This window comes from Juglans regia, chromosome 6 (assembly GCF_001411555.2).
Source record: "Juglans regia cultivar Chandler chromosome 6, Walnut 2.0, whole genome shotgun sequence".
NCBI classification, from domain to species: domain Eukaryota; kingdom Viridiplantae; phylum Streptophyta; class Magnoliopsida; order Fagales; family Juglandaceae; genus Juglans; species Juglans regia.
This window is the reverse complement of record NC_049906.1, coordinates 13545970-13617908: the sequence shown is the minus strand read 5'-3', so window position 1 is coordinate 13617908 and position 71939 is coordinate 13545970. Positions and strand designations below refer to the sequence as shown.

At 36.2% G+C, this 71939-nt stretch overlaps 5 protein-coding genes and 1 pseudogene across 12 annotated transcripts; 3 read left to right on the top strand and 3 right to left on the bottom strand.

The window, feature by feature from the left end:
- Window positions 1–15749: 15749 nt before the first annotated feature.
- On the bottom strand, window positions 15750–18679 carry LOC109014749. Of its 2 annotated transcripts, XR_004801670.1 has the most exons (5): window positions 18562–18679; window positions 18332–18453; window positions 18084–18217; window positions 17669–17947; window positions 15750–16254 (listed from the first exon to the last, which is right to left on the bottom strand). XR_004801670.1 is itself a non-coding variant. In XM_018997252.2 (4 exons), the coding sequence occupies exons 1-4, from the start codon at window positions 18611–18613 to the stop codon at window positions 17824–17826; spliced, it is 432 nt and encodes a 143-aa protein (XP_018852797.1). In that variant the 5' UTR covers window positions 18614–18679; the 3' UTR covers window positions 17476–17823. The 2 variants fall into 2 exon arrangements, 1 of the variants encoding a protein (XP_018852797.1); XM_018997252.2 differs by lacking the exon at window positions 15750–16254 and having other exon boundaries at window positions 17476–17947.
- Window positions 18680–28268: 9589 nt separating this feature from the next.
- Window positions 28269–28589, bottom strand: LOC109008014. The gene has a single exon (XM_018987936.2). It carries the CDS (start codon window positions 28587–28589, stop codon window positions 28269–28271), a length of 321 nt encoding a protein of 106 aa, XP_018843481.2.
- Window positions 28590–29955: 1366 nt separating this feature from the next.
- Window positions 29956–35325, top strand: LOC109008020 (annotated as a pseudogene).
- Window positions 35326–39407: 4082 nt separating this feature from the next.
- LOC109008019 (CBS domain-containing protein CBSX3, mitochondrial-like) lies at window positions 39408–41638 on the top strand. Of its 4 annotated transcripts, XM_018987950.2 has the most exons (7): window positions 39557–39561; window positions 39643–39690; window positions 39788–40057; window positions 40157–40235; window positions 40704–40777; window positions 40885–40945; window positions 41339–41638. In XM_018987950.2, the coding sequence occupies exons 2-7, from the start codon at window positions 39676–39678 to the stop codon at window positions 41479–41481; spliced, it is 642 nt and encodes a 213-aa protein (XP_018843495.1). In that variant the 5' UTR covers window positions 39557–39561; window positions 39643–39675; the 3' UTR covers window positions 41482–41638. The 4 variants fall into 4 exon arrangements, with proteins under 4 accessions (XP_018843497.1, XP_018843496.1, XP_018843495.1 ...); XM_018987952.2 differs by lacking the exon at window positions 39643–39690 and having other exon boundaries at window positions 39408–39561; XM_018987951.2 differs by lacking the exon at window positions 39643–39690 and having other exon boundaries at window positions 39408–39561; window positions 39776–40057.
- A 424-nt stretch (window positions 41639–42062) lies between these two features.
- On the bottom strand, window positions 42063–49096 carry LOC109008018 (U-box domain-containing protein 5-like). 4 transcript variants are annotated; one of them, XM_035691210.1, is made up of 6 exons: window positions 48764–49096; window positions 47802–47877; window positions 46485–46670; window positions 45487–45594; window positions 43831–44918; window positions 42063–43300 (listed from the first exon to the last, which is right to left on the bottom strand). In XM_035691210.1, exons 2-6 carry the CDS (start codon window positions 47853–47855, stop codon window positions 42556–42558), a joined length of 2181 nt encoding a protein of 726 aa, XP_035547103.1. In that variant the 5' UTR covers window positions 47856–47877; window positions 48764–49096; the 3' UTR covers window positions 42063–42555. The 4 variants fall into 4 exon arrangements, with proteins under 4 accessions (XP_035547103.1, XP_035547104.1, XP_035547106.1 ...); XM_035691211.1 differs by having other exon boundaries at window positions 42063–43297; XM_035691213.1 differs by lacking the exons at window positions 46485–46670; window positions 47802–47877; window positions 48764–49096 and adding an exon at window positions 45224–45381 and having other exon boundaries at window positions 45487–45595.
- A 15809-nt stretch (window positions 49097–64905) lies between these two features.
- LOC108981873 (protein RADIALIS-like 6) lies at window positions 64906–66730 on the top strand. Its single transcript, XM_018953122.2, has 2 exons — window positions 64906–65372; window positions 66537–66730. Exons 1-2 carry the CDS (start codon window positions 65074–65076, stop codon window positions 66562–66564), a joined length of 327 nt encoding a protein of 108 aa, XP_018808667.2. The 5' UTR covers window positions 64906–65073; the 3' UTR covers window positions 66565–66730.
- The last annotated feature ends 5209 nt before the right edge of the window (window positions 66731–71939 follow it).

Here is a 71939-nt window from a genome sequence, read left to right as displayed (position 1 = left end):
GGAAGGATCTTGATAAAAGAAGAAGGAAGAAGAAGAAACTAGAAGAAAGGAAGAAGAAAAGGGAAAGATGGAGGGCTGCTGTCGCACGGCGCAGAGGAGAAGAAGAAGGAGCCCTAGCCTTCAACGAAAACGGCGCCGTTTGAAGTTAGTGGGGGGGCTAGGTCACACGAGCCGCACGGCTGGCTGGGTTTCAGGCTTCTCAAACCGGGTTGGGCCTCATTCCACCACACGGGCTAGGCTGGGTCACACGGCTGGGCTTCTCCTCACACACAACACAATAAAATAAAACACACACACACACAGCCCACTAAAACACAACAATTAAAATAAAAAGCCCACAACAAAAAAACAAGTCCATAAAAATAACACACTTTAAAATAAAATAAAATAAAGTTAACAAAACAACAAAATAAAATATCAAAATAAATAAAATAACAAACAACATAATTAACTAACACAATAAAATAACACATTACAATAACACATTAACTAAAAATAAGGATTTAAAACACAAGCAAAAATTGAGATCTCACAACTAGGACATCCGACAACTGCTATGGAGTATCTTCAACAGCCCAACTTTGCTACCATAATGTTCTATTGGATGGAGCTGTGTTATGGCACCAACGTCTCAGACTTCTTAACCTCAGAGACTTTTCTAAGATCACCAAAAAGGAATCTATTGTAGGTTTACCAAAATTTCTCAAAGTGAAGAAGATAGTGTGTGGGCCTTGCCAAGATGGAAAGCAAACAAGAGCTCAACACAAGAAAGTTACAGAAATTCTTACCCCTCGGCCACTTGAGCTATTTCAGATGGATTTGATGGCTCCCACACAAACTGAAAGTCTAGGAGGAAAGAAGTACATAATGGTCATTTTGGATGATTTCTCAAGATTCCCTTGGACTAGTCTCTTAAGAAAAAAATCTAAAGCATTTGATCTTGCCAAGAAGTTGTTCAAGTGATTATAGACAAAGAAAGATATTTCTTTCTCTAGAATTCGAAGTGATCATGGTAAGGAATTTGATAATACTAATTTTCTGTTTTTTGTGATGAACAGGGTATTCACTTGGAATTTTTTGCTCCTATCACTCCTCAACAAAATGAAGTGGTGGAAAGGAAAAATAGAACTATTCAAAAGATGGCTCGAACCATGTTGAGCAGCAAGAAAATGGCTTTGTATTTTTTGGGAGAAGTTGTGAATACAGCGAGCGACATCATAAATTGAGTTGTTCTAAGACCTAGTACCAAGCACACTTCATATGCCTTATGGAAAAACAAGAAACCCACAGTCAAGTATTTTAGAGTCTTGACAGCAAATGTTACATCTAGTGGGATCGTGAAGACTCACACAAGCTTGATAGCAAGAGTAATGAAGGGTTGCTCCTTGGCTACTCATCAAATAGCAAGGCATATAGAGTCTACAACTTGAGGACAAAAACACTTATGGAATCTATCAATGCGGTTGTAGACGATGAGTCAGTTGAGATTACTAAAAAGGAGCTTGCAAACTTAGAAGGAATTGGCCAAGCTGTTGATGATTGTGCTCAAGAACCAAGTGATGAAGACCACACAGAAGAAACTCCTCAAAATTCTCCTCCACAACATGATAAAGAATCATCTTCACCTGTTACATACAATCATCCAAGGGAAAATATTCTTGGTGACCTGGATGAATGTATGAGACTACGAAAAAGAGTGCTAAATCAAGTTTCATTTTTGTGTTATTTGTCACAGGTCGAATCCAAGAAGGTAAATGAAGCATTGAATGATGAAAGTTGGATTAATGCAATGCATGAAGAACTTCATCAACTCACAAGAAATGATGTATGTGAGTTGGTTCCTAGACCTGAAAATTACAATGTCATTGGAACCAAGTGGATCTTCAGGAACAAGTCAGATGAACATGGAACCATTGTGAGAAATAAGGTTAGGCTTGTTGCACAAGGCAACACAAAAGTGGAAGAAATTGACTTTGATGAAACCTTATGTCTGGTTGCTCGATTGGAGTTAGTCCGCATACTTCTTGCCATTGCTTGCCATATAAAATTCAAGTTATATCAAATGGATGTCAAGAGTGCATTCCTAAATGGCCTCCTACAAGAAGAGCTATATGTTGAACAACCTAAAGGTTCATTAATCATCTATGTTCTGACCATTTTTCAGGTTGAAGAAAGCTCTCTATGGGATAAAACAAGCACCACGTGCTTAGTATGAAAGACTCACAACTTATCTACTTGAACATGGGTTCACTAGAAGACAAGCTAATAGGGCTCTCTTCATCAAAAAATCTGGTACACGACTACTCATTGCTCAAATTTATGTTGATGATATTGTGTTTGGAGCAACTCTTGATTCACTCACATATGATTTTGCTACTGAAATGCAATCTAAATTTGAGATATATATGATTGGTGAATTGAATTTCTTTTTGGGCATTCAAGCAAAACAAACTAAAGAATGAATTTTTATCTTACAATCTAAGTATGCTATAGACCTTGTTAAAAATTTTGTAAAGAAGGGAAAAGTTGTGATCGTGCTCCCATGAGCACATCTGTAAAAATCAGCATTAACCCTACAGGTAAAAGTTTTGATCCTACTCTATATATAAGCATGATAGGAAGTCTTCTCTACATTACAACTAGTAGACCTGATATAGGTTTTAGTGTGCGTGTATGTGCTAGGTTTCAGTCCAGTCCTAAGGAATCTCACCTCACGGCAGTAAAAAGAATAATTAAGTATCTTAGTGCAACTGTTCACTATGGGATTTGGTATTCTAAAGATATTAACTTGGAGCTAGTAGGCTATTCAGATGCGGATTGTGCTGGAAATGCTGATGATAGAAAGAGTGCTTCCGAAGGTAATTTTTTATGTAGGTGGAAACCTTGTAGCTGGGATAAGCAAAAAGCAAAATTTAATTTCTTGTCTACAGCTGAAGCTGAATATATAGCAGCTGGAAGTTGCTGCACTCAACTGCATTGGATGAAAAAGATGCTTCAAAATTATGGGTTCTCTCAAGATACTATGACTATTTATTGTGATAACTCAAGTGCTATCAGTATCTCCAAGAATCCTATTCAGCATTCTAGGACCAAACACATTGATATTAGACATCATTTCATTAGAGATTTGATCAAGTCTAAGATTGTGTCCTTGAATCATGTTCCTACTGAGCATCAATTGGCTGACCTTTTCACTAAACCCTTAGATGGGCTAAGGTTTGAGTTTCTAAGGAAAGACATAGGTATCCATTTTACATTCTGCTGTAATTTTTTACTACTTTTGATTGGTTGATTTATTTTTCTACTATAAAATAAAATAAAATAAAAAAGAGAGGAAAAGATCATGCTTGTCTTACCAAGTCTAAAGTACTTGATTCCTCACACTTCCCATTCTTGGAGTTGGAACATCTCTTTATTCTTTCATAGTCTATAATGTGAGTGTAGACCCCATGGCTCGTCTTGCCAAAGTCAAATTCTAGTGTATTGTGAGGAACTTATTTCTCACATTTTATTCATTATGCATATTCCATAAAGTCTCATAGATGCTGTTTAGGGGGTCTACACCTTAAATTGACTAATACTAGTTGAATCTAGTACTAGAGGTCTCTTCTTGCCGGATATAAAAGTTTGATCCATATAGAAAAGTTAGTGTTTCTTCATTGCGAAAAAAGGCAAACACTCTACACGGATCTTGTTCCTTAAGTCCTTATAGAAAAATCATTGCTCTGTTTATTGTGGGCAAAGACGAGAAATAAAATAGACATACAAAGGGTTGAACAACCTTATTGTAAGGGGTCTTTCCCCCTCTATCTTAGTGGACCTAAGAAGGGCAACTAAGGAAATAAGAAACAAAGACCCAGCCCAGAACAAATAAACTCTTTGGCCTGGCCCACGGGTAGGCCCCTTGGACGCAACCTCCATGAGGGAGCATGCTGCAGGGGGGATAAGACTCGCCATCCTGGAGGTCCCTCGAATAGCGCCCAACCCTTGAGTACCTATCCACATAAACGGGCGGGAACTAAAGGGGAACCTCGATTCTCTAACAATAAGACATCGATGAACCACCAAGGACACTAGCAGGGTAAGAAAAATCGGGGAACCACACTATATTAAAGACACCACTACCCGAGCTACATATCATATTAATGAAGGTTTTGTAGAGGCACGTCGTATTAAAGGACTCTAACAAAAAGAATAGTAAAAAGGACATGGACTCCATGGAGGTAAGCACAATCTATTCTCCTAGTATAAATAGCAATTTTTAGGTACGAGAAACTCTCTCTGATCTGTAGACTCTCTCATTATTTACAAACTAAGGTTGGGGCCCAAGAGAAGCCGGAAAAGAGCTCCCATGACAAGAGAAGGGAGGAAGCTCTGACGAGGGGACTAGGACCTCACTTCGACCTATCCATCTTTACCATCCACGAGGTCGACACCTCCGCCACTCGCAAAGACGATGACCGAGGCATTACCTTCCGTTATTGCACATGCCACAGGTCCATCTCGTACAACATCGAGGACTACTTCTCCCAACAAGGGAGGAGGGAGCATGCGGAATGGACGAGGCAACGTTACCCCCTGCCTGAAGGCTGAAGTAGGAAAGGAAGGGAAGATTGAGAAAGAGGAGCATGGACCGAGTCGACCGATGCAGAAGGGAAGAAAGCCCTCGGCAACGACCACCAGCATGAGGGCCGCAGTGAGATCGCCCCACGAGGGCCCGGGGGGACGTCCACTCAGGGAAATTTGAACCATAGAGAGAGGATTCGCAGGCGGGGGCACTTTCTCCTAAAGCAGAAATGCACACACTAGGCAGGCTCGGTACCACAAGGTGTACTTGGAGGAGTACCACCCCGCCAAGCACCAAAGGGGTGAGCAAACCCCGATCATCTCCTTTGGGGAGGTTGACGAGGAAGGGGTCATGTACCTTCATGATGATGCGCTAGTGGTAACCATGTTGGTCGCCAACTTCACTACCTAGAGGATCCTCATTGACAACGGGAGCTCTGTCGACATTCTGTTATGGGAAGCCTTCACCAGGATGGGAATAGGCACTTCCTTGCTGCATCCAACCCCCATGCCACTGAAGGGCTTATTTGGGAATATGGTTCTTCCAGTGGGAACCATCACACCGTTCGGTCCTCGCAAGCAGCACCCCCTGCACCACCTTAATCATGGTCGACTTTCTACTGGTGAGAACCCTATCATCCTACAACGCCATCATCGAAAGGCCCACCCTCAACAACTTACGGGCAGTCACATTGACCTACCACCTTAAGATGAAATTTCTGACTCCCTGTGGAGTGGACGAAATCCGAGGCAAACAAGCCTTGGCGAGGGAATGCTACATCCAGGAACTAAAGCAGAAGGATGATGGGATCACCCTGGGCGGCACCTCCAAGGGAGAGTAGGGCATGCACCACTTGAAGAGCTTCGGCAGTGCTTAGTCTATGACTCACCCTGCCAAGCTCAAGGGGGAGCGAGAAGGTGCATGGTCCCAAAGGCAGAGGTAGAGGTAGAGTCAGAACGGGCGAAAGCTCCCCGGCTGAAGGCTCCATCTCCACTTATTTTGTAATTCGTTATTTAAATACTGTAAATTCTTGTTGTTTAATGAAAGACATGATTTTCTGGGACAGTGCAACACACCTACTTCAAACTTTCTCGTTATCTACAAAACACCGACAAGATGATCTCCAAGTAACATAATATGCAATGAGAAAATCATTGCCAAATCAATGCCTACCTTCCCTACGATGTCAACGGGCAGGAGCATGTTCAGTTTCAAACAATATGAACAACGTACCTCCCATGGGATCAAGGGGAGAATTAGGCCAAAGGCCACTCTACCCCTCCAGCAATGGGGAGCAGGTCCTACCCTCCTGGTAGCCTGAACAACTTACCTCGACCCTCATCAGAGCGTAGAGCAAACCGACACATTGCTGTCCAAAAAAGTTACCTCCCCCGCAAGGTACCACAGGGATGAGTACGCTAGTGGCTGCTTCATCCTTTTCCCGGCGGAGCGCTAGGTAGCCTTCGACAGCTTGAAGACAAAGACTTACCTTCCTTGTGAGCATCAACAGGCGAGAGCGGGTCCGGTCCCAAACTGCCCGTAGGTCGCTTTACTCCTCCCGCGATGGAGAATGGGTTCTGCCCCCCGACGGCCTGAACAACTTACCCCGACTTCCACCGACACTTACCTTCCCTGCAATATCAACGGGTAGGATCAGGTCCAGTCTCAAACTGCCCGAACACCATACCTCTCACGAGACTGAAGGGGAGAACTAGGTCAAAGACCATTCTATCCCTCCCGCGATGGAGAGTGGGTTATACCTCCCGGTGGCCCCACCAACTTACTCCAACCCCTATTGCGGCAAAGAGTGGACCAACTATATCACTATCCAAATTTATATCCCCCGAGGGGTACCAAAGGGATAAGTGTAATGCCTAAGGTTGTTTTATCCCTCTTGTGGCAGAGGCGGGCAAGTCCTCAGTTACTCAAAAAACACAGACTTACCTTCCTTGTAAGCGTCAACAGGCGAGAGTGTGTTTAGTTGCAAATTCCCCAAAACTTACCTCCCCATGGGATTTAAAGGGGTGAGTGAGCCATGCCAGACGCTGCTATACCCGGTCTCGCGGAGGAGTGCGGGTCCACCCCATCCTGAATACTTACCCCGACTTCCACTGCGAACGAAGATGGGTTCAGTGCCAACCTGACCCGAATCTTACCTTTCCCTACAATGTCAACAAACATGAGCAGGTTCAGTCGCGAACTGCCAGAACATATTACCTCCCCGCAGGGTAGCAGGGCGAGTTGTGCCAAAGGCCGCTCGGTCCCTCCTGCGAAGGAGAGTAGGTCCATCCTTTCGACTACCCAAATACTTACCCCAACCCCCATCGTAGCAAAAGAGTGGACTAGCCCCACGGCCGTCCGAAGAAGTTACCTCCTAAGGGGATCAAAGGGGAGGGTTTGACTTTAGGCATCCCAACTTCTCCTTGATGGAGTGCGGGCCTAGTCTTTCGACTACCCAACTTGAACAATGTCTCCAAAGGTGAAATATCGAAGCAATGGGTGAGGCCCCTCAAAGGCCAGAACAGCCCAGCTAAATAGCAGATTACACGATCTCAACGAGCGAGAGCGGGTCCAGTCTCAAACTACCCGAACAAATTACGGGATAGCAGGGGCGAGTTGTGCCTGAGGTCGCTTAGTCCCTCCAGCGAAGGATAGCGGGTCTAGCCTTTCGGTTGCCCGAATACTTACCCTGACTCCCATCACAGTAAAGAACGAACCAGCCCCATGACTGCCCAAAGAAATTACCTCCTCGGGGGCTTAAGTGGTAGGTTGGCCTGAGGCATCCTGACCCCTCCCTGATGGAGAGCGGGCTAGGTCCTTCGACCGCCTGAATATTGCACCAAGGAACGCCGACATCAACAACCCGGTAAAAAGCCACAAGCAAATCGTATCATAGGCCAGAGGGCCATGCTTGCGCAGTCTAACTCCTACAAAGCTAAGGATAAAGTTATGATTACATATTTATCTTTCAATCAGGAATTAAATTTGCAATGCCAACGGGCAAGAGCGGGTCCAATCCCAAACTGCCCTGGCGGCCTACCCGTCGTTGACAAAGGAGATGGGTCGAGCCAGAGGCCGCCTTGTCTCCCCGTGTCGGAGAGCGAGACCAACCCCATGGCTACCCGAATAACCTACCATGGCCCCCATTGCAGCAAAGAGCAGCCCTGATTAGTAATATTCAACTCCATGGCAACGGTGCTACTTGGAAGGGCACAGAGGCGGGTTCGTAAAACACTTCTCGGCCTCTCCCCCCATGGAGGTGACTCGAGTCTCCCTGGCATGGCTTAACTCTTAAGGGGTGATGTCCATCCCCTCTAAGCCAACAATAGCGAGCAAGGGCCAATATACGCTAATGGCATTTCTCTCTTCTTTTAGTTACATACCAAAATAAAGCACAACAAATTAAAATGAAGAATTAAATGACTAGGTGCGGTAAAATGCATCCAAGAGACAGACGACAAAAAAGAGGAAATTGGCGTGAAGAAGAAGTGGAGAGACATCGGCCTAGTCAAACAATATCGCTATAGGCCCAAAGAGGACAATTGCCTTACAAGGGCGAACGAATACAGTATAAGCAAACGAGCTGTTAGCCAACAGGGTCGTTAGAAATTGGTTACGCGTTGGCGGGGTGGACCGTATAGCATGTCGGAAATCCCCTCGCCTAATGCCAAGCCCATGGTATCCTACAACAAAACCCCATAGGCCGGCCAAAAAAAAGAAAAAAAGGGAAGAAGAAGAAGGAAAACATCGGAGAAGAATACACGAAGACAAGCAGCCTGGCACGACAAAGTATAAGAAAATTTCATTAATGATCAGAAGTTACACACGAGCAGCATGGCAACGGTGCACAGGTATATACATTCACAAAAAGAAAGAGAAAAAAGAGCAAAGTGAAATGATAGCAGCAACACAAAGAAGCTAGGGTGTAGTAACGTCAAGCACCATGATCAGAGACCTCGACATTGAGAGCATCAACCTCAAGGATGCCAGGCTCGAGGTCGCCATGCTTGGGAGCAGCAGGCTTGGACGTGGACTGGAAGGCAGGACCCATAAAAGCATCAGGGATCACATCCATCCCAGCTTCCAGCCGAATGCAAAGGCTTCTCTGTCAACAACAACCTGGGTAAGGTCAACGTCCCGCAAATGTTTCTTGAAGGTTCGCGAAAATAGCTACGAACTCTCCAGAATGTGGTCCTGCATCGATCTAAGGCCCTCAGCACACTCATGCTCCCACGCGGTATCGCAAATGCCCACAACGAACTTCAGCTGGCTGTCCAGGCGGGAAGCAATGTCCTGCACTTGGGACAAGTCACTCCGAAGATTTGCAACAAATTACTCCAAGCTTGCCATCCATTGGGCGTCTTCCCTTGCCTTCTCCTTTAGCTTCTTCCAACGGAGGGTAAGCTTCTCAGTTTTCTTGCTACCTTCCTCTAGGGCAAGCCATACCCTCCTCAGCTCTTACTCCAGTCGTTCCCTCTAGTCCCTCTCGCCGCGAGCATGCCATAGGGAAGTCCAGGTCATCACGCGAAGTCTCTGATTTTCCTGCTCAATGGCCTCTTGGGCATCCACAATGAAGGTTGCCAGATGAGAGGAACCTTGATAACAAGAGAGGCCAACATGGAATGGTTAATAAAAGGAATCTAGAAAGCAGTGAAAGAAAGGAAAAAGACAGAGAAGGAAGTTTCCAAACCTTGTGGAAAAAGCCAAACAAACACTTGATGCCCTGGCTGATGACTTCCGCGTGGCACCCACTCATTTATAGCCGGGCCAAAGGGGGATGACCTCCACTGAACCCTCTGCATCAGGTGCTTGTGCGGTTGCCTCGGTTCGACGGGCTCCATTTGCGACCTCCCTAGTTGTAAGGGTAGAAGGCTGACCTTTGATGGTTTCTAAGAAAGTTGGGACAACCTCTTCAGCAATCATTCCCGCTTGGACAAGCAGATCTTCGCACGGACGAACCTTCGCCAACTACAACATCCAAAAGGAGCTAAGCTTATACTTGGTGCTCCAACTCCGCGACACGATTATTACAAGTAGCGACAGCCGCCCTCATAATGACGGAGTCCAAGTCTCTGACCATCCCGTCCCACAACAGTAGGCAAAGACACTGCAGAAGGAGTTATTGTAGAGCTGGGGCCCCTCGAGCAAGCCTCGACCTCACCTTCAAGAGAGCGACAATCAGCAGGGCGTCAAGGTCATCAGTTTTCGGGAGCACGCCACCGATGCCAATCTGTGGGGGCGGCACTGGAGGGATCTCAGCCGAGGGGCTTCTCGTCGATTGAACTGGGGGCTCCAAAGAAGAAGATTCCGCCAACACCTCCACGCCAATAGCACAAAGGGATGTTTCCACCTACGTCGTCAGGACGACGAGACGATGGGTCTCAAGAGTAGCCATCGCCTGCCAATTAGGAATTAAGACTCTGGCAAGGGGCCTGCTGTCGACCACAACCCCCTCCAAGCAAGGTTTCTTCCCCTTGCCCACTAGAGAAGGATTCAAGGGACACTTCCGAGTAGGGGCGACCCGAGGCCGGGCAAGTGTCACCTTGTCTTTAAAAGGAACATGATTGAAGGGAGGCAAATAAACCCTTAGGCTCTCATCTGAAAGAAGGGATTCCGAGAAGACGTTGTTGGAGTTCTTCTTCACCCACTCTCTAACAATGGTGATACGCCTCAACTTGACAGGGGTAGTCGTTGGACGCACTGCCTTATCCTTAAGAACCCTCCCTCAATCAGTTCAAATTGGGAACTCGTGATGATTCACCTGACCAATCGGGAATTTTCATCCATGGCTGGACATGAAAAACAACTTCGAAGATCAGTCCTTCACCTTGTGGTACCACAACTCTAGATTAACAAGGGCATGCGTCGCCCTGAAGCTGCAAATGTTCCCTTTCTGCCGCAAAACTTGGTGAGTGAGGAGGAACTCACGGCCGGTGAGGTCAGCCTGCTCCGGGTCTGACTTTAGTAAGGCACGCCGCCAGATAATACTGTAGCAAATCAAAAGCCTCCAAGTGTTCGGGTGAAGCTGGGACGGGGTCAAACTGAAGCGATTCAGCAAATCACGAATGAGGTGAGAGAAATTAAGTCTCAAGCCACTTGTAAACATTGAAGGAAAAAGGGCAACTCTGGAAGAGTGAACCTCAGTGTCGACGGCACCCTCGTGTGGACTAGGGACCTCGAAGATCATTGTTTCTGAGACCTGGTAGGTAAGGGCCAGAGATGCTAGGGTTATCGCTTGGACGCTTGAATGCCAAGTGCTACCCGAGAAAGATGGTCCGACATCGCCAACTTTTGGTGCATCTCCCCTACTGGAAGCCGCGGGTTGGGTGGATTTCTTAGGAGCCATTAACGAGAGGGAAGAAAGTAACAGAGAAAGGAGAAAATGAATATTAGGGAAAAAGATGAGAGTTAGAAGAAAAGAAGGGCGAGAAGATTACAGTTCAGAGAAAGGAGACAAGATCATGATCCAATCGCACTTATAGAGGAAGAAGGCAGCTGTTAAGCTCCCACGCCCCATGGCAGAAGGAAGAGGTACAAGATACTTCGAATCTAAAAAAATACGCACCACGAAGCAACGTGAAGGCAAAGTGCCGCCTGACGCCCTTGATACTGACACAATTGAAAAGACGCCATCAAATACCAGTGTAGTTATCAGGAGACGTGCCAACAAAGATAGAAAGGGAAACAATACCAGGGTTGCTAAGCGACAAGGAACCATCTCAGACTTCGAAGCCAACCATAAGTTAGTCAGGGGACCCTGACCTCAACATCAAGGCGGTTTAAGATTAAAAAGAATTCCCACCATACGAGTTCGATGAGAATTGGTGGGGTAACTGTAAGGGATTTTCCCCCTTTGTCTCTTAGTGGGCCTAAGAAGGGAACCTAAGATAATAAGAAACGAAAGCCCAACCTAGAACAAATAAACTCTTTGGCCCCGCCCATTGGTAGGCCCCCATGGATGCAACCTCCATGAGGGAGCGTGTTGGTGGGGGGATGGGACTCGCCATCCTGGAGGTCCCTTGATCCTCTGACAATGAGACATCGACGAACTACCAAGGACACTAGCAGGGTAAGGCAAATCGAGAAACCACGCCGCATTAAAGGCACCACTACCCGAGCTACACGTCACATTAATGACGCTGTCACAGAGGCACGCCGGATTAAAATGACTGAAAAAATGAATAGCAAAAAAGACATGGACTCCACGGAGGCAGGCATGATCTGGCCCCCCTCTAGACTCCCAGTATAAATAGTAACTTCTAGGTACGAGAAACTCTCTCTGATCCCTAGAATCTCTCATCATTTACAAACATAAAAAACACTCCACTAATTTTGGCATCAGAGACTCTCCGGCCCTAAGGCCACCCTCTCCTAGTGTCTTTCTTCTCTATTTTTGCAAGTTCAGTTTTGAAAACTTGAGTTGGTAGAACCTAGTCCAAAGGCGTACAAAACACAAGTTTAACACTTATGTTTGGAGGAGATACTCTTTCTAAGTATCTAGACCCTAGCATAAAATTTGACTTTTGAGATCAAAGAAAACCCATTTGGGAGTATCTATGTGAAAGAAATAAAAAAGAAAAAGAAAAAATATAAATATTTAAATATTTGATGATGGTAGTAAGTTGTCTCACTCACACACCCACACCCACATAGACTTTGGCCACGATAAATTTGTGATATGTTCACACTTTTTTTGTTTTTTTTGGGCTCTTTAATTTTAAATAAAAGAGTTTGAACCTCTTTTAAGGATTGGGTGTGTGATTGGAACATGGTACTTGGAAAATTGGTGCAGTTAGACAAGTGAGTTGGTTTTAAAGGAATTATATTTTTATTTTTTTTTTCAGAAATTGTATATAAAGCTTTATTTTTTAATTATTATTAATTTCATATTTTTTATTTTGTTTGCATTTATGCATAAGGGGTCTGGGAGTTTTGCTCTAGTAGTAATGATCAGTCCTAGTGGGACTCTGAGTTTTAGTGCCAAGCCTACATGAGCGAGACTTTTAGGCTATGTTTGGCTACCAAAGTATTCTCAACACTTTTCAAGTATTCTCGTACTTTTGAAAATATTTCACATGTCAAACAACTTAAAATACTCTCAATAGGACCCATAAACTCACTTCAATCTCTACACATAACTATTTACAAACATTTTATAATACTTATCACTATTATATATAAATAAAAAATAAAATCACTATAATATATAAATAAAAAATATTTATCACTATTATATATAAATAAAAAATAAAATCGCTATAATATATAAATAAAAAATAAAATCACTATAATATATAATTAAAAAATAAAATCAGTATAATATTTATCACTATTAAATATAAATAAAAAATAAAATCATTATAATATATAAATAAAAAATAAAATCACTATAATATATAAATAAAAAATAAAATCACTATAATATTTATCACTATTAAATATAAATAAAAAATAAAATCATTATAATATATAAATAAAAAATAAAATCACTATTAAATATAAATAAAAAATAAAATCACTAAAACATATAAATAAAAAATAAAATCACTATAATATATAAATAAAAAATAAAATCACTAAAATATATAAATAAAAAATAAAATCACTATTATATATAAATAAAAAATAAAATACTATAATATATAAATAAAAAATAAAATCACTATAATATATAAATAAAAAAATAAAATCACTATAATATAAAAATAAAAAATAAAATCACTATAATATATAAATAAAAAATATTTATCACTATAATATATAAATAAAAAATAAAATCACTATAATATATAAATAGAAAATAAAATCACTATAATATTTATCACTATTAAATATAAATAAAAAATAAAATCATTATAATATTTATCTCTATTATATATAAATAAAAAATAAAATCACTAAAATATATAAATAAAAAATAAAATCACTATAATATATAAATAAAAAATAACATTACTATAATATTTGTCACTATTATATATATATATATATAAATAAAATCATTATAGTATATATCACTATTGTATATAAATTAAAAATAAAATCATTATAATATTTACCATTATTATATATAAAAATAAAATAAAATCATTACAATATTTATTAATATTAAAAAATCACTATAATAAAATTATTATAATATTTATTACTAAAAATAAAATCACTATAATATTTACTCAAACTGTATTAGTAAGGGTCGATTATTAAACCCCCCACCCCCACACTTGTTATTTTCCCTATTCTCTTAGGTCTCACACGTCGCTCACGTCTCTCGAGCCCACTCCATATCCACGTAGCGCACCTCTCGTGCCCTAGGGTTTACCAGACTCACTAAATCGAGCGTTGATTTTCATCTTCAAGTCCCTCAGCCACGGTAAGCGCCCCATTTTCATCTATCCCCATTTTCTAGGGTTCGGATATCTTTCCCTTTGGGATTAAGTTTCGGTATCTAGTGGATGTTTAGAATTCGGTTTGGATTTGGTGTGTTGGGGATGTAAATTGAAATGCATTATGATTGGACTATAAGTTTGTCTCAAAATATCATGTATTGAGGATGGTTTTTGGGTGGGCTCTTGGCCTTTGCCATTCGGTTCTAAGGAGTGCTCACCAAGTGTTTGATGTTTTGTCTCAACTAAAATTTTTCAGCATTTTGTCAATTAATTTACATGCAATTAGGGGTGTAACCAGTCCGGTCCGGTCCGGTCCGGTTTTGGATAAAATCTAGGACCGAACCAGTATGTACCAGTTTTGTATTTTTCAAAATCGATTACGCACCGATTACCCTCCTAAACCGGTACTTCCGGTTTTACCGGTTTCCGGTCGGGTCCGATCCGGTTTTTCGGTTTTTTTAAAATGTAAATTTCACAATTTGTCATTAAAAATTTGTTTATAAAAAAAAATGATTTAAAAAAAAACTATTTTATACTTTTATTAATATATTAGACTATATAATAGTATTAATATTAGACTATTGGTATAGTTATAAGTTATATATTAGTATTAGTTATAAACTTTTAGTGATTTAGTATTAATATTTTATGTAATAATTTATAAATTATAATAAGAAATTATTTCATATATGAATATATATGTTATATATAAAATTTCACATAAAAATTTATAATTATACATTATATACAAAACTTATATATATTAATATTTAATATATATAAAATATTTTGTATAAAACTTATATATAAAATTATTATTTTTTATTTTTTTTAATCAACCGGTCCGGTCCGGTTCAGTCCGGTCCAAAAAATCTCGAAACCGGAACCGGACCGGAACTGGCCGATTTTTATATTTTAAAAACCGGTTCTGGACCGGACCGATTCAAAACCGATAAAACCGGTTCGATTCGGTCCGGTCCGATCCGATTTGAATTTATACCCCTACATGCAATCATGCACATTCCTCAGTCTAATCATAATGCATTGTAAAGTTGAGTTCATATGGGAGTCCTGGCCACGTCAAATCAAGCTTTATCACATTGTATTTCACACGTCACACATTGGTTTGGATCTCATTCTTTTTTATTATGACAATGTCACTGACTCTTTACAGATGAGATTCAAGGATCGTGCTAATCGCAAGAAAATGAGCCATGTGCCAACTCTTGAGAACTCTTCTACCGAGGAAGAGCTTCCAGCCCCTCCACCTACACCAACCAGATCTGGTGCAGAATATGATTGCCTCACCTCCCCTGAAGCTGAGGAGGCATACATAACCATATTCTCCTGCAGACCTATCTTAGGTGAGTGCAACATCAGTTTAGTCAATTTCCCTTCTATTGATATTATAAGAAGGATTTTTGTGGAAAGACAATGGGAGAGACTTGCACATTCTTCTCCCACTCCATGTGTGGAAACAGGTCAAGGAGTTCTACTCCAATATTGCTCATTTTAATTTAAAGGATCACAACATTACTTCTGTGATCAGAGGAACCACAATTGAGGTTTCCCTGCTATCATTAAGAACCCATTTGAGTTACCTGCTGTGGACTCTCTTTTATATCCATACCAAGGTATGGGTGCCCCCACCAAAATAGTCACGCATAATTTATTTAAAATGGAATCCAATGGTTCAAAGAATTCCCATTAGTGTCATGCTTCCTCAATATACTCCTTTGCCAAAATTGTACTGACAAACTTATGGCCAATCAGCCGATAGACTAAATTACATCTAGAGCGTGCCTATTTTATGACTAGGCTACTGGTGTTTCTATTGATTTTCCAAGACATGTTGTAGACATAATACACCGTTCCCATGTTGACAAGGAGCTAAATTTAAAATTTGGTGGTTTGATAACCAAATTGGCTCTCAAGGCTAACGTCCCACTTCAGGAGAATAAGTCAACCATAAAGCTGGCAGGTTCTATTTCAACATTTACAGTGGTTAAATCTGAAGCCCAGCTATCCAAGAAAAGGCCACACACTACAGAGTCCACCTCCTCTCCTCCCGAGCCGACAATGCCCACATCTCAAGTTCTGGAGCAACTGACCTTACTCTCTCAGAAGATAGACGCCATTACTGCAAAATTGGATGCCAACCAGCTCAGGCTCGAGAAGGACATTGCAGCTGTTCGATGAGATTGTGTTCAAGCGAACGACATGGTGGTGTAGCTGTCATTGGAAATGCAGCAGGTGTTGGAGAGTGTCATGGACTCCGACATGGAAGAATAGTGACCCCTGTCAGATTCGTGACAAAAAGTGAGAGCAGAGGAAGGAGTAGATATGAGGAGTTGAGAAGCTTGAGGGGGAGCTAAATATCTTTTTGGTTGTTGTTATATTTAAGATAGTTTAATATTAAAGGTGAGAACTAAATTTTTAATTTTAAGCTGTTTTGAAAAAATTACTTTAGAAACTTTTACTTTGTAGTGATTTCATTTAAGTTTATTTTTACTGAACATAATTTTGATGTTGGACTAGAACATGCTTAGGCTTTGAATTGATTTTTGAAACTTGTGAATTTGATTGTATTAATCTCAGTCACTGTTCTATGTCATTGTTTGAGTTCAAAATTGTTTGTTTGGAATTTCTGCTCGATTTCTGTCTGTTTTGGGGTTTCTCTGGTTATTTTTTTTAAGGTTCAATTCATATTCAACAAAGGATTAATTTTGTCATAAATACACTGAATGGGGAGATTGAAAATGCAAATTTTAAGAGGTTGGCCAGGATTGGGTGTCTAAGATAATAGATATCATCTTTAGTTTGAATTTGTAATTTGTTGAATGTAAAATATTTTAAATTTATCTGGAATCTGTAATTAAGTGTTTAGATAAGTCAAAACATTGTTGTGATGATAAGTTTCAGATGTAGGTCCAGTTTCAAGGGCCTTATCTTATCCAGAGAAAACTTTGAATTTAAAATCAACAAATGCTGAAAAGATAAGTTCCAGGCATCAACTAATCGTCAGCAAAAACCGTGGCGACAGATTCAATCCGTCAGTGGAGTTTTACTGTGACTTCAAAACTGCTCCCAAAAAGCTATATATACATGTCCTATTAATTAAGATGAGAAATTTTTCTTGAAAATTTTCATGTTGTTTCTCTCAAAAAATGTGATTGTGATCTAAGATTGAGATAGAGTGATTGTGTTCAACCATTGGAATTCCAGTAGAGAAGTCAATATTTGTAGATCGTCAAAAGTTCAGGCTACTATTGCAGTAGAGACAAATGATCATCGTTAGTTTGGTTAAGTAAGAGTATCAATTGAAACTTGCAATTGGTGTGTAACATGGGCATAACAGACATAATCCTGGAAAGTGATGCACTAAGATTGGTAACAGATATAAATCCCGACAATTCAGTTTTGTCTCCTTCTGGAAATGTGGTGGAGGAATCCTGATCAAAGTTAAAGAGATTCAACTCCTACAACATGATTCATGGTAGCAGATTGGAAAATGAGGCAACTCCTAAATTTCCTGGTTATACGTGGAATTTGAAAGACATATTTCTCAAGACAAAAGGAAAAAGTAAGTCACCAAATCACTCAAAAGTATAACCATTAACCCCAAGAAAACAGAGTTACAAACCGTTTCTTTGTACAAGCATCAGAGACAAAATTAAATGGCTATATGCCTAAAAGGTAGCAAGGACTACACCTTTCATATATACACACTTCCATCCATTTTCAAAGCAACATCTCTCTTCAAAAAGCTTTAGCAGAATATGATCGAACTGCAACAAGTCAGGGATACACAAACGCATTTATATATGGACAATAATCTAACTTGGAGTTGAGAAAAATTAGGTGCTGCTAATCCCCATCACCGGCGTTTGATTTCGAGGAGCTAGCAATGTGGAACTGCGAAGTGTAACTGTTAGAAGCAGCCTCAGAAGCTGGTGGCTCGTTCAGAAATGCCCAGTTGCTTCTAGTCCACCTGCAATCACAAGAGAAATAAGACAAACAGTTTGAAAGCTTTTTTTAATTATAATGGATCTCACAATAAGTAGTGATCTAACAAAATTCTCGGAGCTATAAGGTTTATATATATATATAGATATTTATATGTTTACCACGCCTTTTTCATAATCAGTTTTTCCAGGCTTTTTTCAGTTTCCATGTCCATGAAACCCTGCTGTTTTGTGTTGGCCTCAGGCACGGATTTCGACCTCTCCAACTTTTTCCCAGATTCCTCAAACTTGATTTCCTGTCACATTCATTTCAAGAATTTGTGTACAACCAACAATAAGACGAAGCATATAAAAAAGAAACAGGAAGAGGACCTTAAAATGAAACGAAATTCATGAAAGATATGCAAAACCTGAATGCTATCAGATAAGGGAATACAAATGTCTCTGAGATGTTCTTCCTCAGCTTTCTTCTTTGCTCTCCAGTAAGCATCAATCTCTCCTCTAGTAGATGACCGATTCCTTTTGTATGCCACTGAAAGAGTTCTCATCATCATTTACCAGAAAAAACCCAATCTCTTCCGACAAAAACCCATAATTTGGAAACTTTTTCAAGTAATATTCATCTGGAAACCAAGGTTACCTGACTTTGAATCTTGGACTCGAGAGTCCCATCCTGCCATCAGAGAACCCATTTGCTCAAAAACCTTGCAAGTAAGGTTCTTTTTTTTTTTTCTTCTTTTCTTCCTCCTAACTCTATATATAAGTCCTTCCGAGCAAAAAATGGGTCGTATTGTCCTTGTTAATATCCATCTAGAGTGCTGTATTTTTATAAAAATAAATTTATAAAATGATGTAATTTTATATAATAGATTATATTTATTTTATAATAAAAATAATTTTATAATTTAACATATCATATCAAATCATATAAATTTTATATTTTTATTAAATTTTTTATGACCAAAATATTTATCATATATATTATATATATAGAATAGATATACATTGATTCTTATTATCCCAATCACATCTATTGCAACATAAGATATGTTAAGTTATTATCTATTTAAGTGGCGTGTATATAAAATCACTCTAAACTATCACATAGAAAATTGGCATATTATCTCATGCTTGGTTTAGATTCAATAATCATTCAATTTCATTTCTTCTTATTATTATGATTTTTTTAATTTTTACGTAAAATATAATAAATAATTCAAATTTTTTAAATTTTAAAATAATAATAATATTAAAAAATAATATTTTATTTAATTTTAATATAAAACCATCTCATATTATTTCACTATTTAAATCTTATTTTAAATTTATAAATAAAGATCTTTATATATATATATATATATTTAATATCTTGATATGATTTATTAATTGTGCGCGTAATAAAATTTAAAATAATGAACAATATTATCAATAAATATATTATATTTTTTGCAATGGGGCCTAATCTTTTTTCTTGTTCTTATCCAGCATTCGATTGTTTATCTGCAAGTAGTATGAAGACCAAAAGTTTGACGTTAGCTGTTGTTTTGGGGGGTAATTCAATATATATGCCGTGAAAATGACAAGTTCCACCGACTTTTTCTTCATGAATATTTCTGTAGCAGCCCACAGATTTAGATGCAAGGTGGGGTTACAGCATAGACGATGGTATTGAGAATTCAGCTTAAGGTGTCTTCACTTTACTGGTTTCCCGTCACTTTTCTCACATCTTTTCGCCATTTTATACAAGGATGATGTCGTGCTTTATAAAGAATGATTCCTTAAATCAAGCTAAAGATCACATCAAGAGTAAATTTGTCAATAATAAAAAATGTAACAGCTAGAAAATAAATAAATAAATTTGACTCTATTTTAAGTTTATAAATAAAAAAATTTGACTCTATTTTAAATTTATAACCGATAGAAAATATAACATTATTTTTAGTCTTCTTTCTTAGAATAGAGTCCACAAATCATGTATATATGTTATACTGATCTGTGTATCATTTTTTAGTGTTATAATACAATTGTTTCATTGACAACAAATATTATGTGCATACTTAAATCTCATCATGATATCAGGAGAGCCCAACTCCAACGAGAATTCGATCTCTAGCCCAGAAAACTCCCAACCTCCTATCACAAATCCGCAATCCACCACAAATGCTTCGCTAATTATCCAAAATATTACAACTCAAATTAACGAAAAACTCACTCCCTCAACCTTTCCTCAATGGTGTGTACAGTTTGAAGCCCTAGGCCCCTACTTATTGGCTACAATCTCATCGACTATGTTACCGGTGAAAAACCATGTTCCTCCCCAGTACTTCCTCTGTCTCTCTCCTTCAAAAAACCCACTGCGTCAAGCAAGACAAATTGATCCTAAGTGCCAATCTAGCCTCCACTATACCCACCATAACCTCATTCATTTCTGCTGCTACAACATCTCAAGACGCATGACACAAATTAAACACCATGTATGCAAGCAAGTCTCGTAGTCGTGCTATGCAACTAAAGGAGGAACTTACCTTGATCAAGAAAGAAAATCGATCAATTCAAGATTATATGCACACTGTCAAGGCTCTTGCAGATGAGATTGCACTCATTGATCATCCTATCTCTAAGGATGATCTTACTCTCTACATTCTAAATGGTCTGGGAGTAGATTTTCGAGAAATTGCCACACCCATCCAAGCCAGGGAACGCCCGCTGTCCTTTGAGGAGCTTCATGATCTCCTTGTGAGTCATGAAGACTATATGCGCCGTCTTGATGCCACCACACAACAGCTCATCGCTACGACGAATTTCTCAAACTGCAGGTCCTTCCCCAATTCTTCGGGTGGAGGTAATGGCTCCAGGGGCTTCAACAAGTCAAGTAAAGGAGGCCAGTCCAATTATGATGGCTCTTCGGCCCAAAACCACAATAATGGAGGCCCACGGCAACAAAAAGTCCAACAAGCCCAATAGCCAACGCAGGTATCAACCCAAGTGTCAAATATGTGATCAATTAGGCCATATTGCTAAGTATTGCCCGCAGTTGAGTTTCTCTGAGGCAACAGTTAACTGTGCTTCTACCTTGCAAGCCATTAAATGGCTTATTGACTTGGCTGCCTCTCACAGTTTCACCGACAATCTTGCAAATTTATCAATCCATTCAAAATATGATGGAACCGATGAGGTTGTCATTGGTGACGGATCAGACTTGCGTGTCTCATATATTGGTTCATTGGTATTTTATTCACGCACCCGCACTTTTCATTTAAATGATACACTTTGTGTTTCGAGTATACGCAAAAATCTTCTCTTTTCATCATTTCACTACCCAAAATAACGTTTTTATTGAATTTTATCCCTCATTTTCCCTTGTTAAGTATCAAATCACAAGGGCGGTTCTACTTAAAGGTGTATGTGAAAATAGTGTTTACATGCTTCCGGATTCACTATTATTCTCTCCAAAAATGGTTGCAAATGTGCATGAATGGACGTCACTCGATGGGTGGCACAAACATTTGGGACATTCGTCTCAAAAAATTGTTCAGCAACTTGTTAATTCTTTTTTGCTTCCCATAAAAAACAAAGAGCAAGTGTCTCATCTTTGTACATCTTGTTCAATCAATAAAGCACATAAACAACCATTTTGTCCAACTAGTCTTCAAAGTCATGCACCACTTGATCTAATTTACATTGATGTTTGGGGTTGGTTGGTCTTGAAGGCTCCCGATTTTATTTGTTTTGGTTGATCATTTTACCAAATACATTTCGTTTTACCCCATGGCAACAAAATCCGATGTAAGCAGCATTTTTCCTCAATTTAAACACCTTGTTGAAACGAAATTTCAAACAAAAATAAAAAGTCTTTACTAGATAATGGTGATGAATTTGTTACTCTTAAACAATATCTCTCTATACATGGAATTAGTCACTATACCACTACCCCTCATACACCTCAGCAAAATGGTGTCTCCAAGCGTCATCATCGTCACTTAGTGGAAACAGACCTCATACTTTTACATAATGCCTCCCTACCACTATCTTATTGGCCTCATGCCTTCTTCACAGTAGCTTACTTGTAGCTTACCTGATTAACCGGAAACCCACTCCCCTATTACAAAACAAAACTCCATTTGAAGCCTTATTCCATCAAATCCCAAATTACCTCATATTAAAAAAATTTGGTTGTCTCTGTTTTCCCCTCACCAAACCTTACAACACAAATAAGTTTCAATCAAAAGCCATCACGTGTCCATTTGTAGGCTATTCTCAAACTCAAAATGCTTACAAGTGTTTAGATCTCTCCACAAACAGACTCTATCTCTCTCGCCACGTTACATTCAACGAAGCCCAAAACCCATTTCAAACCCTTTCCTTTATGCGTACACCAGCTCCTTCATCGTCTTGGACTGCTGCTCCACCCATTCATGTGTCAACTCCACCGTGAGCAACGCCAGTGACCTCAGATCGTGCCACCACTTCCGCATCACCTTTAGGTAACTACTTTGATCTCCCCTCTTTTGTTTCTCGACATTCGCAATTAAATTCTCCATGTTTTAACCCCAATTTCTTGCATCCCAATGAGGGCTTCTCACCCTCCACACACACGGAAAATCCTTTACAAACCCACACGAAAGTCCCTGATTTCTCACAATTTTTACCCTCCATGGAAAATCCTCCACCACATTCCCACACGGAAGTTCTTGATTCCACACAATTTTCACCCTCTATGTCTATTGATCCGAATGTGACCCAGCCACAAAGAACCCACTCCATGGTCACTAGGTCAATGAACCAAATTTACAAATTTAAGCAAATTCATGCAGTCACCAAACATCCTATTCCCCCTACCATTGAACTTAGTTGTGTGAGTCAAGCACTCCATGAACCTCACTAGAGACAGGCCATGTTTGAAGAGCTCACGGCTCTAATGAGACATGACACATGGACATTAATTTCTCTATCCAAAAACTGTAATCTCATAGGCTATAAATGGGTGTTTCGGGTTAAGAGAAAAGCTGATGAGTCGATTGATCGCTTTAAAGCGAGACTTATTGCAAAAGGAAATATTTAGTCCGGTTGTGAAACCAGCTACTATTAGGAATGTTTTAATAGTTGTTGTGATACAAGGGTGGTTATTGAGACAACTTGATGTCAACAATGCATTTATGCATGGTGAGTTGACTGAGGATGTATACATGGTTCAACCTCCAGGTTTTGAAGATGACACAAAACCTAATTATGTTTGTCGATTTAACAAATCAATTTATGGCCTCAAACAGGCCCCAAGAGCATGATATTAAGCTCTAAAAGGCGCAATTCTGGATTTTGGTTTTGAGAACTCTAGAGCAGATTCTTCATTGTTCATCTATAAAACCAAATCTATCACTTGCTACTTCTTGGTGTATGTGGATGATTTGGTTATCACAGGAAATGATTCCACTTTTGTCTCATCAATCATTGACCAACTTGGCAATCGGTTCTCTTTAAAAGACATAGGCCAACTACATTTTTTCTTAGGTATGGAGGTTATTCCAACTACAAAAGGTCTCTTCTTGTCACAACACAAATATATTAGAGACTTATTGATAAAGACCAACATGGATGGTGCAAAAGATGTTACCACTTTGTTGTCCACAAGCACTGCTCTCAAGCTAATTGATGGCACATCTTCGGTTGATAGCACAGAATTCAAAATTGTCATTGGTGCCCTACAATACTTGTCACTCACACGCCCGGACATCTCTTTTGCAGTAAATAAATTGTCTCAGTTTATGCATAAACCAACAACAACTCATTGGACAACTGCAAAAAGGTTATTTTGATACTTGAAGTATACCATTTTCCATGGGATTCAAATTCAAAAAAGCTCAACCTCCAACCTTACCACATATTCCGATGCCGATTGGGCAGGTAACTTCGATGATCAAAAATCCACTTCAGCATACATAAGTTTTCTTGGTTCTAATCTCATATCTTGGAGTTCAAAAAAATAAAGGGTTGTCGCACGATCATCAATTGAAGCTGAATATAGAGAACTTGCAAACGCTTGCTTCTGAAATATTATGGCTCCTAGCACTCTTTGCTGAACTCGGCTTCTCCATTTCAGCTTCTCCAAATTTGTTGTGTGATAATTTGGGAGCAGCACAATTGAGTTTCAATCCAATCCAACATTCAAGGATGAAGCACATTCAGATTGACTTACATTTTTTCCGCGATATAGTGCAAAAGGGTACACTAAATGTTCACCATGTCAACACACAAGATCAGCTTGCTGATCTCTTAACAAAACCCTTATCTTGTCAGTGCACAGAGATTCTTAGAAACAAGATTGGAGTAACCGATGGCAACTTCATCTTGCGGGGGTGTATAAAGGATGATTCCTCAAATCAAGCTGAAGATCACACGAGCAGCAAATCTGCCAACAATCAAGGATGTAACAGCTAGAAAATAAATAAGGAAATTTGACTATGTTTTAAGCTTGTAACCGATAGAAAATATAGCCTTATTTTTCGTCTTCTTTCTTAGAATAGATTATGCAAATCATGTATATATGTTATACTGATCCGCGTATCATTTTTAAGTGGTGTCATACAATTGTTTCATTGAAAACAAATATTTTGTGCATACTCAATTCTCATCATGCTTACCGCTAAGTGTACCATTAGTTATAAATTTTTTATTTTTATTTTTTAATTTTTTTAAGTATTTTTTTAATATTCTTAATCATAAAGAAAATAGAAAAAATATACTATTTTACTAATAATCACTTTCTTAATCATAAAGTAAAAAAATAAAAATAAAAAAATTTAAAATGCATAAATAGTTAGTTTGAAGGGCTTCACTAGTATTTTCCTTTATATAAAGCTTATCATTATTATAAAGGGCGTTAAATATCATGTTAAGGTAATTTTACCCTTTTTTTTTTTACAAAAATATTATATTTATTTTAAAAAAAATGATTTTTTTTTTATGTATATTTAGATTTTTTTTTATTATTCTTTAAAGTAAGTGAAATTTTCACATTTAAAACTGTATTTAACATTATACTTTATAAATACAAAGATAATTGATAAATTAATGCACCCAATATACATTCTAATTAGTTTTTAAATTTTAACTTAAAACACAAACTTATAAGAAATCATGATGAGCCACCTGTTAGTAGACCTGTTGATTTGATTCACTTTCCAACTTTCACATCTATTAAGACTCTTTTTCACATTTGAGATTATCATACCAGCTTGACCCTATTGCTCACTTACTTCATTAATCTCTTTAACGACATTAAGAGCATCACCCTCAAGGATAATCTTCATCAAACCAATGTCAAGTCCCAGCAAAATAGAATGAAGAGCAGCATATGCCTCTGCAAGATGTGGATCGAGAAAGAGGGGTTTGTTCATTCTCATAGTTCCATGACTTGCCCTTCCCAGTTTCGGATAACAGTGCCAATGCCAACCCTACACTTCTTCTAATCAATAGCAACATCCCAATTGATCTCATAATAATCATTTGGAGGGGCTTTCCACTAAGCAATAGGGATAAACTAAGCTTCTGGAGCCACTAAGGATTTGTTGTGCAGCAACCTGAGATCCTATAATTTTTTATTAGTTTGCTTCAAAAGGATCGTGGGACTGGTAAACTCTTTATGAAAGACCACCTCATTCCTTCTCTTCCAAAATCTCCATGCCACCACATCCATCTTTGTCAACACTTCTTCATTCAATTCCTCTAGTAAGCTGAGCATTAATTCTCTGAAAGTTTGATTCCTATTGCTTCTCTTCTGCAACTGCATAGAACATAGGCCTCAAAAATCTATCACTGATTCACATTCCCATATTTCATGTTCAATGCTTTCTTCATGCAGTAAGCAGATTAGACAGTTTGGATCATCGACTATCTTCTTTCTAAATATGTTCTTCTTTGTTAATAAACTATCATTGCACGCCTTCCAAAGAAAGAGCTTCTCAGCATTTGGAACAGCTAGTTTCCACAATGTTCCCCATTTTTCCTTCTTATCAAAATAGCTAGATTGTCCCTTAGCCCTTTTGTGAAGTTCAAGTTGCAAATGATAGGCACTTCTTACAAAAAAAAATGCCATTAGCTGTGCATCTCCATATAAGTTTATCTGGACTGTTGCAAAGGTTCAATGGAATCTTCTTTATTGTTGCTGCCTCATCTTCAGAGAAAATCTCCTTGATCAATTGCAAATCCCAAGATTTGTGTCTAGATCAATAAGTTCTACCCCTTTTGCCTCAACATTAAGTCTTTGAACCCCACTTTGTACTCTAAACGAAATAGGTAGTGGCAGCCACTTGTCGTGCCAACTTTTGGTAGAATTACCATTCCCAGTTCGCCACAGAAGCCCTTCTTCAAGTAGGGGCTTGGCTGCCATGATACTTCTCCAGATGAGAGAAGGACTTTTACACAGACCAGCTATTAAGAAGTCACCATCTAGAAAGTATTTAGAAGAAAGAACTCTAGCAACCAAGGAATGAGGATTCTGAATCAATCTCCAGCCTTATTTTGCTAACATTGAAATGTTGAAATGTTCTAAGTCTCAAAGCCCAAGTCCACCAATAGCTTTGGCCATTCCCATTTTGTCCCATGAACACCAATGAATCTTCCTTTCTTCAACTTTCTGACCCCACCAGAACTACTGCATGATTTTGTTGGGCTCCCTCAAAATGTTCCTAGGAATCTTAAAAACTCCCATGCAATAGGTGGGGATAGCTTGAATCACAACCTTGATAAGGATCTCGTTCCCAACTTGGGACAAGAACTTCATTTTCCAATTACTGATTCTGCCCCTCACACTATCAAGAATGCTCTTGAAACCCTTTGATCTAGATCTGCAAATCAGAGCTGGCAAGCCTAAATACTTTTCATAAGGATGTGTAGATTGAATACTAGCAACTTGAATAATGATATCCTTGACTTCTAGATTGGTGCTTTTACTGAAGACTATGAATGTATTTTCTTTGTTTAATCTTTGGCATGAAGCAAGCTCATAAATGTCTAATAAGTGAATTAGTTTGCTCCACTCCAGAGGGTTGGCTTTACAGAACAAAAGGCTATCATCAGCAAAGAAAAAGGTGGCTTATGTGCAGTTGGTTTCGTGTTAAAGGAACCCCTGTAATTGCACCTGAGGATTCAGCTGATTGTAGGAGGTTGCTAAGAGCTTCAACACATAGAATAAAAAGATAGGGTGATAATACATCACCCTGTCTAATGCCATGAGGAGTGAAGGATTGCTGCGAAATCTCATTTATAATAAGAGCATAAGAAAGAGATGAGACACACCTCATAATAATAACCTCAATCCATTTATGAGTAAACCCATCCTCATCATGACTGCTTCCAAAAAAGCTCATTCAATCATATCATATGCCTTACTTATATCCAGTTTCAAAGCCATGTAACCTTCATTTTCTTTCAATTGACTTTGCATGGTATGCATTGCCTCAAAAGCCACAATGATGTTGTCTGTAATCAATCTTCTAGGGACAAAGACACTTTGAGTTGGAGAAATAACAGAGGGAGGAGCTTCTTTAATCTGTTTGCCAGAACTTTTGCAATAATCTTGTAGATTACATTGCATAGGCTAATAGGTTTGAATTCAGTGACTTTAGTAGGATTTTTTTACCTTAGGAATTAAGGTAATATGGGTGGCATTGAAATCACTAGGCCAACAGCTTGAGTAGAAAGCTTCTTGAACTACAGCACAAACCTTAGAACCCACCACTACCCAGTGGTTCTAATAGAATACAGTTGGAAAACCATCTAAACTTATGGAGCCTAAGCCATTCATATGAAAAATAACATTTTCTACTTTTGAAGCATCAATTCCTTTGGTTAATACGGCATTCATCTTACTAGTAATAGAGGGCTTAATGTGCTTAATATAGTCCTCAGTCTTATCAGAATTTGAAGAAGTAAAAAGATTTTGAAAAAACCCTTGAAATAAGTGACTTACCTCTTCTGGTGTGGTGGCAGATCTTCCATTCTCATCAAAAATTATTTTTATGGAGTTGGCCTTTTTTTTCTGGTTTGCACATTTGTGTTAGAAACTTGTGTTCCTATCACCATCTTTGAGCCACTGTTGTTTGGCCCTTTGCTTCCATCTCAAATCCTCCTCTTCGAGCAAATAGTCCACCTCCCTCTTCAAGTTGTTGATAGTAGCATTTTCATCCCCAACATTGGCCTCTTGAAGCAGTTTCAGCTAGTTGAGTTTTGTTGATATAAGGCCTTCTAGTTTTTGAAAGTCGTCTTGCTCCATACCAAAAGGTTATCCCTACATCTCTTCAAACCATTTGTAGCCTCTTGAACATTGGACAATTGATGAAGAGTGTTGTTCTAAGCTCTAACAATCAACTCCTGACATTCTTCTCTCTTGCCCCAGCTAGCTTCATATCTAAAAGATTGTGTCTTCTTCCTCTCCCCCTCATCATTACCAACTAGCAAAAGTATTGGACAGTGGTCAGAACACTGAGCTGCTAGAGAGCCAACACTAGAATCTGTAAATAGGTTGAACCAAGACTGATTTCCAAAAGCTCTGTCCAATTTTTCTTTTGTAAAGCACCTCCATTCTCTTCTGTTACTCCATGTGAAACTGTCTCCCTGAAATTGCACCTCATACAAGCCACAAACCTCAATTGCTTCTATGAAATTTTCCATCTTTCGATATGGTCTCTCAGCAACCGCTTGCTTCTCATGCTAGTGCAGGATCTCGTTGAAGTCCCCAATGCATAACCAAGATCTATCATCCTGTGGCTTCAAGACTCTAAGGAGATCCCAACTACTAATTCCTTTTTAAGCTTTAGGGCTTCCACAAAAACCAGTGAGAAGAACTTTATTTCCTGAGTCTGGTAGAGTCACATTAAGGGAAATGTGGCTTCTGGTGTGAGTAGCTAATTCAACCTCCATATTAACTATCCATAGAATAGCAAGCCCACCACTGAGCCCCTTGCTATCCACTACAAAACTCTACTGAAAACCAATCTTCCTCCTTATCATCTCCACCTTTTTTCTGTTACACTTCTAACTTTGGCAAATAGGTTTCGTCACTAAAGTTGAAATATATGTTTTAGTCGAACATCATTTACTCCCAAACATACAAATATACAATGGTAGATACATTAGTGGAGTGTGCAAGCATCGCGCAATCCTTTTGAAAAAAGTAGAGTACACTATTAAAAAATTATTTTTTTATGTGAGTTCTATATTTACTCATTTTTTTTCAAAATGGTTGTGGCTGCGCTTGCGCACTCCATGATTGCAAATATAATTTCTCTATAAAAAAAATCTCACTCAAATTTTCAAAAATACCAAAAAATCAAAACAATATTTTCTAAATAATATTTTAAACAAAAATTAGAAAAAAAAGGCCCCCTTAGTGTTTGGCCGTCTTTTATTTATTTACTTTCCCTACTATGAAGTTTTTAAAATTTATTCATTATATTAAACTTAAAATATTTTTTTTACTATTCATCAAACATCCAAAAACCTAGTCTCAAGAAGATTTTAGAACTATTCATAAACATTACTTAAAAGTTTTAATCTCATGTTAAATCCAAATATATCCTTAACTACGTGTTGAAAGTTTGATTAGATGTATATTGTGATACGTGACTTGATACAAGACACCAGATATATTTTATAATAAAAAAAATTCTTTGGATGCTACGTTAGATTGTAAGTTTACTTTTAATTTTTTTTTAGATCAAGAATTCCCCACATAAGTTATTTTTATCAATAGAATTATTCTCTAATATTCAATAATTATTAAATAATGCAAATTCATGTTCTTTATTTATGTCTCTAATCTAGAGTTCAAATATAAATCTTAAGCTCTAATTTTACCACTAGTGTCATAACCCAGATTTTTTGAGGCCAGGCCCGTTTCAGAAGCGCCATCCTTTCTAAAGCCCAATCCCAGCCCGCAGGAAAAAAAAATAAAAAAAAAAATATAAATATAAACGATGTCGTTTTAACACCCCCTTATAATCGTCTCTCTCTTTCCTTTCCTGTCCAGCGCCCAGCCCCCGAATACTCCTTCGCTCTGTTTCGGACCTTCGGTTGCCTCTCCAAGTCGTCCAGCTACTGTCATTGTGCGGCGCCGCTGCCGCCGCCTCACCTCAAGGCGTACCGCCTCCTACTCTCCGTTCTCTCTTCATATCGGTAAGCTCTCTCTCTCTCAGCTTTGCTTCCTCTGTTCTACTCAGTTTTCCACTATAAGCTCGATTCCTGTTCCGAGACATATCACGGTGATGCAACAAGCCACTTGCTGATTTCCGTGGGCACCCTCGAGTCGACTCGGACCTAGGTAGTTCATCTCTCTCTCAACTTTTTTAATTCATTCTTCGGCATGCGATACTTTAATCCTTTATCAAGACTAAGAAATTTACATCTATAAACACACACATTGAGATCGTGAACAGTTATTTGCATGCAAACTCACAATATACATAAAAGTAGCTAGACTAAATTGCATAGATAAACCCATCACCGTTTATGTTGGTTGTGAACTTGTGAAAGCAGTATTGCAGTGGCCAGTGCTCTTTAAAGTTTAGTACAACTCTATAACATATTTACGGGATTCTTGATTGTGGGACAGTGTGTGCTCAATTGGTCAAACAAAAACAATAAATAAATAAAAGAAGGAATGGACTATAGTATAGTACATTTGTGGGCTTAATCTAATTGGTGTAAGATGCAGAACTTGTCAAATATGCAAACCTTTGTGTTAGACATCATAGTTTCTTTAATGGCCTCCACACTGTAATATCCAAAACTGATCAAATAGTCAGATTCAAGTTGCTTTTATATAAAGTTCCCTAATGATGTAAAGTTTCAATGTGCTGAATGTTCCAACTCCCAATTGTAGCTTCTTTTATGATTTTTTTTTTCAAAATAATCATGCAAAATATAAAAAATTTCTAGTGGCAAATCAAATGTTGCTATGGAGAATGGATTATGGATTATTTCCTATTTCTTTGATGATTATGTTTTTTTGGTTATCAAGTTGATAGATGGTGATTTATTGTCATTGTATATTATATATATATATATAAATATAATTATAGGGTAATGCTAGGGATCCCGCTCTAAGGTCCCGCTCCAATTTTTTTTTTTTTAGTTTTTTTTTTTACTTAGTGATTAAGAAAATGTTGTTTAATAATATTGTGAATTTTTTTCTTTTTTTAAAAATATTTAAAAGTGTTAAAAAAATGATGTGAAAAAAAAACAAAAATATTTAAAACTATTTTTTTCATATCATTTTTTTAACACTTTTAAATATTTTTTTTTTTTAAATCAGAATATTATTAAACAACACTTTTTTAATCACTAAGTTAAAAACAAAAACTAAAAAAAATAAATTATTGGAGCGGGACCTTGGAGCAAAATCACCCAGCGAGATCTCTATCATTTTCCATAATTATATATAGAGATTACTTATCAAAAAATAATTATATATGGAGGTTATCCTGAAACAGTACACCAGTATGTACCGGTACTGAAATATTCCATTATAGTGCTCAAACCGGAACGGTCATTAGAACGGAATTCAAAACCTCGCTGCTGACTCCTAGGGTTTTAGAAAGAACACACATTTTCTTTGCCAATCAGTAAGCATGAGGAAGCTAAAGTTTCACGAGAAGAAGCTGCTGAAGAAGGTTGATTTCTTGGACTGGAAAAAGGAACATGGCCATCGAGAAGCTTTTGTTATGCAACGCTATCACGTCACCCAGCGTGATGATTACAAGAAGTACGTCCTTTTATTTTCCCTTTCTAATATTCTCTTCTATTTTAGGGTTCTGAGTATTTTTTTTTTTTTAATTTTGTGGAAATTTTTCTTGAAAGTAGGTATGCGAGTTTGTGCCGCATGGTGCAGAAGCTAGTGAACATTTTGACTAGGATGGACCAGAAAGACCCTTTTAGGATTCAAATGACTGATATGATGCTCGAAAAGCTGTGAGTTTTTTCAATTCTATGGTTTTTCTTTTACTAAACTACTCAACTAATTAGGAAACAAGAGCCAATTGAAAGAAAATGGGTTTTTTGTTGATCTATTGTTGATTTTTCTTTTAAATTTTTTTATGAGAATGTTAGTTTGTAAGATGTGATTTACTCCTTAAGTGATGTTGTCGTTCGGGATGAGAATTACAGTCACGGTTGAGTTCAAAACAAAACGAGTAGAATTCAATTTGTTCTTTCTTATTGACATGATTACCAAAACTCAAGTTACTTATCCACAACAATGATTACAAAACCTCATTTGATAATAATAATATCGGGATGGACTCAATTAATGAGTGGTTAGGTTGAATTTTGGTTACCTGAACTCTCAAGATGGAGTAATATTCAGTAATAGGCACATGTTTTCTATTCATAGTTGAAGTATAACGGGGCTTTTGGGCAAACAATAAAAGGAAAAAAGAGGGATGAAATTGGGTGCTGACTTTGATTTGGGTGCTTTCAGGGACCTCTTTTTTGCTTGCCTAGTTGAGTCCACTAATGCTCTGGCATAGTTGTTGGGAGTTTCTGTTAGATATGAAATATCCCATTTTGGTTTTCAAAATGGGTTATGTTGTCCCATTTATCATCTCTCTTATTAATCCTCATTGTTACAACATGCATGGGGCATTAACTTTGTTCTTGTGATCTCAACATGAGATAATCAACTTCTTCCATATGATCTGGCTAGAAACTTCTTCTGGCAACGGGTAGAAATATCAATTGGATAACTCTTTATTTTGTTTCCATAACTTGGTCATGCTAAACCTGAAGGTGTTTGCTCAAGTGGTAAGAGTCTTGTTCTTAATGCTTTGCTCCCTCTAGGTCTAAGGCCCAAACCTTTGTGTATAAAAAATGTACCCTTGACCCGAGGTGCAGTTGTGGGAAACTCTTTGCCGATAGCTTGTAAACTCTTGAGATTGATTGGGACTTTGTTCCCAGACACCCTGTGTCAATAAAAAAGTGACTTAATCGTGATAAGCTTTTTGAGATATGACAATGAACTATATAAAACGATGTCTACCTACGTTACATCGTCATAGTTCTTATGTGATATCTCATATGATAAAGATAAGGGTAGATGGTGTATGGGATCCCACATTACTTGGGAAGGAGAAGTTCTTGCTCTTTATAAGATTCCAATAGGGTTCTAATTGTATCATTGACTTGTCTTTTTAGAGTATAGGCCATGTCGTTTGTGCTTTCCATTAGTATTACAAATGATATCAGAGCCTATCCCAACCAGAAATGCGAGACTTGAGCCTTGCCACCTACAACAGATTGGCCCGACGAGGACGTCGGGAATTTAAGGGGGGTATTGTGATCGATGTTTTGAATACCGTACTGGTCAAGGTACTGGAACGAAATATTTCGGTATCGGTACCGTTTCGTGTACCGTTTCGGGATAGTCGATATATGAATAAATTATATATATAAATTATATTCTAAAATAATAGTCTATATATGAATAAATTATATATAAATACATATATATATATATAAATTATAAATAGCCTAGTCTGAATTGGGGGTCAAAAAATAAGCTTGTAGTTTGAAAAAAAAAAAAAAGCTGAAATACCGGCCGAAACATAGGCCGGTACAGGCCGAAATTGAGACCGGTACAATCAGTACCGGCCGGTATGGCCGGTACGAACGTACATGGTACCTGTACCGGCAAATATCGGCCGTATCGGCCGGTACGGTTCGAAATTTCAGACAGTGATTGTGATACCCAATATGATAAGGATAATGATAGGTGGTGTATGTGATCCCATATTATTTGGGAAGGAGAAGTTCTTGTTCTTTATAAGGTTTCAATGGGATTCCAATTGTAACTTGTCCTTTTATAGGCCATGTGGTTTGGGCCTTCTATTGGGGCGTTACATCTTAAGTCAATGTAACCAATGTCTCTAACTGTTCCGTTGTTGATATATGGCATTTGCCTATTAGCTATTCGGGATTTATAATTACAGCCCAATGAATAGATCACTATGTGGCTTGATTAAGGTTGTCACCATTAAACCTCAATGTGCCAATGAGCTCCAGCTCAATTGATTACTCTTTTTAGGAGAATGCGATTGAGATTATGGTTTTGGCTCAAAGCCAACTATGTTAATGTAGATTTTCCCAATCTTAGAGAAAAAAAATCCCTCGCAGATGAATATTGTAGTTCTACTTCTGTGTTCAATGGACTGTATGGCATGTATGGGGGTAATGAGAACAACATTTCTGTTTAAGATCATTCTTATTTCAATGTTCACACTGTTACATTTCAACTATCATTTTTTCATCGAAGGTTTTCTGTTGATTCGATATGCTTTTGTCAATGGCAGGTACAACATTGGTGTAATACCATCCAAGCACAACATTGATGCTCTAAAAGTGTCTGAACGCATAACAGCATCATCCTTATGTAGGTATGCGATTGCTTCTGTAAATAAAGTCCTCATTTCTGCTCAGATACAGGACAACTCTGTCATACCTTAAAAGGAGAAGGTAGAAAACTCTGCACGATTTAATCACAAAGCGAGATGCATCACAATGATATAAGGAAAAAATAAAAAAGAGAGAAGTTTTGCTTCTTATTTCAACTAGCTTTGCTGCAGATATGAACCCTAGGCTTTATAGTAAGACATTTGAAAATTTTCCTCTAGTGCCATTGACTTATAAATGATTTTAGACACAAGTTCTTTCCATTCCTTTCTAGATAAGTGGAATTTGACTTCTTGTCAGCCAGCCTCTTAGTTGGTGCAAATCCCCTTCCTTGATTGCTTTACGTAATTGGGATTAATTCTGTGTATTTATCCTCCTTGTAGACGTAGACTCTCGACTGTTTTAGTGCGGCTGAAGTTTTGTGAGCACATGAAAGAAGCTGTCACATATATTGAGCAGGGACACATACGAATTGGTCCAGACACGGTTACTGACTCAAGCATTTCTTGTAACAAGGAATCTAGAAGACTTCATTACGTGGGTAGATTCATCCAAGATAAAGAGAAAGGTGTTGGAGTACAACGATCAGTTGGACGACTATGACGCAATGCTATGAGGAATGCAGCACTTGATATTGTATTTCTGTTTCGAATGGTCTGAGAAAATAACTTGTTCTTGAAGTTCCAAAATACAAGTATGTCCCCATCTTACTCTTCTCCACCACCCAGGTAATAAGAATAGAAGCTACTCAGCACCAATTAGAAATTATGAAGCATGTGGATAGCAGTTTTTTTGTCGTGGATTTCATCTTTAGTGCTACTTGCACATCTTGCATTTTGAGTTTAGGATGTTATGTATTTTGGTATGCAGAACTTTGTAAGGGACCAATTACCTTGGTGTGCTCAAGTTCATTTATTTTGGATGTGAGATATTTTTGTAATGTAATGAATCACTGTTTCAGTCATCTTATCTGTAAGGAACTATTTTGATGGGATAAATAGTTGGTCATTACATCAGAAACCACACAGAACCTACAGCACAAAGCTTTATCACAAAGCTTCAATGTTGCTCATTACATTAAAAACCACACAGAATCAACATAACCTCTTCTTAAAGCTTCATCTAACAGCTAAATAACACCACCCAGAAAAAAGATAACTACAAAAAGCTTCATCAACAGCAACTAGACGCCACCCATTACCATGTTCGTGGCTGGGTCAATGTATACTGTCTTGACTCTCGAGTCCCAATGGTAAATTGTTCTTCCGTTAAAAACTCACAGGATCGCATATTCTTTTTGAGAAATAATATTTACAGTTTTAGGATGTGTAAGTCTCACGTACTTCCTTTGAAAAAAGTAAGTAAATATGAAATTTATATAAAAAAAAATTAATTTTTTAACGGTGAATCTCACTTTTTTAAAATGAGTGCGCGAAATTTATACACTCTAGAAATGTATCGAACATTACTCATTATTTGAACTCCTTTATCAACCTCATTGTCATCCATATCTAATTGATGTCAAGATTGTTGCTCTTGGTCTACATTAACAAAAAGAAAATTACCAAAATGGGTTGGGGAACTGATAAGGGGGATTCGGGTCTAGTGACGTGGATTTGATAGATTTTATGTTGATAGAGCTAAACTACTTCAAAAAGGCAGATTGGTACAAATATAATAAAAAATTATAAAGATTCCTTGGATGGGAATATTCGATGTTGAGAGGTTTTTTGGTGCTTTAGTTGTTAAGTTGAGGAGGCCTCAAACAACAAATTACCCTGCATAGGACTTTGAGCTTGAGGTGCCAATTTGAGATTGCCAACTTGAGGAGGCCTAGGCCGAGGTTTATCTTGTATAAGGTGCAAAGCCGATCGAGGAGCTTCGGATTTGTTGCCAATGAGCTCTTTATAGCGAGGGAATCAAGTAGAGAACTTTGATGGTTGTTCAAGGGCCACGTGTTTGATCGTTGGTTCCCTGATCTTAGAAGCTAAGTTTTGAATACCGTATTTGACGTTGTACCGATCAAGGCACTGGAACGAAATATTATTGTATCGATACCGTTTTGTGTACCGTTTTGAGATAGTCGATATATAAATAAATTATATATATAAATATATAAAAATTATATTTCAAAATAATAGTCTATATATGAATAAATTATATATAAATACATATATATAAATTATAAATAACCTAATCTGAATTGGGGATCAAAAAATGAACTTGTAGTTTGAAAAAGTGAAAAAAAAAAAATAAAGGTCGAAATACAGATCGGTACAAGCTGAAATATCGATTGGTACGGTTGGTATTTGGACCGGTACAAAATATATGTAATACTTATACAGGACCAGTGGCTGGTACGACATGTATAGGCTGTATTGGATGGTACGGTATGGTACGGTACAATATTTAAAACAATGCTTGAAAGTAGTGTGGCTTATGATGTCAATGTAACCTAAGTAGCCTTCATGATGTAGGAAGATATTTCATGTCGAGGAGCCATGGCACACCGAGGATGAACTAATTAGTTGCATATCCAGGAGCTCTTTTCTAGTGAAGATTAGCTTGCTCAAATATAATCTGCCACCATGGAATGCCACCATGGAAGGTGACCAATAATAGAGGTGTTCATGGATCCTCCTTGTCGAGGTGTGCCAAGGAGTCACATGCAAAGTCTCTTGGAGAAGTACTTAATATTAGTCTGACCCAAACTAGGGTCCCAAGACCCATTAACATAAACCTTAGCCGCCCTGATTATTAGGGAGGGATAAACTGTAAAAATATACAAAAATACATGCTAGAAATCAGAATCTAAAATAGCAATATTGAAAACGAAAATGGTGAAAATATACCTGCGGAAGCCATGTTTCCAGAATGCATATAGACAGATCTTCTCCTCCTTGCTCCTCACAAAATATCAGCTATCAATGGGGCAAGCCAATGGACATATGGAGAGGAGGAGGGAGCTAGCCTCTTATAAATGAAAACTAATGGAGTCCACCCATTAAGGACTCAAATTAATATGGGTCTATACAAATTCCATAATCAAGACCCTTGATTTTCCAGGCCTACATATGTAATTATACCACAATATAAATAGGATATAATCCTATATTACTAAGGTGCAACAAACCCCAAATGATCACTCAACTTAGTGGGTTAAAACAAAATATCATTGTGAGCTATATATATATGTCTAACCCGTTTTATAAAATGTGCAATCAAATGAAGCCCATATTTAAAATATTCTAACATAAACTTCATATTGGATAACGTGGTGATTAGATAACTCTGATACATTAGAGATAAGCCTTTTAAATGCTAAGCATTGTGTAAAGTTAATCAATTTATAATACTCATCCAATATTCTCTTTGCCTATATATGGGGATAACATATAACCTTCAAAAGATCTGATTGAATATTCTTAAATTAGTATTTCTCACTTATTGCTGACTTAAGCTTCAGATGTGTCACAGGCACACTGTGACACCCACTTAACAATTTGCAGGCTAACGATTATGATCGATAGTGTGACACGTCCTTTACATCTCCGTCCATAAAGGAGACAAGTTTTTTTTTCCCTTTTTTAAGCAAGTAATATTGTGTACTATTGGGATGCATCAGGAGCTAGAACAACATCCCATGTACTGTTGTGCCGTTGCGCATAACTTTATGGGTCTCAACTTCCTCCAGAAAAGGGTACAAAATTCTGCTGGAGGAGACAACTTGGTCGTGGGAATTACCTTGCACGTTGACTCGATGATCAAGGTTGTGGCTCACAATGTCGGGGAGTAACCAGGAACATGCCTGACCGAGCACACCCATGCGGATGTGGTGGGCCTTTTTTTTTCGATCTTGACGAGGGTCTGGCTTTGGAAATGAAGCCTCATGGAAGTTGCTCTGCTGAGGTTAGCTTGAGCCAATCTTTGCCCTTACGTCTTTAGGCAGTCGGAGATGGTGTTTCAGAGCATTCCCTCAAGTGGCGAAGGAGATTAGAAGATGATGTTTGCTTGTATTACCCAAACATTACAACATTTTCTCTATCCTTTTATCTTTTCTTTACTACTAATTGCAATAAATCCAGTCCCTTTTGTGCCTCTAGCATCCTCTCTTTTAAGGCATGTTGGGGTAAGGAGATGAGATGAGATGAGAGTTCTGTAAATAGTAGTAAAATTATTTGAGTTAAAAATATTTTATTAGATTTTGAAAAATAAGAGAGGAAAAAATTAGAATAAAAATATTATAAAAATAAAATATTATTAAAATATAATTTTTAAAAAATTTTAAAAAATTGTATTGTCTTTTGTGTTTTGTTTTAAAGTTTAGAAAATTTATAATTATTAGTTGAAAAAATTAAAGATTTGAAATTAAAACGTATTTTATGTTTGAGTGATGTTTGAAAAGAAAATTATAAAAAAAAAATATTAGATGAGGCGAGTGCCCAAACATAGCCTTAGAGTCTCTTTCTTTGTGTTGGATTACCCTTTACTTGATTGTTTTGTCGCACAGATTATGACCTTTGAGAGTAATTAGGGGATAAATAAGCTTTTATCAAGTTATGATCTTAGGCTTGAGTGGGGTCCAAGCCATGTGATATCCACCCTTCCAAGCAAAAAGGAAGTAATCCTATTTACTTTTAAGAGTGATCCCTTGATTCAAAACATGAATTTAAGCCTAGAGGACTACTACATCTATCAAAAAAATTATACAAACTGATGTAATTTTATCTGATCTGTTAGATTTACTTTATAATAAAAGTAAATTTATAATATAAAAAATCACATCAACCCACATCAATTTGTGAGATTACTTTTGTGTAATCACTTTGTGGCTAGAGTATTTGCTAAGCGCTAAAGAACATCCTTCCAAAAAAAAAGAACAAAAAGAAATCAATAATTGCTAATCTACATGACTATTGATTCGATTCCAGACCCTGCAAACTTCCTGCATGCCATGATACAGATGAACAAGCAACCTGACCAAGAAGTTAGGCATCTGACAGAAAAAAAAAACTGATATATAAACTAAAATTCCTCTTCCTTCACACACCCATTTAAGAAAGGAACTTTTACAGCAAGATATTCTTGTGTGTCATCTCTTTGAAATTTCATGCATGGATTATTTAAGATTGCAATTCCCACTGCCATCGTTAGGACAGCTTAGTTCCAACCTATTTTGAAGCTTTTCTCTGCAGCACAGGTAATACTTCCATGCCACCTTTTGTTCATTTGTTCCATTCTCTTTGAAATCAACCTCAAACATGCCTAACCATGCACTTAGGAGCCCTCGATAAGCTTGCGACTTGCTTTCAATATGTTTGAGGAAAGGGTAAACAAATATCAGTTACTGTTTATGCATTGTTCATATATATCACGATTCTTTCATGTTTTTTTTTTTTCCTTAATTTACAAAGTAAAAGTACTAGATGCAAGGACTAGTCAGAGCAATACGATCTTGCCAAGAAACATTCAGGGCTGCAATTCTGCAGCATGGGAAAGGGGGAGCAGCATTTGAAGTGGAGAAATTCCTTTCGCGTTTTGGAGGCATCACCTCCTCCTCTAGATCTTCACCCGTGCAGCTGAAAGGGCTGGAGAATGTGACGGTGGCAGAGGTGCTGATGACAAAGGGAGGAGAAAAAGTTGGTTCCTGGCTGTGGTGCCACACTGATGATGCTGTCATTGATGCTGTAAAAAAGGCAAAAGTCCTAGTTCAATGATATTTCATTTGTTTTGAAAACTTCCAAAACTATTAACATTACATGCATTTTAAAATAATGAATTTGATAATATTGCAGATGGCTGCAAATAATATTGGGTCGCTAGTTGTCCTAAAACCAGTGGTGCAACATCTTGCAGGGCTCGTTACCGAAAGAGGTAATTCTTATAGTTTTCTTTTTCTTCTTCCTTAAGAAGGGGACGAGATCCCGATTTTATTATTAAATCCTTATTTATAGGATAATACTTTTGTAGTATTGAGGTTAGGGGTTACTTAAAAGAATTCCAAACAATGAGCTCATGTTAAAAACTATATATATATATGAAAAATTATTTGTGTAATTCCAACGTCTCTTAAAAAAAACGAGACCTATACGGAAAAAACTCGTTTTTTAATAAAGAGTCTCATTTTTTTTTTCAAAAGACTTGCACGTGATTTGTACTTCTTGGACTTACACGAGACCTACACGCTCTAAACTTATATTTAGTATTAAACCAATAAGATGTTTTTTCTGCCTAGTTTATTTATACGATATATGCAAACAATTGGGGACATCTACCTTAGTCAAAACAGAAGTTTTTTTTCTTCTGATTGTTTTTTTAATGGTGAAACAAACGAAAGAGCAGACTACACGATGAAAATAATCGGGCAAGGAAGATCACCGACACTTACAAGAGTTGGGGAAATTATGACTGATAAGGTCATTTCATGCTTTTGTTAATCTAGTATTAAATCTATGAAATACTTAAAAACCAGGCTATTCATGACCTCTTTTAACTTTCTCGATTGCTAATTTGCCTTCAACAGGACAAACTAATAACGGTGACATCCGATACCAACATTCTTAAAGCAATGCAGCTCATGACAGGTGAGAGAGTCATGCTAGTAACTCATATTCTGCAACATCCAGTAAGGATTGAAAGTCAAGATCGATCTCTTCAAGTTCTTACTCGAACTTGATGTCTCAAGTGGGACAGATACTTAACTGGGTCCTACTATATTTATTGATTATTTAGCGTCATCCGAAAAAATCTACAGAGGAACTGATAATACTTTGTAGAGCTCATTTCATGTGTCTATCTCTCCTGATATCTAATTGAGGTCTTAAATGATCCGATCTTTCATATGCCTCCATCCAATGTGTGATAGACAAACCCACAACCTTTTTTTTGCACCTCTAATTCTCTTTTTACATTTTGTTTTGTTTTAAATAAATATGCAAAATAATAGAAAGAGTAATGAGCAATCTTGGTGTTTGCAGAGAATCGGATACGACATGTTCCAGTTATAGATGGGAAGATAGTTGGGATGATCTCCATTGTAGATGTTGTAAGAGCAGTAGTTGAGCAGCAAAGTGGAGAACTGAAGCGATTGAACGAATTCATTAGAGGTGACTACTATTAGAACCTAAACGACACCTACATGCAGAAGGATTTTAGATTTTGGATATGGAGCAATATTTATACTGCTACAAACACGAGATTACAATAAAGTAAATTTATAAACTGACGTAATTTCATATGATCCGTTATATCTAATTTACTATAAAAATAGTTTTACAATCAAGCCACGTAACTTTCTGAGTTTACTTTTGTATAATTCATTCGTGATTAAAGTATTTTCTTTTACAGAAACCATGTAATCCCAAAAGGAAAATATCAGTTTCCAAAATCAATATTCTTGTATGCGATATGCTGAATAAACAAAAAGACATGTTAAATGTCTACCTTTGTCAGTTAATAGAATGTTTGGGTGTTTTGTTGTCCAGAGAGAGAGAGAGAGAGAGAGAGAGAAGGACGTCAAGATCTTTCAGATAACTTGGAATGGGACCATGTCAAGATCTTCCACTCTACTTGGTCCTTTATGGATTGAAAATGAATTTCTAAATCTGCATATTAACTACCAAAAGAACAAAAGCAAACATATTAGAGATCCCACACAATACACAATTTATATCTTGCTCAGTCGAACTGCAAAGCACACAATTACCAAAGTAACCTTTTCATTACACTGTACATGGAAATTGAAACAACACTACAAGGTCAACACTTTGCTCCTCACAACTGCAACTTGGACCTTACATTTCCTATATAATGTTATATACCATTACGGATCAGATCAAGGATTCCTCAAGTTCGAGCAAGAACTTGAAAACTTCAAGTAGGAGATAAATAAACAGATGAAGTGAGTCCTACGATATGTATTGTTCAAGTAGTGACAATAACCCACTTCACGTGTATATCTTTCTCCTATCTAAAGCCTTTTAAGTTCGGGCAAGAATCTTTCTCCTATGATTCCAGTACTGTACAACTACAAAGAGTTGCACGATGGTCCGAAACTCATGCCACCAGCTCCAATGAGAATGCATATATGACAGACGGATGAGGTTGGTGGGAGACTCAATCCTCTTATGTCCTGTGTTTTTTGTATGTATATATCTAATCTGAGACTAAAATTATGCTAAGAGCTAATCTGAGACTAAAATAGTGATAAAATCCTTCCAAAGAACCAAAATGACCTGTAAGACGGTTTCTTATCTTCATACTGGCAGCTGGAGGAGCTTGAGATGTCGAGCAGGGCCAGATCAATTTCGGGAATTGAACATTCTGGAGGATCATCTTTGACATTTTCCAAGAGTTGGAGCAATTCAGAGGCAAATTCTTTACCTCTGGAATTCCCATTGAGAGACATATCGGCTAAAGATTGTATGATGGTGTCTCTCATGACCAGTTGACGGAAGTCAGCATGCTCACGACATACAAAAAGAAGAACACCTGCAGCATGTTCTTGTTCCTCCTTTGTTCCAGTTTCGAGTATTAGGGAAATGTCACTGATACACGAGCTGGTTTCAGCTACTGCAATCCTAACCTCCTCTATACTGCGTAGGTTCCTAATGATCTCAATGCAAAATGGTGCCAGGTATGGATCACCCAATAACTGAATCAGCTTTGGAATGCAGTCCAAATACACTATATGGTATCCAACATCACAATTGAAGGACAAATTACACAGTATCTTCATGGCAATACTGTGAAAGTCCCTGGTCTTGGTATCGAGGACTTTAAGAATGGAAGGAAGAACACCAGATGCCACTATCATAGACTTGTATTTAGGTTGGGAAGACAAAACCTCTATGATAGCAAGGACTTCTCCAGTGATTTCAGTTTCAATATACGATGCCAACACATAAATCCCATCTGTATCAAACAGTAGCATTTCACTGCTGCATGAAACAGCAGAAAGTTGATCAGCATAGGATCTAGGAATTTCTCATGCACCAAAATATAGTGAACAATAATAGAAAGAAGAACAAACAGGTTCATGTTCACAGAAACCACTACCAAAGGGTGGGAGCAGAAATAGAGGTAAGAGGATGAAAAAATGTTTTGCCTGTATATATACTAGCAATTCATTTACTATTTAGTATTTTCTACAACTGTTTGGGAAATCCATGGAATATATTTCATATAAGTCCCCAGTTACCTACCTAAAAGTTTAAGCCCCCAAAAAATGATTTTTTTTTCTTGATTAGGTTCTATTATTTTGATCTAATCATTATAGCTCTTTTGGTCGATGTGAAACCATACGTTTGTAGCATGCCTTATAGTCTTCAATCCTATGCTACTCTGTTTCAATTTTTCTCATTTCAAGAAAAACTGGAAAGCCTCATGCCTTGAGACCATAAAGGCTCATAATTAAAGCTATAATCTGCAGAAAAGAAGAAAAAAACTATCCATGCAAAAGAATTATCACCTGTTATTTCTCAAAATCGTCAACAGCACCTCTGCTCCATCTCTCTGTTGTTTTACATCATTTAATTCATGTGCATCCTTCAAAAATTTAATCAAAGGTTCGACACAACTGTTGGAAATTGTAGTATGACATGCGTGTTTATTTTCCTGAAGTGTTTTGTTCACATCTCTAACTGTCTTGCACTGTGATCCCCATGAAAGTGCAGCAAGTCTGGAAAGAGAAGCCAACATGTTTCCATAACTCTCTGTAGAGTTGTTAAGTTCTTGAGAAACTGCATTCTTCTGTCTATGCCTACAACTTAATCTGCTTTCACTAAAGTGGTCTAAAATTTCTGGAACATCATCAGTACCTGAAGAGCGTATGGACACAGCACTAAGTTGAAGGTTCAAGTTATTCACAGAACTAGGAATGCTGGCAATGGAACTGGAAAATGAAGAATCCAGGGAGACAAGAGAGGAAATATTTGGTTCTAAATATGGGTCAGGAATAGTAATCCCCTGCTTGGAAGACCAAGCTGATATGAGTTCCTTCAGTACAGAGTTTGGAGTCATGAACAAGTTGTCAAGCGTCATTTGAGTTATAGGGCATGTCTGGTTACCCTCATTAAACCACTGCTCTATCCAAAATCGTTCAAATGTCAGCCCAGAAGCAATAATCACTGGATCATGCATCACCTGCATAGAGATGGAACACTTGAACTCCTTGGGAGGAGTTCCGGGTGTTCCAAAGTCATCGGCTTGAGTCTCATCACACTGCATATGGCTGCCATCATCCTGGTATCGTCCAATTATTTCTCCATATTTCCTCAAAAGATAGAAGAGCCACTTCAAGATTTTTTTCTTAGGGTCTGTGTCAGGGGCTTTATCATGTAAACTCTTAATAGATCTTCTCTCTATCAAAACTGCAGAAGGGGATGTAATTTTTAGTGTCAAAGCTGCAAGTCGAACAGCCTTGAGTTCTAAATCATTCACAGAATTGGACACAGGAATTGCTTGTCGAAGCAGTCCTAATATAACCTTCCCAGCCTCTTCTTCAGCAGGTTCAATGGGAAACTTTGTGCGCTTAAGATCAAGGGCAATTCCAGATATCTACAGAGAATGTTCAATTTGAATATTTAGTTGAGGGATTAAAAAGTGCACCGACCAGACATAAAATGTAGTGACTGGGACTACTTAAGACAGAATATACAATATAAGGTCATCAAAAAATACAGCTAACAATTTTAAAAATTAGAATTGCCAAAATAAAAGCAAGACAGAAAAAATAAAAATAAAAGGGATGAAGAAGAAGAAGGAAACTGAGACTCTTTCAGCAGAGTCCATTTTAAAACTCTGTGAAACAAGTAAGGATCCTTTAAAACAACAGTCAAAGTTAATTATGTTCTGTTTCATACTGCATGAGCATGTGGAGCCTGCATTATGAAGTAGAGCCATCAGAGGTGTGTAGACTAAGCCACTCAAGTCTTTTAATTCTCTACTCCATTCAACACCGTTAATGAGGAAAAGTTGATTGGGAAGGAGACTACTACTGAGGCATCGAAGGGAATACAACCTGCAAAGCCATGCATTGAAATCTAGAACAAAATGAATTTGAAAATCTCGGATTATTCACCATTACCTAAATATATATAATATAAGGGCTCGAAGTATTGCAAACCTTTCCAGCCAACAGCAATGGGACCATATTTTGAATTTGACTCAAAGATACTTCCAAAGTCTTTTGTATTTTCTTACATCTGGAAACTATCCTCTCTGTTGTAATTGCCTGAAAATATTAACAATTTAATAGTGAAGAACGATGCAAATAAAAGCCATGAGAAGATACATACAAATATGAATAGGACTGAACGCAGTGCATGCCTTTAAAATGTACTTTACAACTTGGAAAGGTGTCAACTCATCTATTATAGTTTGTGGCATTAATAATCACATGTTCATTGAGCAATAAACAAGAGTTAGAATAAGGCAACAATCAAATTTGAAAACACGACCTTTTAATGAAAGATTAGCATAATAATCAGGTAGCTCTCCTCAGGTATTTGATCTTAGGATTCTTGTTACTGTTAAAATAGTGGACATAAGTGAAAGGAAACAATCAGAGATGTTGCATGGGAGTTATACAATTCACTTTAACTGATAATAAATTGATTCCTTGGTATCCTCAGCAAAAGGTCACTTCAAAATGGAATAAAAAGAAAAATATTGAAATGACAACGGTAACCAAGATGCAAAAGTTATTGGTGTTGTTCAACTACAGTAATCAACTTCTATATGGTTTAAAGCTGTAATAACGTTACCATACATTCAGGTTGGTTTTACCAGATTTTATAAAATAACAAACACTATCCTGAGACGATTATCAGTAACTAAAAAATGCAATCTTCATTCTTATTGCTTGGCTTTATTTATTTTAAGAGCAACGTTAGAAGAGGATAAGACATCTGCTTCTCGTACTCGTTAGAAATTCAGGTTTGCACACTAACAGATGAAAATTTGTATGAATGCAGATATTTTTGTTTCAAAGACCCCAATTGTGTCCAAACTATGTCAGAAAAATATGTTTTTGTATAGGTAATAGCAAATTTTATTGATAAACAGAGGCATAGCCCAACTACACAGAATGTATACAAGAGAATATATCAGCAAAATATGTACCAGGTAGAGTTTACTAGACTCTGAGCAGTGCTGTATAAGTAATTTTGCTTTATCCATTGCAAGTTTTATTGTGCACATTGCCTCTATTCCCAATGTGCATCCTGGCCGGGCAGACTCGATGGCTGGCAATATTTCCGAGATTCTGTCAATGAATTTTTTGAGTTCTAAACACATTAAATGATGAACCTGCATGCATTGAAATTTAGTCAGAAAGTTGTAGCAGAACAGGGAAATTTGAAATAAACAAAGTTAAAGAAATACATTAACAGAACCATAAAGCCTTATCCCTCTGGATGGTTTGAAATATAGTTAGCCAACACTTCTGTACATTTTAGAATGGTTGACAACCTAGAATCAATTATCTATGTACTGATAGGGACTAACATCAAGACCAGTGAACTCTAACCCAGAGCTGCCCATGAGGGTTTGGAAAATTTCATTAAAGAAAACTTCAACATTTGTGTATGAGTTATACATTCTATTAGGAAAAAAGAACAAGAAATACTTAAAGAGGGACTTTTGTTTCTTCTACATGATATGAGAATCCAACACTCTTGAAACTCAGAAATCTCCACCCCATATATGCTCTTTTGGAAAGTGCCACGCAAATCACACCCTAGAATCAAACACTCATAACTACAGGAGACCGCTTAATCATACAAGCTAAATGCTCTTAATCACACTTCTCCTGTCAAACCATCAGCTCTAACACCACTAGTTAGGGAGTGAAACACTTGGAGTAGTTATTAGGCTTAGGCCGGGCATAACATTATATATAAATATATATTGCGATATTACTTACAGCCAGAAGCTTAAACCAATCGATTTGGGTCAGCAATACTGTATCAACCACTCATTATTATTGTTATTATTTGATAAAACTCCATAACATGAGGAACTCCAACAATTACAATCATAACCAATCTGCTATATTTGTCCTGTTAAGATGAAGTTCTTCATGTATTTTTTCTAATACCACCATTCCAAGAGAGTTACATTAATAAAGTTTAACTAGAAGTCCTGCTACTATATATATGGTTGCCTATCCTAGAAGTGACATATTTGCTTAATCCTTACTTCATATTTGGCCTACTACGTGTTCAACCACTGTCATCTCGCCAGAAAAGGAAAAAAAAATCAATTAAAAGACTATAATCTCATAGGCTTGTGTTAAACCTTGAGATTTCATGAAACAACAGAAGAAGTTCTTTCTTTGGGTCTAGTAAATGAATGAATGCATATGAAGGCATATTAAATGAGTAACTTCTATGATTGATGATAAAACTTATTTCCAATTACCCAGAGACGATTATTCACCTTAATTGTACAATAATATCGAAGCTCAACGACTTCAGCACCATTGTCCTCCATCCAATAATAGAGTATCTTCAATCTGCAAAATGACATGATCAATTTATTTGCTTAAATTGAGCTTTTTTTTCTTTTTTTTTTTTCAGAAATTAATAAATCATACAACTTCCACTACTTCCGAATATCTACAATAGCAATTCTATCAAGAGTAGTGCTAGGCTGCCGCCCAGCAATGACCGCTGGGCGTGCCGCTAGCACAAATTTTTCTTTTTATTTTTATATTTTTTTAACATATTTAAATATTTTTAAAAAATAAAAAAATATACTAATACATTCAAAATCACTTCTTTAATCAATAAATAAAAAAATAAAAAAATACATTAGCCGGCAAAGATAGGGACAAACTCAGTCGGATACTACCATTTCTCTTCCATCAATATTACACAAATAGCAAGACTGTACTCAGACGGCTAGAAACATTAGAAAAAGGCAAAAAAATAACAACAAAAATCAATGAAAACACGAACCCAGATGCTCTGTTTGTATACCAATTGGCTAAAATGGGTAGTCTATTCCGATAACAAAACTCGCAGAAAAATCCTGATTTACTTTGGTCAATCAAAGAGAATTACAGTTATCTTCTGTTGTCGCAAAACTAGGATAGAAAGGCATGAAATTTCTAGCACGCCCACAAAATAAAGCAATAAACTTGTGGTGAATCCAGGTGTTCCAAGTCTTAGATCATATGGCCCCAGCGAGGGCTTGAAATCCAACTATTATAGTAAACAGAGTCCCACAAAAAGATAACAAAAAACAGGAAAAAAAGTTTTGCAGAAAAATATAAGAAACGTTTTTTTGTAAAAAACGGTCGAAATGATCTGAACCAGCAGCAACCCAAATTCCAAGACATGCAGCTATCGACAAAGAATTCCTATGATTTTACAAAGTTGAGTTCCGGCATTAAGTACCAAGCAGCTGTAGCCTGTTCCGCAGCCAACCAAGTCAAGAAGAGAAGGCCGAGAGCAAGTTCATCAACAGCAAAGCAGATTTAAGAAACCCGGTAAGAAGAAGTGCTATATGGGCGCCAAAATCAATTTGATTTGAGCCTTCATACTTGGAATTAGCAGAGAACGCCTAGCTTTGTAAAATGAAGAATCACTGAATATAAAGCTCATATATACGATGAACATAGGCTACTTCTACTTTCTACTTCTGGGAACAATTAAGAAGCCTTCCATCCCTTCCCAGATCATTAAAACTGTCAAGGTTTTTATGCCAAAGAAAAAAATTATAACTTCAGCAAATAGAGTCTTTCTGATAGAAACTTTTGGAGTGGTCCTGTCGTTTTATAGATGACATTTTCAGAGCAATAAAGATTCCTTTGAATATTCATACATTTTTTTTTATATAAAAACAAAACGGTAACTTAATGTTATTGATAACCTTTATTCACGAAGAAAAATCGTAGTTACAAGTTTATACATATTCAAAAAATGCCAAAATCCAAATCTAAAAAGTCATAGACATGAAACCAAAATTACAAAGTGTCAAAAATAATATAAAAGATACGTACGTACGTACGTACATACATATAAAAGATATTTTAATAATGAATAAATAAATGATTCAGGTTCAAGTTAAAAACAAAAAAAAAAATCTTCCTTTTGAACAAAATCAAATTTAGTTGTTTGATCTATCATACTATTCATTCCAAATAGTTTTCTAACGTTACTATTATTATATGTCATGAATTTGAATTTATTATGATTGTTATGATTGTTTCCGATTCTGATATGAATTGTATTATATATATATATAAAATTTTATACACTATACTACTATTTCATTTTCATTCCACTAAATATGATGTGATATATTTATCATTATTAAATGATCATTTATTACATGTTTTTTTATCATCTAATAATAATGAATGTGCCACATACTATTTAATATGATCAAAATAAGATGATAATGTGATGTATAATATTATTTTATATATATATATATATATATAATAAGTGTCAAAGACAGTAAAATAAGAAACAATGGAGATGATTACTCCACATGTGATATTCTAATCTCTCTCTCATTGCTTCAACACAGCAACATGATAAGAGTAAGAAGAATGTTTTGTGTGCAGATAATTAAAGGCATTATACAAAGACAAGTCTAAAGCACGTGCCTGGAAAATTCGAAGAAGAAAAACTCACTAACTTTATACTCTTCCAGATTTGACATGACATGAAAGAGACATATGAATAAGACGACGACCCAGTAAAAGGTTCAAGACTTGGGGGGTCTTGGATAGCACAGGTCTGAAATGAGCAGCTCTCCAGGTCTCACAACAATGGTATTGATAGTTTCCATATTCCCGCGGTATCTTTTCCACGTTTGACCGGCAGTCAACGCGTTAGTGTGACTACAAGCCTACAACAAAAAAGGCTTTTTACAACCAATATTTTTTCATTGCCATAACGTATACATTTTTTTTTAAGGTTGTGTTTAGATGTTGAAGTGAGTTGAGTTGAGTTGAGTTGAGTTGAATTGAGATGATAAAATATTGTTAGAATATTATTTTTTAATATTATTATTATTTTTGGATTTGAAAAAATTGAATTGTTTATTATATTTTATGTTGAGATTTGAAAAAATTGTAATGAAGAGTTGAGATGAATTGAGAGGATTTATGAAACCAAACGAAACCTAAATGGATACAATGGTAACGAAAAAACTTCTTTCCAAAACAATCATTGCAAAAAATTTTGGATTTAGAATGGGCCTCGTTTATTTTTACAAATAAAATGAAATGAGATAAGATTAAAATTAAAAAATTAAATAAAATATTATTATAAAATATTTTTTAATATTTTTTTTATTTTAAAATTTTAAAAAGTTGAATTATTTATTTTATTTTATATTAAAAATTGAGAAAATTATAATAATTAAATGAAATATTTTCTAAAAACAAACGAGACCTTCAGTTAGCAAAAATATCTCGGGTTGAAAAAACGACATTTTTGCATTGCAAAAAGTTTTTAACCATTAGCAACGGTTTAATTTTGTTGCAAAAATATGTATGCTCATTAGCATCGATATAATTCATTGCGGAATTGCATTTGCAAATGATGCATTATAAATAAAAGGATTCTCGTTATTAAACTCAAAAAAATTTTAAAGTGCTCAATAGTACTAAAAAGTATATTCCCTAAGTCTGAGCAGAATTTTAAAAATATAGTAAATGCTTTTAGTCAGTGATCTCTTGATCATCATGATTTCAGATTTTTTCTTGATTTTATTTTAAGGTAAAGATATTTCATTTGGATTTGGGGTTGGAAAGGCACCAAAGACTTTTCTCGGGTCCATTTCCCGGCAAGGCACCAGGTCAGCACATAAGATATTTAGAGGGAAAGGGACCATGTATTTTTTATACAAGAATTTGTGCATTAGGGCCGTATGGATAATGAAATTGTCTTATTTTATTTTATTATTATAATTTTTTTTAATTTTTATATAATATAATAAATAATTTAAAATTTTAAAATTTTAAATTAATAATAATATTAAAAAATAATATTTTAATAATATTTTATTTAACTTATAATTTTTATTTTAATTTATCTTATCTCAATTTATTATTCAAACGACTCTTAAAACTGTCCACATATACATGCATATCATGAGAGACAAAGAAAATTGTAAGGCTCTGTTTGGATGGTGAGATGAGACGAAATGATTTTAAATAAAAATTAAAATTGAATAAAATATTACTAAGTATCCACATATACATGCATATCATGAGAAACAAAGAAAATTATAAGTCTCTGTTTAGATTGTGAGATGAGACGAGATAATTTTAAATAAAAATTATAAGTTAAATAAAATATTGTTAAAATATTATTTTTTAATATTATTATTATTTTTAAATTTAAAAAAATTAAATTAAAATTTAAAAAAATTATAATAATAAAAATAGATGAGTTCAGATAATTTGTTAATCGAAACGGGACGCTCGCTCAACGTCATCGCGTGCCAGGGCTGCATCGATGTCTAGGCCAATTTTGAAGGGGAGCTGCTCAGATGTTTGCTTGCATCAACTTGGGCCTTTCAACATCAGCGTCCTGCTTGGTCTAGATAGTGATATGCACATCTAGGGATGAAAATATATATATATATATATATAAAATAAGAAGAAGAAGAAGAAGAAGAAAAATCGATTTAAAAGTGTAATAGGTGAATATTTTTTTTTTATTTGAATTCCAAAACACAAGACATGATCAATTTATATTTTATATTTATAATATTTTATATCTATATTTATATATTTATATATAAATAGATATATATTTATTATATATATTTATATAATATATATAATTTCTAATTTATCAGATCATTGATTAGGTACCAAATATTTCCATTAGAAAATGCTTTGGATCCCAAATTCAGGATCCAATCTGTGTCCCGAATGTATTTTTTTTTTTTTACCGAATGATTAAAAAAATATTTTTTAATGATATTGTGATTTTTTTATTTTTTTAAAAAAATGTTTATGATGATTAAAAAAATACATAAAAAAAGAAGAAAAAAAAAAATCTATTTGGGACACATTTTGGATCCCAATTCGGACCCATAACAGTTCCATTTCTATATCCATCCATGCGATATTTTTGTTCTGAAAATGGGATGGAGAGCAGATGTGACAAAGAAACTTTCTTTATAGTTTTTACTATTCATTTCAATTAATTTAATAATTGAAATGAAATATAATATTAAAAAATAAAATAATAGAAAATTCATTCTCTTTTTTTTTAATATAAAAGTAAATAGAAATATATATTTCAAGTGTATTATTTTGCTTTGAACTGTAAAAAGATATACTTTCGAGTTATATATTCATATAAAAAAAAAATATATATATATATATAATATATATCAGTTTAATTTTAAAACATGCTTAAAATTAGATAGAACTGGACCGGACCGATTAATCCCAATGCATATCCAAAGATAGGGCTACGATAGAGTAGTAAGAATAACCTAGACCATCAACATCGAGCATTACGTTAGATTTGGGCAACTTATCGTATCTCTCCCCGGCAAAGTTACGGCTGCGATGGAGTTAGAATCACGGCCTATACCATCAACGTCCTAGGCAGTAGAGATCAGGTTTATAACAGCTTGCTCATCCAAAGGGAACTTGCCGTGGGGAGAGCTACGATAAGTTGCTCAAATCCTTGGACACCATGACGATGACAAGATCACATGAATCCGATCTTTCAGATTTTCAAAGACCCAAGTAGTATTCCTTATCGAAGCCACGCGCGTGCCTCCGCTAGCTTTTGGTTGGCTAGCAGCCAACTAATCCTGTTTGGTTTGCTCAAGCTCGGCTAAGCTCGAGCAGCGTTTCAAAGTAACAACTTGAGAAATGTTTCGGATTCCGAATTCGAGGTTTAAAAAGTGTCTCGAATGATTTTTTTTTTTTTTTTAATTTAGTAATTAAGAAAATATTTTTTAATGATATTATGAATTTTTTTTATTTTTTAAAAAATATTTATGATGATTAAAAAAATACATAAAATAAAATAAAATATACTATTCGATAGCCTAATAGGGACAATTTTTCAATTGCTCTGGCAGAACTCGAAGAACATTGATAGTCTGACTTTTATACACCATTGATTTGTTAATTAATTCTTTTTAGTTTGTACTTGTGTTATTAGTTATTAGTTTTTCTTAATTTACGTTCTTTTCTTTTTTAGACATCATATTATTCATATCCTCTTTTTTGTTTTTGCCAATTTTATGTTGGCAAATGATTTCTTATTTATCTTTGTTTTTTTTTTAATATATTTCAATTGTTATAACATTGTTATTCATTCAAGTTATTTAACAATTTATAATATTTTTAGTTTAATTTGTACTAGTTTTAGATTAATGTGTAATAGTTTATACTACTTTGTAATAGGTTAGAATTATGAGAACTAATTTAACTACAAAAAGATTCCACAAAAATAAATTTACAAACTTATATAGTTTGATGTAGTATATTATATTATAAAATTATTTTTATTGTAAAGTAGATCTAACATATCATTTGAAGTTAAATTAGTTTGAAGGTTTACTTTTATAAGATCTCTTTGTAACTACTAACTGTAATACTTCTCATTAATAGTTAGATCCTTTATTAGATTTGTTTATCTTTAGAGATAATATTTAATTTTATATATTTTTTTATATTTTTAAATTTTGTATTAATAATTGTAATTTCAAAGTGAAGAATAGGTTTTGAAATTGGTCCAAAAACTACAAAAATAGATTTTGGGCCCAAATATCGAGCGGGGGCGGGGCTTGGGGGCCAGCTCGCCAACTCGCCCATGCACAGGCATAGGCCTGCCTACCTACCCTTCTACTAAGGGCAGATAACACACATGGGTAATGATAGGCTTGCAATCCTTTTACCATCTCTTTAATTACTACTCTTAGTATATATATTTGTTTTTTTTTATTTAAAGTATTTTCTTAATATCTTTAATCATTAAGAAAAAATATATAATTTCATTAATAATCAATTCTTTAACTATTAAATAAAAAAATAAAAAATAAAAAAATAAAAAAAAATAGTTGAAGGGTAGTAAAAGAGTGATAAGATCATTATTCAACGGCCATTCATTGTAGAGTGCCAATAAATTTGCATTAACAGAAACTTTGTCGCTCCCTTGCATGAGCCCTTGGGAGCTAACAAGGAATTCAAAAGTATCTCACGGAATGATAGAAAGTCAAGGAACCACGGCAGGCTCGGCTAAGGAGGTCCTTACTCCTTCATGGGCAGAGGTCGTTGCTTCTAACGAGAAGGAAGCCTAAAGTAGCACTCTATAAGGAGTCTCAATCAATGATAAGGAGTCCCAACAAACCCTAGTGACCAAGGTGCTTGAATGCCAAAAAAATGACCTTGTAGTGGGTTGGAGTAGTTGACTTCCCCGAGTCATTAAAAGTACATCATTGCGGCCTCTTGGGGTTTTAGGGTCAAAGGACAAAGTATCAAAAGTAGGTCAGGAAAACTTGTCACTCGATGGCTTTTTTTTTGAAAAGGGAGTCACTTGCCCCTTTTCACAGTAATCAGCCAACTCATCTAAAAAAGACATCAAAAGTATTAGGGGATGTAATTGATCTTATCTAAAATTAAAATCGATTATGCATCGATTATCTTTCTAAATCGGTATTTTTAGTTTTACCCGTTTTCGATCCGGTACGATTTGGTTTTTTAATTTTTTTTAAATATAAATTTCATAATTTGTTATTAAAAATTTGTTTATAGAAAAAAAAAACTTTTAATATTAATTATAAGTATTAGTATTAGTTATAATCTTTTAGTAAAAACTTTTAGTATTAATTATAAGTATAACTATAATCTATAGTCTATATTAGACTATTAGTATTATTTATAAACTTATATATTAGTATTAACATTTAATGTAATAATTTATAAAATATAATATGAAATTATTTCATATATATGTATATATATATATGAAATTATAAATTAACATTTAATGTATAAATTTATAATTATAATTATACATTATATATAAAACTTATTTATATTAATATTTAATATATATTTAAAATATTTTGTATAAAATTTATATATAAAAATATTATTTTTTATTTTTTAATCAACTGGTACGGTCCAAAAAATTCCAAAACCGGAACCCGACCGGAATCGGCCGGTTTTTACATTTTAAAAACCGGTTCCAGACCGGACTGGACCGGTTCAAAACCGGTAAAACCGGTACGGATCAGTTTTCCGGTTTGAGTTTACACTCTTAAAAAGTACTATTCACAATGGTAATGAAGCTTGATCTTTGGCTCAAGCCGGCCCAAGCAACTCGCACCTGGCTTTTTCTCCCCCAAAATGTTTGTGTTAGAGATAATATCAAATCAAGAATTTAATTTGATATTTTCATATTTTAATTTTCATAATAATTAAAAGATTTATCTTATCTCATCTTAATGAAATTATCTTATAAGAGTGGTGCTATTCTACCGCTTGCATATGCCCACTCTTTGTGCCGCCTAGTACAAATTGTGCTTTTTTTTTACTTTTTATTTCAAATATTTTTTAAACATGTTTAATAATTTTAAAAAAATAAAAAAATTACAAATATACTAATAGTCACTTCTTTAACTATTAAGAAAAAAACTTAAAAAAATAAAGTACATGAGTGGTCAAAATAATGAGACAAATTAAGGAGGCATAGTAGCATTATTCTATCCTATAAATAGGGATCTATGCTTTTATATTCAATTATGCTTAAGAATAAGACATATGTAACCCTTGAAATCTCTACCTAATCCTCTCTCCCTCTCTCTCTCTCTCACTCTCTCATTTTTCAATTATGTATTATGTTTTCTATCAGCTTGGAGGGTTGCTCATGAGGGGTTCCTTGTAACACCCCTTGCCCTAGGGGATCATTGGCTTTCTTTCTTTTATCAACCTCTTGATTAGCCTACACCGGACCCTCAAATAATAAGTGAAGCAAAAACCTTACAAACATGAGTTTTCATTCTTCAATGCCCTATAACTCACCTTCCTAATGAGGTACCGTCCTTCATTGGACAGAAGGAGAAATTGTAATTGACTCTCTAACTTAGGACAATAAAAAAAACATTTAGAGTACAAGAACAAAGAGAATAATAAATTAGTAGAAGGCAAATCCCATGGTTGGAACTCCCAACCCTAGCAAGACAAAGAAAAACCTAGAATCCCAATTTTTATTGCTAGAATATTTGGTAGGGATTATCGCCAGCTTCTTCTTAGAGCGAGATTGAAAACTCTAAAAGCCATTTGCCTGTGATACCTACCGGTAGAAGTAGAGGAAATCCTTAACCAAGAGGCTAGTGTTCGAATAATTGACCCCTTCAATACCATTGGCCAATAAAACACAACAATGCATCAGTATTCTTCAAGCATTAGGGAGGAGCTGTGAGGGATGTCATTTTTTGCCTAACATGGGCTTAGTCAGACTTGTATTAGGACTCAGGGGATGTATGGAAATAATTCTCATCTAATATCATCTCATCTTACCCAATCTCATTTCTTTCCCAAACATCACTCAAACACATATACTTTTAAACTAATCATTACAACTTTCTTAAACTTTCAAACAAAAAATAAAAAACAATTCAACTTTTTTAAAATCCTAAAATAAAAATAATATTAAAAAATAATATTCTATAAATATTTTAACTTTATAATATTTTTTATTTAAATTTTTATCTCTCATTTTCTAAAACTCAAAAAATACTTAACTCAAACGTCTATCTCACTACTATTCACAAACCATCTTATTACTATTCACAAAATTCTTATCTCATTTTATTCTTTAAGCACCCCCACAAATCTTACCATTTGGTCTTCAATTTTCATGTTTGGGCCAGACATTCAATCCTATGTAAATTACCCTATACCATGCTGTTTGGCTTTCATGATCCTATTAAATTGTACTAGATACATCGTATTTGAAAAATGAATGGACAAGATTAATTTATATGAAAAAATAAGTTGACTTTTGCATCAATCTTCCAATTTTGTCCTTTCACTTTTGAATAAGATATGTCCATTGAAATTTTAACAGGAGGTAAGCTAAATCCGTACCATATAATAGTCTCAAAAACTAACCTGACATAAGTAGATAGAAACCACATGAAACCCACATGTTAAAATCCTTTAAATTAAGTGTATGTTTGGGTTTGAGTTTGGAACACAACTATTGTCAGACTATTTTACTACTATTTAAAAATGATCTGAGATACTCTTAGCATCCAAACAGAGTTTAAAAGTACTTTTAACAGTCTAAAAACTCTTTTAAAGAAAAGATTTTATGTTTGGTAAATTCATAAAAAGTTTTTAAGCACCTAAAGAAATCTGAAAGTCCGTTTTTTTAGAAAATACCAAATTGAAACTTTTATTTAATAGCTCCCATGGAAGGTTGAAGATATTGAGATGTGGTGGGAAGCTATTCCAATGTGTGTTGCACAGGTTGTTTGGCTTGACAAAACTTATATGTAATCTGTTATGATGTTAATGATTATTTCTGTTATAAAAAAAGAAAAAAGCTTCCGCAGATAACAATTCAATTTTTTTTTTAAAAAAACTGCTATAACTAACTTTAAAAGTGTTTTAGATGTATGTTTGCCAAATAGTAAACAACTTTTTAATTGTAAAGCTTTAAGCTCTACAATTAAAAACACTAATATGAAAAACTCAATTTCTTACCGCAATTCCAAACAAGGACTAAGGGTTTCCAAACAGACTATATCATAACCTAAATAAATGAATTGAAACTCATTTAATTCCCAATATTGTGTGTGTGTCAATAGATATATGCTCATAGTATATATATACAAATCTAAGAATTCAACTTTTATGTTTTTTTGCTAATTTGTTTTCTTAGGTTTTTTGGTTGTTTTGCAAGTAATCTAGAACTTAAGTTCAACGTTGGTCAGCCACCCAACGCCGCCCATGCACGTGCCTATTTGGAGGACCACAACAATCATGATCACCACATCTTCAGTTAGAACCTCGTTTTGACCAACACATATGGAACACATTCCGCCAAGCTCTTCCTCATCTATGCTACCTCTTGTGCATTGCTTTTTCAAGAACTCCATGCACTTTCCTTTACTTGGACTATTGGAATGGTGGCTTGATTTCCTGTTGAAAATTCCATTCCAAAGACTTGGCTTGACTGTGACTCGACCTTGGCTTGAATGAACTTTGGCTCGACCTTGGCTAGAGCGAACTTCAGACAAATATTTCTCTCAGCATCCTCTCAACAGTTCGCTCAAGCAAAATTCAGGCAAATTGTTAGCTCAACATCTGCTCGACAGCCCACCTGAGCGAAAGTTTAGAAAACCTAGTTCTCAGACCATTTTATATATAAACGTATTTTTGTAAAAAAGTGGTCTGTGAGTTGCAGCCAAAATGGAGAGAAAAGAGAGAGAGAACTCCTTTTGTGAGATTTGAAAGCTCATTGGGTGTATTCAGGCTTTTGGGATTGATAAGTATTTTTTATTACTCTATTGTACTACATCTTTGTGATGATGAATTCTTTAAGACCGACTTTGCCAGTGGATGTAGGCTATTATTCAAACCGGATCACTTAAATCTTGGTGTTCTTTATGTGATTATTGAATTGTTTGTTATTTGCTTCTGCTAATTTATTTCAAAGTTGTCTCTAGATATCCAACTAATACTAAAAAACTGGTATCAGAGCACCAGGCTTTGTGGAAGATCTTGAGAGATGGCTATGGCAAAGTTTAAAATTGAGAAGTTCGATGGCCATAATAGTTTTAGCTTATAGCACATCAGGATGAGGCCCTTGTTACGACAACAAGGGTTGACGAAAGTCTTGGAGGAGAATGTGTCGGATGAACCTTCTATATCAACAAAGAAAGAGAAAGAGAAAATGCATAGTGTGATGTTGTTATCTCTTTCTGACAGAATTTTGCACAAAGTGGCTGATGAAGAGATCATTGTGGATCTTTGGACGAAATTGGAGAGCTTGTATTTGAAGAAGTCACTCACCAACCGTTTGTACTTGAAGCAACGGTTGTACACTCTCCAAATGAAGGAAGGTAATCCTATGTCCGACTATCTAGATGAATTTAACAAAATCATTATGGACCTAAGGAACATTGATATTAAACTTAATGAGGAAGATTAAGCTTTAATTTTGTTGTGTTCGTTGCCTATGTCATTTGATAATTCTGTGAACTCAATGTTGTATTGTAAAGATACCATCTCCTTGGTGGATGTAAAATCTGCTCTAAATTTCAAGGAGTTGAGAATAAGTTTTGGTGTACAAGATACGCATAATCAAGCTAATAGCTTGCTTGTGAAATGTTCCTCTAGTGATAGATTTGGTGGAAAAGGTTTGGATTAGGGTGTGAGTAATTCTAGTGGCAGCCCTAGATTTAACAAGAAAAACATTAAATATCACTATTGTCACAAATTTGGTAATTACATGAATAAGTGTCGGAGATTGACGAACAAGGATGAAGGTACAAGTTCCTCTAATCTTGTTAGTGCTGTTGAGAATACTAACAACTTTGACGTTGTCCTAGCAGTCAGCAGCTCTAGTGGTCTTTTTGGTGACAAGTGGGCTCCATATGCATTCCATATATGTCCAAGAAGAGATTGGTTTACTATCTACAAATCAATTAACGGTGATTTCATTTTGGTTAGGAATGATATGGCTTGTGAGATTGTTGAGATCGATTCAATCAAGATTAAGATGTATGATGGAACCGTTAGACCTTTGTTTAACGTTCAACATATTCCATCTTTGAAAAAAAATCTTATCTCTTTAGCCAATTCTGACTCATTTGGTTATCAGTATATAACTGAATGTGAGGTCATTCGAGTCTACAATGGCTCTTTGGTTGTAATGAAAGGAAATAGGATTGATGGTACTCTTTATTTTCTATTTGGTTAGATAGTGATTGGTACAACTGCAAGGTTATCTACAGATGTTCCAAATTCAGGTATTATTCATTTATGGCACATGCGACTGGACCATATGGGTAAATGAGCATGATCATTTGTGAGTAGGCGGCTTTGCTTTTGTGTAATCACAAGATATGGAAGCTTGATTTTTTTTTTTTTTTTTTTTTTGTGTGTAGCATTGTATCTTTATGAAGCATTGCAGAATTAAGTTTATTGCAATTCATTTGTTCTGGTGACTGTTTTGAGAAAAAGGCTGGACTTGTTTTTTTTGAAGTAATGAGTGACATGTTTGATGAGTTCAAACACTTGGAAAGGCTTTGAAAATCTAACAGGAAAGAAAGTAAAGCGATTTTAGATACAGTACAATTGGGTCCACTCCATAGTAAAATGGAGCAGCTGGCGGCGGATGTATGCTTTTGGAATGCCGCTTGTCTAAAGATTGGGTGAAGTGGTCAACACAACTTGTTATTGGGTGAACCTTTTTGCTTCCATAGCTTTTGAGTTGATGTTTCCACAGGAGATGAGAGGAGAGTTATGGTAAGAAGGTGGAGTTGCTAGGAGAGCTGCATAAAAGGAGTGCATGTGGCACTCTAGATCATGCTATTGGAAAGGAGCCTGGTTTTGATTTTGGCATTGGCGCACAATGAGAGCAAGTCTACAGTTTCATCTAGTAGATATAAGAGATAGTTTGGTTACCTTCTGGATATGCTCATACAGATTTTGTGGTGTACGTGCTTTGCCAAAGAATATTGGTTATTAGCCTTCTGCGCATCTATATTTAGAAGCCGTTGTTCAAGTAAGCAATTTGTATAGTCGTGCATTGCTTTTGTGTGAAGAGATTGAATTTATTCATTAGGACCGAGCTTGTCATTTGGAGTTGCCTATAGATATGAAGGCTTTTGGGTGGAAATGGGTTTTCAAGAGATAGGCGTTGTGCATCCCGTTTGGGATTTGTAGAGGAGTTTTTTTTTTTTTTTAATCTTTGGTGGATATCTTTGATGTCTTTGTTGTCGAATAGTGAAATTTTATTTGGTGGAATTCATTTTGTTTAGGCATGACGGAATCCAAGCCAAGGTGGAGATTTGTTGGAATGATGGCTTGATTTCCTATTGAAAATGCCATTCCAGAGACTTGGCTTGACTGTGGCTCGACCTTGGCTTGACTCTGACTCAACCTTGGCTCATGCGAATTTTAGACATATTTTTTGCTCGACAATTCGCTTGAGCTAAATTCAGACAGATTGCTCGCTCAACATTTGTTCGACAGTCCACTTGAGCGAATGTGCAGAAAACCTAGTTCTTATGTCGTTTTATAGGTAAATGTATTTTGTAAAGAGAATGGTGTGTGAGTTGCGGCTAAAATAGAGAGAAAAGAGAGAGAACTCCTTTTGTAAGATTTGAGAGCTCGTTGAGTGTATTCGGACTTTTGGGATTGAAGAGTGATTTGTGATTGCTCTCTTGTACTTTATCTTTGTGATAATGAATTCCTTGAGATCGACTTCGCCAGTGGATGTAGGCTATTATTCAAACCGAACTGCTTAAATCTTGATTTTTTTTGTGTGATTATCGAATTGTTTGTTATTTGCTTCAACTAATCTATTTCAAAATCATTTCTAAATATCCAGTTAATCCTAGCGTAGACAACATTGCAACCTATCAATGGAATGAGTTAAAAATCACGAGTGATCATAAGTTTTGGGTTTGCTACAATTTCCCGCTGGCTGTTGTTTTTTATTTTTTGCTCTATATTAACTTATTTGTGGTATTTGTTGGTGTCCCATCCCCATCATTTGTATTTCCTTTTAGTTTAATAAAACTATTATTTCAATTTCATATCAAACAACTAGTCAAAGGTTCTCTATGCCAACATAGGACTGTTCATCAAGGCTGGATTTTTTTCCAGCCTGGTCCGGAACTTATAAAACCGGATTCGGTTCTGGGTCAAAACCCGGGTACATATGAGTTCTGGGTTTACAACCTGGTACCCGAATTTTATTTTATTTTATTTTTTTCCAGCATGCTTTAAACTTCACTAACTGAAAGACAATTCAGACAAAAACTTGGCCAAGAATTCAGACGTGAAATGGACAAAATTGATCTTACATTGCCTTTTGGATTTCCAATTCGTATGCTACAATCTCAACATGGAGTGTTCCTATCTATCTGCTCACGTGATGTATACAATGTGAGTTCTCTCATAAGACGCATTCCAAAGTGAAACCTATGCAGACATACACATCGCTTTCCTAATTGAAAATTTGCCATGTATTTCCCGTTTTGTATTTACAAACTGTACACCACAATGCGGGTTAGTAAAAAAAAAAAACTTATGCTGATGATGAAGGAGATGCAAGCTTAAAAAAAAAAAACAAATCGGGTTCAACCATGAATCCGAAATCCGGGTTTTAAAAAATTCGGATTCATCCAGGTTCCAACCCAGATCCGGGCTAACCCAGTCTAGGTTCCGGGCCGAATTTGAAACCGTAGTTCCGATCCGGATATACCCGGATTCTCAGACCGGAATCCAAATGAACAATCATAGACCAACATGAAGGACAAAAGTTTATAATTAAGAGTAATCAGGCCAATTGGTTCTCCATAAAATTTTGAAAATAAACCTTGGAATATTTCATCATGTACAGTATTTTATATGCATATATCTCCCATGATATGAAATTGTTCTTGCCCTCTCCTCTTAGGGGTTGTTTGGGATTATAAATGGTTTCATTTCATCTCATTTAATCACATTTCCGTCTAAACATTACTCAAAAATAAACATTTTTCAATTTCAAATATTCAACTTTTTCATCTAATTATTATCTAATCATTATAAATTTTCTAAACTTCCAAACAAAACACAAAAAATAATTCTAACTTTTTCAAATCTTAAAACAAAAATAATTTAAAAAAATATATTCTAAAAATATTTTAATTTTATCATATTTTTATTCAATTTGTTTCTATCATTTTCTAAAATCTAATAAAATATATATCTAATTAACTCAAAATATTTAACTATTATTCACAAATTTTTCGTATCACCTTATCCCGCAAGCATTTCTTTGGTGTGGATAAAAGTACAAGATATATATATATTCTCTTGAGGGGCCTTTTGAGGCCTTGACCCTGATAAAATATTTTTAAATTCTACGTCCAACAAGCCAAGAAGCATATTCCATCTCCGCTCCTTCACAAAATCACATATTTCTCATTGGTTAATTGGCAAGTGAATATGATCTCTCGTCCACTCATCTTTTTGTAATATTCACAACCAAAACAATATCCTTTGATCACTACCTTTTCCAAGACGGTCTTGATCTCAAATTTAGTCCGGTCTTTGAGTCATGTGATCCATGCAAGCAGCTTAAATTCCAGGCCAATTTTCTGTGATGCAAATTAAAAAGACCTCCATTTTCCACAACCATTTAGTCCGCCCGTCAACCTCTCATGATCTTGATAAAGATTCTGCAGAATTGTCAAACATTCAAACTTATATATATACACAGAAGCAAAGTATCAAAAGGATTGGTTTTCTTTGAAGAAACTGATAGGAACCCATGATATATATATATATATATATATATATATATATATATATATACCTTTTTCCAAGGTGGGAATCTAGCTCTGATGATAAGGATTTCATGAAATAGAAAAATTTTACTCATTATTTCTATACCACATATTACATATAATTTTTTTCTTTTCTTTTTTATCTTTTTATTCTTTTTCCTTAACAATTATATATGTGGTGTAAGGATAATGAGTAAAAGCACTCAATTAATTTAACAAAAATAAAATAAAAAAATTATATAAAAAATAATATATGTAAAACATAAAAACAAATGTGTTGTATGATGCGTGAGATTATTAATTGCAAAGCTCTGTGAAATATAAGAGATTTGGTCATACTTAGTACTTACACATTGAAGAAATTCATGAGTCTAATTAATTTCGTAAAACTAGTTCCACAAGAGATGATTACTAGTTCTTTATAAATATGTCCAAGACCTTATCTACAAGTAATGTGAGATTATTCCTCAACACCCTCCCTCACGTATAAGCCATTATTTTTCATGGTTCTTATCACGAGGTAAGTAATGTGAGCCCCCATTCGTCCTGTGATAGAATTTGATACCATGAAGAAATTTATGGACCTAACTCAGATGATTGTTTATTCCTTATAAACAAGCCAAAAATCTTATCTACATGCAATATAGGATTATTCCTCAATACGCATTTACCTGAATTTGTTTTTTTGTTTTTCCTAGGTGGCAGCTTCTCAACGTGGGAATATATATTATACTTACGTACGCATTTGGTCAAACGATATGAATTATTCTCCTTCAGTCATTTCCTTCCTACATATACTCAATTCAAAATATTATACTAACCTTTAGAAATTCCACCATGAACGGCAAATGTAATAAAAATATTTTCAGAGAATTTAATTTCCCATTTTACCCTTCCTTTAGGAAACGAATAACATCTTGGCTATACCCTCAGAATAAAGATTAGCAACTTGGAATACTAGCTAGCACCTCACGACCGCACTTTCACATAGTTTATAATGAGGAATAAGCATTGCAATCTCTTCCCCATTCAATGCTTTTGACTTCAATCTTCTCCGTAGCTTGATAACTTACTAAAGCTAGCTGCTGCTCTTTCACTTTCTCTGTCAGTTTCTTTCAGTTTCCTGGGTTCTTTCTTTTGCTTTAGCATTCATTCAATACCCCTTGCTTATAGCTAATTAAGAGCATTAATATTAATGGCATCGAGCCCTTTCACTTCTTCAAGTGGTTCCAATTGCTCGAGTACTAGCAGTACTTGGACGCCAAAGCAAAATAAGCAGTTTGAGAAGGCTCTTGCTTTGTATGACAAGGACACCACAGACCGTTGGCAGAATGTGGCTAAGGCTGTGGGTGGGAAATCTGCAGAGGAAGTGAGAAAACACTACGAGATCCTTGTGCAGGATCTGATAAACATAGAATCAGGTCAAGTTCCTCTTCCCAATTACAAGACCACTGGGAGCAACAGTAGATCAGGATCTGGCGATGAGCAGATCAGGTAAATTAAATGCACTGACATATATTTGACCTACTTATATATATATATATATACCCTTAGTTCAACCATGCAGATCGTCTTTCTTAAATTATCGTCTGTCCAAAAAGTACAACATTTTCAGTCTCTTTTAATAAGTGTGCGCAACTCATGATCAAATACTTAATCAAATTGGGGTGCAGAGTGGAGTTAGTTAATTCGAACGATCAGAAACCATATATATCTCTGATCACCATGTTAAATCACCAACCGTTCTAAAAGTTTAAATAGTTACGAATAGATAATATATATTGATCTAACACATATCACTCCCAAGACTTTCTGACGTTTATGCTGAAGTATGTCATCGACCCACCTGCATGTTTGAGGTCCATATATATATAGCAGGTAAATAATATTATATTTTCTTGATATGCAAAAAATTCTACCATATTTGAGATATATATGTGTGTGTGTCGTGTACTACAAGAAAAATGAGCATTTGTGATTGATTATTTGTGACGAAAATAGATTACGTTTGACAAAAAATAATCATTTTCACAAGAAATAGCTGGTTACAAATAAACAGTTTTCTTATAGTGGATATATATATATATATATATATGTGTGTGTTCATTGATCAACTTATATTCATGTCTCGTCAAGTGTCAAGCACAAGCTGCTGATTACATGATGCATTAATATTAGTCTCAAACATCTGTCATCATACCTGCATGATCAGCATGCAGCATTAATCATGATTAATATATTACCCAACATCAGAGAACTAGCTAAGAAATCAGCCACTTTCCTCAAACAGATTGATTATATATATTGCATGCAAATAAAATAACCCTATATTTTTTTTTATCGTTTTCAAGTTGGAACCCTGAGAGCTTGTAACTAGCTGCTAGCCACGTTCCCGCAACACCTTTCCTTCACGTAAATATATAGCTGCTACCCATCACATAAAATAATTAATTAATTGAATGAAGTGTAAATTTAGGTTCAAATTCGGGATTTCTAGTACTCTAATACTATAAAAAATTAATATTTATTTCAAAAATTTAAAATTTAAGAAAAAATAGATTTAATTATTTAAATCCGTTAAGTAATATATATATAAATATTATATTTGCGTACTAAATGTATATATATATGTTAATTTTGACATTTTACCATCTGCAGGCGCATGAAGAATCTAAGGCTCTACTAGTAAAAGCCTAAAGCAGCAGTCATGTGGTCTTTATCTAAGTATTATATGCACACAGTACAGGAAAAAAGTGATGAATCGCTCAACTATGAAACAGTTCAACAAATGCATACAAAAAAAATTAAAAGAAAATAAAATGAAAGGACTCTATATATTTATGGGCTCATGAATTAAGTACTTTTGTCATTGTCATTGTCTTATATATGGTGATCTGATGCTTCTACTGTATTCATTTTTAAAGCGAAGAAAATAGCCTCATTGAATGGAAATATACTGATAAAAATACAATCAATTTAATAAGAAACTAAAAAACACAACTCATTTAGTGATGAAAATCAATATTGAAACAAGAAATAGAGGCCTGAATATTTGGTACAGAATCATAGGACAAGAGAACTAATGCCAAAAAAAAAAGTGCTAGTATGATTCGCAATTTATGTGCCCACTCATATATTTTAATTTTTTCTTAATTGTTAAGGAAGTACTGATTATTAGTGAATTTGTATTTTTTTTCTTAACGGCTTAAAGAATATTTAAAAAATGCTTAAAAGAAGGGAAAAAAAACTACTTAGGTCAAAACAATTTAAAAAAAAAATGAATGAATGAAAAGAAATGGAGATGCGGGGTATCGATCCCCATACCTCTCGCATGCTAAGCGAGCGCTCTACCATTTGAGCTACATCCCCTGATATGTGGTGTAAAACTGAATAACGTTATATATTCTAATATTGTTTGGCGATCTGGAAATGTATGTTGTTAAGACCATTATAAAATTTTCTTCCAAATTTGTTGTATCAATCATATACGTCCACACTATCAGAGATTAAACTGAGAAACAGATCAGGAAAAATGCAGAAGTATGCATACCAAGCTGCTTACAAAGAGACTGAGAGCAACAATGAAGAAGAAAACTTGTGATCTTTTTTATTGAATTGGAACCAAGCTAGTACGTACGTACATACAGGTCTTTTTATGCACGGATGAACACATGAATAACTACCATAACTAACTATCATAAGAGATTGCTGACTTGGACTACCCAGCTATCCTATCTCTAATACATATTGTATCTCTTCATGTTGCAATCATTTCAAAAACTGATCAGAATAAAAACTCTCACCATTGTTATTGAACGTAGCTAAATCTGCCGTAGCACATTATTTTGTGAATTTGTGATACTCTTGACGGAGTAATGTGTAACATGCACAGGGGAAGGGGTATTCTTAGGCTCACTTCAAGGGTGAGCTACCTCCAGAGAGGAAGTAAGAGAGAGAGAAGACTTTATGCATTCAATTCGTCGTGTTCATTTCCTCGCCATCTCAGCCCATATAGGCCGATAGTGGTAAAAACTAGTAACAAACTTAGAGAATATTCCTTTTGGGTCTACCTGGTGCGTTAAATATCCAAACATGAAAAGTAATAACAAGAAATAAAGTAACTACAAATTGGGCCCGGGCCTAGGCCCATTTATTTAACTAATTAACTCAAGAACTTCCAGCTCATTTGTTGCTTTTGTCCACCGAATTGGAGGCCTGGTAATAACTTTAGCCCATAAGACCTCAGCCCGCACAAATACTGAAGTCCATCAACTAGAAAACTTCCTTCTTTGACAGAACCACCTTGGGCTTCCAGATGCATCGTGACATTGCCCCTCTGTTCAGAACACCTTACCCACAAGGTGTGGGTTGGTGTCTCTTAGGCGATGGTAGGGCTCCCAAGTGGCGTCTTCGATCGTCTGCCCTTGACATTGGACCAAGCTCTATCAAAGGGAGTCATGAACCTGTCGAAGGCACTAATCGAGAACCTCTTTAGGTTCTCGGTTGAAGAGGCCCTTGGAGTCCACTAAGGGTAGTTGTGGCATAGGGATAACAGATTGGACCAAGTCTCTTTTTAAGCAACAAGACGTGGAGCACTAGATGAATTATGAGGGAGGTCTCTGGTAGCTTCAGGCGATATGCCATTGTACCGATTCATTCCTTCACCCAAAATGGGTCGAAAAATCTTGGTGAGAGCTTGACATTTTGGCATTGGGCTATTGAATGTTGCCGATATGGTTGGAGTCTAATGTAAACAATGCCCCCTACGATAAATTCCCTTTCTTTCCTCCTCAAGTTTGGATATTTCTTCGTTCTATTATGTGCCTTGTGAAGGTTTTGCTTCAAAAGTTGTTTGATTTGTTCACGGGAACAAAGAGAGGAGTCTACTGCTTCAACCTGCGAGGACCTTGGTGAGTAATTCAACAACCTGGGAAGGGGGTAGCCATATAGGGCCTTGAAAGGGTTTAACTGAGTATAGGAGTGTTTAGTGGTGTTGCACCACTACTCAACTGGTGGGATCCATAAGGCCCAGTCCTTAAGCATCTTACCCACAAAACAACGTGGGTAAGTTTCAAGTATTTTTTTGACTACTTCAGACTGGCCATCAGTTTGCGGGTGATTTACAATAATGAAAGCCAGATCAACCCCTTGTTGTTTGAACAACTTTGTCCAAAATCTACTAGTAAATGTTTTGTCTCTATCAGATATTGTGGAATTGGTCATGTCGTGGAACTTGAATATATTTTTGATGAATGAATGGGCTAGTGAGGAAGCTATATAGGGGTGAGAAAGTGGGGGTGAAGTGGCTGCATTTGGTGAGACGGTCAACCACTAACCAAAGGCAATTGAATGATTGGAAATTTGGAAGGCCTCCTATAAAGTCCATAGTGATATGGGTCCAGGGTTTTGAGGGAATGACCAGGGATTGTAAGAGGCCTCTTGGTAGAGAATTTTCTGGTTTCACACTCTAACATATGTCACATCCACTCACAAAATTACACACTTTAGTTTTCAGTCCTGGCCAATCGACGTCTCAACTAACTCTATGAATGGTTTTATCAGAACCCAAGTAGCCCCCTGTAGGACTGCTGTGTAACAGATGGAGGAGTTTAAGTTTAAGGGTAGGGTTCCTCAGTACATGCAATTTGTCCTAATAGTACAGGCAACCAACCTTCCCTCACAGAATATTTAATTCCCTTGCACATTTTCCAGCAACTATTGGACCACTGCATCCTCCTTGTAGTACCCTTTAATCTCTTTTAACAATTCCAACTTAGGCACATAAATCATAGTCAGGGTGATAGGGATTTTTTCTTCCTCTCCACTTCTAGAAAGGGCATTTGCTGCCCTATTATCTGATCCCTTTATGTACTCCACCACAAAATCATAGCCCAAAAGTTTGCTTACCCACATTTGTTGCATTGTTGTCCCTAATTTCTGGTCTAGTAGAAACTTTAGACTTTGGTGATCTGTTTTCACTGTAAATGGTCTCCCTAGGAGGTATGGTTTCTACCTTTGTACTGCGTAAACCAGTGCAAAGAATTTCTTTCCATAAGTCAACATTACCAAGGCCCTTCCCTTCAAGGCCTGATTGTAGAAAGCAATAGGGTGCCCTTTTTGCATGAGGAAAGCTCCCACAACTTTCCTAGAGGCATCACACTTTATTTAAAAGGGTAGAGTAAAGTTGGGCATTGCCAAAACTGAAGGATTTATCATAGCCTATTTGAGGTCATTAAAGGCTTTTTTTGTTGTTTCAAACCACTTAAATCCATCCCTTTTTAATAATTCTGTTAGTGGGGCAGCCACTAACCCCTACCCCTTGATAAGCCTTATGCATTACCCAGTCAAATCTAGAAATCCTCACAGTGATTTTACAGATTTTGGACGAGGCCAATCCCACATGGCCCTCACCTTTTCTAGGTCCGCTTTTACTCCCTAGGCTGAGATAAAATGTCCCAAATAAGCTACGTCAGGGCTAACAAATTTTCACTTGGACATCTTGGCATATAACTGGTGTTGCCTAAGAGTGCCCAGTGCAGTTTTAAGTTGTAGCACATGCTCGTTTTCAGTTTTGTTGTAGATTAAGATATCATAAAAAAAAAAAAAAAACCAATATTCAAAAGAAGGGTTCAAAAATCTGGTACATCAAATTTTGGAATGTGGAGGGTGCATTGGTCAAGACAAAGGACATGACCAAAAATTCATAGTGTCCTTCATGGGTCCTAAAGGCAACTTTTGGTATGTCATCACTTTTGACCCTAATTTGGTGATAACCAGATCTAAGGTCTAGTTTTGAGAATATTATAGACCCACATTGCTCATCCAATAGTTCCTCCACCACTGGTATGTGATACCTATCCATCACAATGGCTTTATTTAAAGCCCTATAATGAACACAGAGGCACTATGTCCCATTAGCTTTCCCAACTAATAGGACAGGTTAAGAGTAGGGACTTTGACTTGGCTGAATCACCCCAGTAGAAAGGAGCTCCTTCACAATCATTTCTATTTCATCTTTTTGATAGTAGGAGTATCTATAGAGTCGCATTGATATAGGTTTGGCTCCAGGTATTAAGGGGATGAAATGCTCTTGGGATCAATTTGGAAGGGGGTAAGCCTGGTGGTTATGCAAAAACATTAGAAAATTGGTTAAGTAGGTTTTTTTTAGTAAGGGTGGGGGTTCAGGGATATTCTTTTCAGCTTCCAAGAGGTGTACCCACACTCCCTTATTCCCCACACAACTAGTCTTAGGTATCCCACCCACTTCAATCAATTTGGAACTGGATAGTCCCTTCAACCAGACTAGTTTTCCTGCAACTACAAACTACAATGTGAAGTCCTTGAAAACCATAGAATGGATCCCAAGGGTTGGAGCCAAACTACGCCCAAAACTAAATCACATTCTGCTAGCATCAGGACATAAGGCCTTTGAAGTGAAGTTCATATGTTGGATGGACATTGACACCTGCTCAATTTTCCCTTCATTGGCAATCTGTTCACCACTAGCCACTTTAACCAAGACCCTCTCAGTCATATTTACCCCCAATCCTGCCATGCAAACTACGGTTGGGTCAATAAAATTATGGGTATTGCTAGTGTCTGTGAGTATGACTACCCAGCAGTCCCCAATCCTCCCCTTTACCCTCATAGTCTTGGGGTTTAACAGCTAGTAATAGCTCTTAAGAATATTTATAGTTTCTCATTTAGTGTTATTACATCCACAATTTCTCCCTCAGTGGGGTTCTCCCCTAAAACTCCCACCACTATCTCCTCTATCTCGGGAGAGCCATAGATATCTTCAATGAGGTATAGCCAAGACATTTGACACTTATGGCCTAAGCTCCACTTGGTCTCACATTAATAGCAATGACCCTTTTCTCTATGGTCTTTCACTTGAGTTTTGTTGATGTTTTGGATGGGAAGTGTAGTTTTTCTGGGGTTTTTGGGATTTTGGTAGTGGGAGAAAGCATTTGGAAGGGGCTGGGTAAGGGAGCTGAGAGGTAAGCATTACTTCTAATAAATATTTTTTTGACACCCAAGTTTTCTTCTTGTAACTTGGCC

Bases quoted from the DNA above. Each gene is read 5' to 3' on its own strand.
- LOC108981873 (XM_018953122.2), top strand. From the start codon at position 65,074: ATGGCATCGAGCCCTTTCACTTCTTCAAGTGGTTCCAATTGCTCGAGT. The intron at 65,373-66,536 runs GTAAATTAAATG...TACCATCTGCAG, and splicing joins TCTGGCGATGAGCAGATCAG to GCGCATGAAGAATCTAAGGC.
- LOC109008019 (XM_018987950.2), top strand. The intron at 40,778-40,884 runs GTCATTTCATGC...TGCCTTCAACAG, and splicing joins GGGAAATTATGACTGATAAG to GACAAACTAATAACGGTGAC. The intron at 40,946-41,338 runs GTGAGAGAGTCA...TGGTGTTTGCAG, and splicing joins AGCAATGCAGCTCATGACAG to AGAATCGGATACGACATGTT.
- LOC109014749 (XM_018997252.2), bottom strand. From the start codon at position 18,613: ATGGGTTCTCTGATGGCAGGATGGGACTCTCGAGTCCAAGATTCAAAG. The intron at 18,454-18,561 runs GTAACCTTGGTT...GAACTCTTTCAG, and splicing joins AGTCCAAGATTCAAAGTCAG to TGGCATACAAAAGGAATCGG. The intron at 18,218-18,331 runs GTTTTGCATATC...TGAATGTGACAG, and splicing joins CCTTATCTGATAGCATTCAG to GAAATCAAGTTTGAGGAATC.
- LOC109008014 (XM_018987936.2), bottom strand. From the start codon at position 28,589: ATGGAAAATTTCATAGAAGCAATTGAGGTTTGTGGCTTGTATGAGGTG.
- LOC109008018 (XM_035691210.1), bottom strand. From the start codon at position 47,855: ATGGAGGACAATGGTGCTGAAGTCGTTGAGCTTCGATATTATTGTACA. The intron at 44,919-45,486 runs GTTTGCAATACT...CATTCTCTGTAG, and splicing joins CATTGCTGTTGGCTGGAAAG to ATATCTGGAATTGCCCTTGA. The intron at 43,301-43,830 runs GTGATAATTCTT...TGTTTCATGCAG, and splicing joins ACGATTTTGAGAAATAACAG to CAGTGAAATGCTACTGTTTG.